Source organism: Panthera onca, chromosome F2 (genome assembly GCF_046562875.1).
Source record: "Panthera onca isolate mPanOnc1 chromosome F2, mPanOnc1 haplotype 2, whole genome shotgun sequence".
In the NCBI taxonomy this organism is placed as follows: Eukaryota; Metazoa; Chordata; class Mammalia; order Carnivora; family Felidae; genus Panthera; species Panthera onca.
The window spans coordinates 63,160,491-63,232,579 of record NC_138356.1 but is presented as its reverse complement, the minus strand read 5'-3'; the positions used below and the strand labels follow the sequence as shown (position 1 = coordinate 63,232,579).

The window sequence follows — 72,089 nt, the reverse complement described above, 5'->3', positions numbered from 1 at the left end:
ACTATTCAGATATTTGGGGATTCTATTTTGGCAAAATGTAATTTTATCACGATTAAATTCAGTGTGCTAAATGATGTCAGAATTTGTTAACTTTTGAAAACCATAATTTTAAACACCGCACAAATAGAAAAAAAAAATAACATTAAATCCCGAGTGGCCACATTGAAATGGAGACCTCGCTTCCTTCAGTCAATAAAATCAGTCAGTAAAACTGTGCAGTTTTGAAAGCCAATGATAGCTCACCAATTTTTATTGTAGTTACATGAAAGGACAATATACATTCTTGGATTGAGTTAATGTGTTTGTTTTATGCTCCAAATTACCTTAACAGCAGCATTCTTGAAAAAGCAAATGGTATAATACCTTTCCTTCAGATCCTGGAACATTTAATCTACATCGCTATAAAAACAGATGTTCATTCACACTGTCACTTAAAAATATAGATACAAGGCCCCAGAGGGAGGTGATTGTAAGTTACTGTTCCCTCAGCAATTATAAATTGCTTGCATTCAGCTGACATTTCTTGTTTAACTGAGACCCATATGATTTGAAGGCTTGCACCTTGTTATCATTTGAAAAGTATAAGGCATTGTTATCATTTGAAAAGTATCAGGCACCTTGTTATCATTTGAAAAGTATTACTGCTTTTTCAAATAAAGAGATAAATAAAATTAAAACATTCTGTTCATTACGTGTGTTACGTTGACAAACAATCAAATGCTTGGTTGGAGCGAAAGTTTATATACTATTCGTAGCAGAGCACTAGACACAGCTGAGTAAAACCATTGAGCGCTTTTTAAATTAAACTAACTTGAATCTGGTCATGTGTGAGCAGGGTGGCCCTGTGCCCTAGCCCACTCAGGACTGAGGGAGTTTCAGCACAGAGACTGTTTTTAAATTGGGACTTTCTTGAGCAACCTGAACAAGTTGTTCACACTCTAAAGAGTCTGGTTAATTATGGCCCTTGAGTTGGGCGAGGAGGAGTGTTATTTTTACATATGTGTATTTTTTTTAGTTTGTGAGACCCTCCCCCCAAATCACTAAAAATTGAATCTGTTGATTTTGAGATTAAAAAAAAAAAAAATAGATCTTTAGGTGGTGCCTGGGTGGCTCAGTCGGTTAAGCATCTGACTTCAGCCCAGGTCATGATCTCATGGCCCGTGAGTTCGGGCCCAGCGTCGGACTCTGTGCTGCCAGTTCAGAGCCTGGAGCCTGCTTCGAATTCTGTGTCTCCCCCTCTCTCTGCCCCTCCCCTGTTCACACTCTGTCTCTCAGACAATGGATAAATGTTTAAAAAAATTAAAATAAAAAGATAGATCTTTAAAAATATACAAAATTTTATTTGCATGTTTCAACATAGGGGTTGGGTCTTACCCTATTTTATTTAATTTATTTTTTTTATTTGAGAGAGAGAGAGTATATGAGCTGGAGAGAGGGGCAGAGGGAGAGAGTGAGAGAATATTAAGCATGTTCCATGCTCAGGGCAGAGTCTGATGTGGGGCTCCATCCCACAAACCATGAGATCATGACTAAAGCTGAAATTGAGAGTCGGATACTTAACCAACTGAGCCACCCAGGGGCCCCGTTCTTACCCTCTTTCTATGCTTGGCATCTCAATAATGCCTGCCATAGGCACTTGATACGTATTTGATTTAACAGGATGTTGATTTGTCAAGAAAATTAAAAGGGAGAGAGATACCACAGTGTAAGAGTTTCCTTTCCTTCCCCAAGGCCCCAAACTCTCAGATTTATATTAAAAAGGGAAAATTACTATAATCCATGCTTTATGAAATTTACCTTGGTGGGGGGAGAGAAATGTGTGAGAAACTTTCAGTTTCCAGACTGATGCAAAAAGTTTTATGAGCCAGAATGCAGCTTGGTAATAAAAGCATTCTCTTCATCAGAACTAGAGTTTGTTATATCGCTGCAACAAAGCCAAGTATTAAGCCAAATTTGTCCCTTTTTTTGCTCTTTAATGAAATAGCTGTTCTTTCATGTATTTTTCAATGTTTAACTGAAGCATTTGATTGGTGGATTTTAAAGAAACTAAAGTTAAAGGAAACATTCTCTTTCTGTTCCTTTTATTTAATTTTTAAAAAAATAAACCCAGCAAACCAGTTAGTCTACATTCTTGGTAAAGCATTACCTGTTTCTTAACACGAGGAAGTAAAAATACATAAAATATATATAAAGCAGTGTTGGATCAAGGCCACGTACCTCACTGCTTATGTTGTCATTTGAGACCAAAGATCAGAAACTCCCTTTTGCCACCCACATCCTCTTTTCCAGCCAAGCAATTGATTCAATGGAGATGCTAAGTGCATCTGTGAACACGGGTAAAGTTTCATTGTAAATGGGAAAAGGAGCAAGGCAGAAACGTTAGTGGGTTTCCCTTTCCTGTCATTTATAAACAGGGATAGGTTAAAGTTACTGAACGAGAACTGGGTGTGGGGGATGCCAAGGGAATAGGCGGTAGGGGTGGGTAGTGCCAGCAAAAGGGGAGGCTTCTGTCACGGACTTAAACGTCTCAAGAGCAGTGGAATAACAAGACAATTTTCTCACCATGTCGATTATATCTTAATTTTCACAAAATTGGACAAGTTTCATAATGGCAGATATTCTCAAAATCCTGGAAATGTTTGTATCAATAATAGGTGTTCGTTTTAAAGCAAAAATATACTTCGTAGTAGTTTTTGTGACTGCCTGCCAATGTACATGCAGATACACATCTTTTTGCCCCTTTTATTTAAGAACTCTGCATTTAAAGAGATGTCTGACTTAGGTATCTTGTCTTTGGAGATTATAGTTAAATTCCTGTGAATTGCTACAGCAATTTGGAATGAGTTCAGAGAGATTTGAAATTTTTTTTTAAATGTTTATTTATTTTTGAGACAGAGAGAGACAGAGCATGAACGGGGGAGGGTCAGAGAGAGAGAGACACAGAATCTGAAACAGGCTCCAGGCTCTGAGCTGTCAGCACAAAGCCCGACGCGGGGCTTGAACTCACGGACCGCGAGATCATGACCTGAGCTGAAGTCGGCCGCTTAACCGACTGAGCCACCCAGGCACCCCAAGTTCAGAGAGATTTGGATGGGTTGTGTCTACCCATAAACTATTAGATTAAACAAATTCCGAAAAGAATAAAAGGAAAATGTACTAGTTTCCTATTGCCTCCCTAAGAAATTCAGTGGCATGGAATAAACTTAAATATGTTATCTGACAGTTCTGAAAGCCAGAATTAGTGAAAACATATGTCTAAGAAATTTGCAAATGCATGACCTAAGATGGTTTTCCCAAAATAGCCCCAAACTAAAAACACCCAAAATATCTATCAGTAGGTAAATGGCTGAACGAATTGTGATGTAGCCATTTACCCTACTGATACACATGACCACATGGATGCGTCTCCCAAACGTTCCACTGATCCAAAGAAGCAGGACAGAAAAGCAGGAATTCCTAGGAATTCTGCATGCTTCCATTTATAAGAAGTTTTCCAGAACAGGCAAAATTAACCCGGGGCCGTAGAAATCAGAACAGGGTTTTCCGCAGTTGGAGGTATTGATTGCAAAGGATCCTAAGGAAAGTTTCTGGGGTAAAGGGACTGTTCCATACCTCGATGAGGCTGTTGGGTATATGGGTACCCACATTTGCCAAAACTTATTGAACCGCATTTTATTTCTAAAAGGTGTGAATTGTAGTGTATACTAATTTTAGCTTTATAATAAGCAAATAAAAATAATAGCGAACTAAATACATAGCATTATTCTAATTTCATTTTCATGAAAAGTATGTTTTATGTTTTCCACAAATTACTAGAGGTAAATAGATCCATGAATAAGGGTTATCTCCAGTTGGTAAAATCATTGGTACTTTTGCTTCTTTACATTGTCGATGTTGCCTGCAATCTATATTTTGTAAGGAAGTCACTTAATAAATGCATGCCATCACATACATGTCAGGTCTATGACAAAAGTATTTGGTACTTTTCATATCCTATTTTATATTTATTTATTTAACTTAGATGTTAGTTATTAATATTTATTATATTTATTTACTTATATGTATATATTTATAATATATCACATATAATGCTTATTTCATTATATTTGGTTGTTTTATATTTATCTTTATTTTAAATTATATATTACTTATTTTATTATTTTTATTTTATTTATTATAGTATTTTATACAAGTAATATTTATTGGAAGCCAAACATAATTTTTCAGTATAACCACACTGTTTAAAAATTAAAACCAAATTGCGATGCCTGGGTGGCTCAGTCCATTAAGCATACGACTCTTGGTTTTGGCTCAGCTCATGATCTCATAGTTGTGATGTGGAGCCCCATGTTGGGCTCTACACTGACAGTGCGGAGCCTGCTTGGGATATTCTCTCTCCTCTCTCTCCTCCCCTCCCCTGCTCACACTCTCAATCCTTCTCAAAATAAATAAATAAAACTTAAAAAAAAATTAAAACCAAACAACAAAGAATGTCTTGAAGAAATCAAGACTTGATCCTGAGAAGCATGGCGGAGCTCTTTAAATGTTGGGTAGTTCCAGGGTTCCTGTCATTGGTTCCCTATCTTTTTATCCACTCTATATGCATTTTTGAGTGACCTTAATTATGTTTAATAACTGCCTCACTGCCAAGCTAACAACTTCCAATGTCTTTTTCTATAGGGCTAATCTCTCTCCTGAGTTTCACTCCTACATATTTATCTACCTTCTGGGTATCTCCAGCTGAATGGCAATTACCTCAAATTCAACACTTTCCTACTGGAAATAATTAACAAACCACTTGCCTAACTCTTTATGCATCTTTAGGACACACACTTGCTCCTCACTTAGCCAGGAACCAAAGGATTCCCCTGGTTTTCCCCTTTACCTTCACTGTGCATCTCATGGGCGCTAAGTTCTGGCCATTGAATCTTCTAGATAGCTCTTGTGTCTGCCTCTTGCTTTTTCTCCTGTTGTCACACAGAACCACAGTTGGGTCTGTCCTTTATTAGCTTGAGCCTGACCCATGTCAGTAACCTACTGCCTTATTTTTCTGCTCCCACCTCAACTTTTATAGCTATTGTGTTTGGGCCACGTGCCAGCGTGCCCTTATCAAATGCAACTTGGCTTCCAAAGAGGACAGAGAGCAGTAAGCAGTGTGGGTGCTAGAATTTGCCACTTACTATGTGCGACGTGGGCTAGGTAATTAACTTTGACTTCCTCATCTACAGTGAGCAAATAATAATGCTTATATCAAAGTGCAGTAAGGAGCCTTAAATGAAATGATCAATAAAAAGCGCTTTACATGGTGACTGGCTCATTCCAAGAGATCAATAAATTCTATGTTTTTACCTGTTATTCATTAAAAAAATATTTTGTCCATTTTTTATTGGTGGTTTCATTCTGTTTTTATTTTTATTTATTTATTTTGAGAGAGAGAGAGGGAGAGAGAAAGCAATCGGGGGTAGGGGGGCAGATAGACGGGGAGAGAGAATCCCAAGCAGGCTCCATACTGTCAGCATGGAGCCCAATGCGGGGCCTGAACCCACGAACCTGTGAAATCATGACCTAAGCTGAAACCAAGAGTCGCACATTGAACCGACTGAGCCACCCAGGAGCCCCTCACCTGTTCTTCATAAACTTAGCTTGATTCTGTAGTTTAGCATATCTGAAATCTTGGAGTAACTTATTGCAATTTGCTATTTTCTGTCTACTCAGTCATTTCTGTCCACTGTCTACAGTACAAAAAGCAAGGCAGAGGTTAAAAAGAATCCGTTGATTAATGGAATGCACTGAAGTGTACATACTACAAAAACACACCCCAATTCTCTTTTCTTTCTGCAACAGAAGGCATAACCTGACTTCTAACTGAGTGGTCTGTACCTATGTGTACTTCATAAGTTCTGACTAGGAATGTCTCCTTCTCTTTCTTTCCTTTTTCTTTCCTTCTTTCCTTTCTTTTCTTTTTCTGTAGTCATATAAGAAGTTTGCCAAACAGTGAAGGTGACATTGTTTTCCATTTATTTTCTACTACCTATAGAATTAGGCTGTTTCTTTCTCTGTAAAATAGGAATAAAACTGCAATGACCTAGTAGTGCAGTTGTGAGAATTAATTCATGTAAAGCGCATATTCCTGGCACATAGTAAGGACTCTATAAATGTTTATATATATTATTTATTGCTGCTACTATTACTATTATTATTATATCCTCAACTCATTCAAACTCTATGGCAATCTAGAGATGGCATCAAAATGGACACATGCACACACATTTAGACAGCAACATTTGTATATATACATACATAACACATAAAATACATTAAGGACTTCAGTTCATTTTCTTTGATGTAGTTTGAATTTTCTTTGCAGTAGGAATTTCTCATATTTTCAACAATGATTGAAATGACTTCCATACTGCTTCACCTGTTCAGTTTTGTTCCATTTAACTGATATTTATTGGGCTGAATATTATGTGTCAGGCACTTTTGTGTGGTAATGGGTACCGAGTGGCAGGTGGTATTAATATATCCCTGTTCTTGTGGGGTTTAGAGTCCAATCGTGAATATAAATATTAAACAAGAGATTACAAGTTTGATTAATGTTATGTTTGGGGAGATAAATGGTACTATGGGAAGGTGTGGCTGTCATCCATTGATTTATTGGTTTCCAGGCGGTGCATTAACTGAGTTATTTAATTCATTTTGATAATAGTTTCTCAGACTATATATACTAAACAAGGAAACTTCTGCACTTCTTGCCTATATTATTTTAAAAACAAAACCTTTGAGCAGTGGACTTACCTTGGTAATCAGACATTTAAAAGCTTAGAATGAAATAACAAAAGTTTTGAACCAGGTTACTCGTAAAATTAGAATATACAAAGTAAATGAAAGAAATTTAGGCACTAAATCATACTCTGGAGAGATCAGTGCATTTAATGAATGAATAAGTGAATTCAATAAGTAGAATAGAAGTTTAATTATTACATAATTAAATAATTAATTTAATTAATTATCTAATTAAATTAATTAAATAATAATTAAAAATACATTATTTTTTTTCAGTGCATACTATTTTGCTGCTAGCTTTTTTCTCATAGCAGTACATCATGACTTTCTATATCCATGAATAGATTCATAGTGGGTTTTTTGTTTTGCTTTTTTATTTATTTTTGAGAGACAGAGAGAGACAGAGCGTGAGCAGGTGGAGGGGCAGAGAGAGAGGGAGACACAGAATCTGAAGCAGGCTCCGGGCTCTGAGCTGTCAACACAGAGCCTGACGTGGGGCTTAAACCCAAGAACCATGAGATCATGACCTAAGCTGAAGTCGGAAGCTTAACCAACTGAGCCACCCAGGCACCCCAAATAACATTCTTTAATTTTATATTTCCACATACTAACTTTGTAACCCTTGGCAATTCATATTTGATCTCTTTTTCTAAGGTAGCGCTTTCAAAACAAAATAGAGATAAAATTGTGTACCTTAAAGTCTACAAACTACATCAACTATTTTGAATAAAAGTAGGTAATAAATGTGAGAAATCACATTGTAAAATTTTATAAACTTCAGTTTTACTTGACATTTAAAAAAGCTATGCTGCCGAATATTGTAGAAATAAACAAGCCTTAGATGTCGTCGTGTATGTTGTATCATTCAAAGGAACCACAGTCCTCTTTAAGGCAGGAAGTTTCATTGATCCATTTAACTTAAAGACAATACATAAATATCTTTGCAAGGAATGAAGTGGTTTTATTTATAATTAATCAAATAACTAATGAAAGATTTTTTCCCAATACATTTATCTATATATGCATGCATGTGTTCATCGACATAGCCAGCCAGCCAGCCAGCCATGTGTTTTGAGTTTATGCGGAGTTGACAGTCATTCTTTCAAAAACCCTTTCTAAGCACCTGCTGTATGCAGTGCTAGGCTAGGTGTGGATGGGAAGTGAGATGAACAAGATTGGTCCCTGGCTTCAAGCGGTTTACATTTATTTTCTAAAGATTATTCTCTAAATATAAATTATGTTAGTCATTTGTTTGCTCAAAGGCACTAAATTTTTATGGCTGAAACCATGTAATTCATGTAGTTTAATGTAATGTAGACTGCCACTGAAAATAGTATGGACCAAACATTTCTTCAAATAATTTTCCATTTTTACGTTGCAATTCTTTTATAGTTGCAATTTCAGAATTTGAATTGTAATCCTGCCATCAGTCTAATATTTCTCTATCAAAGTCTTTGTCTTGGTTTCTTTCTTAATCTCACTCACTTTACTATATCTTCAAGTATATAAATATAATTGTCTATTATGAAATCATAATACCATAATCCTTCCCTTCCTTGTAACATATGCTTCATGCCTTACACTGTGTGTGTGCATATATGCAGTACGCACACAGGATGCACACACGTGTATTTATTTCCACATCATGCATGAGACTGCCTTTATATGAGGGGCACAGTGAGATGCACAGAAATGAGAATGAGCAAACAAGTGAGCAAGACAGAGAGACAGAGAGAGAGTTAGGTTTACTGCGAACCTAAAATGGCTGGCAAATAGCACAACTTAGAAGGCTAAGGAGCTTTACAACAGGGTGCCTTTAAGCTGTCAGTCATTAACTCCAGCTTACATACACTTCCTCTTCCTTAGAAAATAAGGGCACCAGGCACCTGGGTGGCTCAGTCGGTTAAGCATCCAACTCTTGGTTCCAGCTCAGGTCATGATCTCATGTTTCCTGAGATGGAGCCCCGTGTCAGGGTCTTGGCTGGCAGCGTGGAGCCTGCTGGGGATTCTCTCTTCTCTCTCCCTGTCTCTCTCTCCTCTCTCTCTCTCTCTGTCTCTGCCCCTCCCCTCTGCTTGCTCACTCTCTCTCTCTATTTCAAAATAAATAAATAAACATTAAAAAAAAAAAAAAAAGTAAGGGCACCCAAACATACTGACCAGCCAGTGAGAACCTAAAGTCATTAAACCCATAATAGGAAAGGATAACTGGTAACTTAACATAAAGAAGGCTAATGTTTATGATGATGATGATGATGATGATAGCAATAATAATAATAATAATGATATCCAGACACAAAAATTCTGCATGCACAGACATCAGGATTAGTGAAAAACTCCAAATACTTTAGAAGTCCTCAAGGCATTTTTATTTTATAATACAATACCATAATTTATATTCATCATAATCACTTCAGCTATCAAAAATGTTTCTACATTTCATGTGGCCTTTTGAAGAAGAAATGAAGTTATAATGATTCGGTGTGTAAAGTTGTCTTCTAAAATAGTTAACATTGTTTAAGAGTTTGATCACCCCACAGGGAAAGTTCCAACAATGTAGACACCCTTCTGTGAAATATTTTAATCCCAAATATCTGTGTAAACAAAACACTCACTTACTTTTCCTGGGCTCTCATGCTATGCATTTCTTTCTTTCTTTATGGATCTTCTCCAATTAATTTTCCTCCCCTCAGTAATGAGATTTCCTTTAAAGTAATGCAGTATTCTAAGCATCAATAAACACCAGGTTTGCCTCTGCTGTGCAATGGGGTATCACTTTAAGTTTGCCATGCCTTGTCAGTGACAAAGTTCTTAGAAGTTTTTACCAGAAATATTGTATTTTCAAAGTTACTCCAAAGTCAAGAATATGACTCAATCATATGATCTTCCATTTGTGGTGTGCAATTCCGTTTACTTGGCTTTTTTGTTAATGTATCCAATTTCTCTGAATGACTCTAACATTTCTTGGCTGTTGACACCACCAGCCCTTCCAGAATCCTGAAATTTAAAAGCACAAGACCTTATAAATCTTTCAAAAAATATTATCTAATGTCTGTCTTCGATTATTTTAATTCCTTATACAACCACCAAATCTGATTACAATTTGGTTTTCAATCCAGATTCGGTGACTTATTGCTTATGTTGTTTCCATTTTCTTTTTTCCCTTTCTTCTACTTTTTCCCCCTGGTCGTCTACATCCATTTCTTCTTCTTCTGTTAACCCCAATTTCCTTCCCCTACTAAGGGCAATGGTTGGTGGTATGCCCATCAGAGTTCCTTGCCCTTTCTTAGCTAAGAGGCATCTGAAGTCTCAAAGACTGAAGTGTGAATTTGCGTAAATAAGTCATATAGGAATGCAGAAGATTATAGATTTTACGCTATCCACCAGGGAAAAAATGGGTAATATTTTTTCTTCATGTGCCAACTAGGTGATTATCTTTATGAGTTATTCCCATTATTTCCTAGTGCAGATGGCTCTCTTCATGCAAAGGAAGATTTTTGTGATAGCTCTTGTTTCCATAACCTTTATTGTTTATACTCCCAGAGGAAGACAGACGCACAAACTCTACCATCATACAAATATATTAAACCTTGAAAAAAAGTGACTGGACTTGTGCTGGAGTCACATGCCTACTTCTTTTTTTTTTTTTTTTTTTTTTCTTTTCATGTTTATCTATTTTTGAGAGAAAGAGAGACAGAGCTTGAGCAGGGAAGGGCAGACAGAGGGAGACACAGAATCAGAAGCAAGCTCCAGGCTCAGAGCTATAAGCACAGAGCCAGACACAGGGCTGAAACCCTCGAACAATGAGATCATGACCTGAGCCAAAGTTGGACACTTAACCAACTGGGCTACGCAAGGGCCCCATCACATGCCTATTTCTGAACCAACCATAATAGTTGGAGAAAGAAATGTATCTAATTGGTCATTTTAGCCCTTGTCCTCATCCATGGCAAGAAAGAGGCCAATTAACATTTGGTAGCTGGATCACAACCACGTAGAAGTATTAAGCAAATTTCACCACTGTCTAATACAGAGAACATTCCAGCACTCTACTTTAGTAGACACCTGGTTTTATTTGTAATATTAAACACACAAATTCTACATTTAAAAAATGCTGTCTTGGGGTCAAATGTCCATTGATTAGACCTGCAGCTTTGTAGTAAATGTTTTTCTTTTCTAAATGGAACATAATAAATTGTCACCTGGAATGCAGGTTGACTTTTTAAAAAATGTAAGTCTGTGGATAGTGCCTAACAATGGCAAGTAACAACATGTAAACCAGGAACATGAAAAGATCATATAAGAGCAGAATCATGTTAACAGTGGTGAAATCTATTTTAAATCCATTAGAAAGGCTTCAGTAGGTACAAGTAATGAGTTTTAAAGCACCTCGGCCAGACACACCAAACAAGCTGCTAGTTCACCACACAGGATTCATTCATCATTTATGTTGCCTGCCAAACTGGTCGCTTAAAACCGACCAGGCATGCAGTGGAGATGCTGATCCAGGAGATTTTCAGACATGAGGCCTGCACAGATGTTAACTACCAACAACAGCTTCAATAAGAAACGCAAGAGTTTTGATACTGCAAGGAAGAAAAGATTAGGAAAAATGACTTCTAGAATATTCTAGCCAGACACATATTTCTCCATTTAAGGTTCCAAGCAAAACAGTCAGATGCTCAGCATAGAACTTCACTAGAGGCTCTCTTTTCTTTAAATCTGATGTGCTGGTTTTACTGATGTACTTCCTCACTTGGTAAACCATAATGACCCGTTCCTCTGGCCGTTGAATTCCTACAGAGACCAGGCACCTGTGTTACGTCTGCTGCTTCAGCTATTGCCCGCTGATATGCGTGCCTGTTGAGAGCGAAATGGGTGATGTGTTTGTTCCCAAACCTGGTTTGGCCAGGTCGTTTATTACCATAATAAAATAATTAAGTATTAATAAGCTGAGGTAATATTTACAGTAAACGAGAGTTGTTTATATGAAAATTAGGTTAAATCCATTGTAAAATCTTGGCTAATATAATTTTTTAAATGCTGTGCAATTAGGTGTGTGAACCAATTTTAGAGTGGCTGTGGTGGCCACCTTGTTTTCTACCTCAGATTCATTTTCCTCCATTTTTCACCTGTGATATCATCTGATGCCCCCCACAAATTCACTCTTCTTTCTTTTCCCTCTCTTCTTCGGTTCTTTGGAAGGCTGACTCGCATGGACTCGTTCAGCAACGGGCTCCCCTGATCTCTGACTTCTGCTTGTTTCGGTCAGTGAGGGTCCCTGGCAGGAAATCAAAGAGAAGGAAGTATTGAGTATTTCTTGCCTCGGTTCCTTCCCTGTGGGATCACATTAGGTTGCTTACACTCTTGGACCGAAATTCTCATTTTCTGACAGGGAGCCTTCTCTCTCTGGCTTCTGGCAACCATCCCTTCTCTCTTCCTTTCAAACCTACAGGTAGGAACTTTAGTTAGATTTTACCAGCCCTACTGTATGACATTACCCCTGGTGTCTCCCCATACTTTGCCCACATTTTTATTTGTAGTCCCTTTTGAGAACTCACCTTGACTTACCCGTTTTGAGTGCACCAGCCATTTCCTGCCAGCGTTCTGGCTGACATGCTGGAGGGGTGAAACGAGGGGAGCTACTGACATGAGACAACCTGGATGCAAATTTTAACTCTTCTCCTATAGTAAGTGGAGAAAGCAGGTATCAGTGGTATCTTTTCAAACTCTGCATTCTTCTTTTTAAATTTAGAGAGAGAGTGTGTGTGAGGAGGGGACGGGGGAGAGAGAGAGAGGGAGAGAGAGAGAGAGAGACTTAAGCAGGCTCCACACTCAGCATGAAGCCCAAAGGGGGGCTCAGTCCCACGACCCTGGGATCACAACCTGAGCCAAAATCAAGAGTCTGACACTCAACCAACTAAGCCACCCAGGTACCTCTCCACATCCTCCTCCTCCCCCTTCTTCTTCTTCTCTTCTTCTTCTTCTTCTTCTTCTTCTTCTTCTTCTTCTTCTTCTTCTTCCTTCTTCTTCTTCTTCTTCTCCTCCTCCTCCTCCTCCTCCTCCCCTCCCCCCTTTCTCCTCCTCCTCCTTCTTTTTTAAGTTTATTTGTTTACTTCTGAGAGTGACAGAAAGCACAAGCGGGGGGAGGGGTGGTGGTGGTGAGGATCTGAAGAAGGCTCTGTGCTGACAGCAGAGAGCCTGACGCGAAGCTCCAACTCACGGACTGTGACCTCATGACCTGAGCCGGAAGTTAGATGCTAACTGACTGAGCCACCCAGGCGCCTCCTTCTTTGTAAAAATGTAGATAATAATAAATGCTACTCCACAGACATACTGTCTCCTTCTACTGTCACAGGGAGAATCCATTATGTGTAGCTTTTTTTGGTTAGCTCAGTGTCTGGCACATGCTAAGTGCTTATTAAGTTTTGATACATGAATCAGTTATTTTATGAATGAACGACAATTATCTTCTCGTGCAGACTCACTTCTTGGTAAATTTGGCAGTCGTCAATCAGACGACTCCTTATGTGTCTTTAGGAAGAACTCCTCAACTGAGAACACATCTGAAGAACTTTCACTAATGTCTCATCCCACTGGTTTAACACATAATCTGAAATAAATCCTGCAAAATTGAAATGAGCTAAAGTAAAAGGACAAAACGAGTTATGAAGGTTTGCACTATTTTGGCCTTAAAGCCATATGGGTTAGGACGTTTAAATGTCTGACTTCCTAACCAACTAGACTTTCTAGAAAATGGCACACTTGCTAATTATCCTGGTGTGCTCTGTACTGACATATTAACAGTTTGTTATCCAACACTTATATAACCTTACATAACACTTCCTGTGGACGAGACTTATTCGGATTACCCTATATATACAAAAACACCTTGGTTTGTGAGCATAATTCATTCCAGAAACATGCTTATAATCCAAAGCACTTGTATATCAAAGCAAATTTACCCATAAGAAAGAATGGGAACTCAGATATTTGTTCCACAACCCCAAAATATTGATATAAAAATGATTACAATACTGTAATCTAATACAAAATAATAAATAAAATACAAAATAAAAATAAACACATCAACCTGCACTTACCTTTGAAAACCTCCATGGCTGGTGTGAGGGAAACGAGAGGAGGGTTATTGTATAGGACAACTTTCACTATCCCTATGAGAATCACTGCTATCTATTGGCTCAATGGAATCTATTTCTGAGCGAGGGCCATTGTATACACTTGGCCGGAAGTTGACTACAGTACAGTATTAATAAACTTGTGTCAAATGCTATATTTAATGTAACTGGGGATAAGGCAGCAGAGGAAAGGATCTACAATCTGCAGGCAGCCTGAACTAGAATGAAGCAAAGTATTCCTAAGCTTCCTCTTGTATGGAAAAGCAAGCAAAGAAAGGACTGTCCACGGGTGCTTTGAAGTGACAAAAAATACACTAGTGCCAGATGTGGGCATCTTCCAATGTTCTGAAAAACCACTGATTCCTGCCAAACACCATGGCCTGACACTTAGCATCCAAGCATGGGAGAAGATTACCCACAATCCTGCAGTGAGAGGGAGAGAGAGAGCGAGAGAGAGAACCATTGGCTCAGTTGTGATCATGTGATGTTCGGTGTCACATACTACTCATATTGCAAGACATTGCTCGTTTATCAGGTTAAAATTTATTTCAAATGTTTGCTCATCTTGCAGAACACTCACAGAACAAGTTACTTGCAATCCAAGGCTTTACTGTATAAACTTATGACCCCCCCCCCCCCCCCCCACTGCCCACCATGTACTAATCCTTTTATTAGCCCATTTTACAGAGAAAGAAATTGAAGCACACAGAGGTTAAGTAACTTGGTTAATGGCCCATGGCCTATGCATGGTGAAATCAGAACCTGGACACTTAACTACTAGCTTGTAGTTGCCTATAACAGAGAAATGGTTATGTGTTTACTACAATGTTTCCTTTTTCAGATAACACAGAGAGGCTACATTTCCTAGATTGTCCTGCAACTAGATGGGGCCTGTTAACTGGGTTCTGGACAGAGGAATGTAGGTAATGGTGTAACCTCCCCTTTCAGGCTTGGCCTTTGAAATCACCTTATGTAGTCCTCCCACTCTTCTGTGGCAGCTTAGGAAGTCAGGGGACCACCAGGGCCCACAGAGGACCACAGGGGGCCACTATCAGATGGAAAAGGGCTGCCTGACCTATTTTCAACTATGTATGAATAAGAAATAAACTTTCATTACCTCAAACTATTATTATTTAAGAGTGCACTTATTCAGACATAGCTTAGTGTGTGCTAACAAAGAAATTGGTATTTTGAATCATATTGCTTTAACGTAAAACAGTAATCTATGGCATTGGCTTCATTGCTAGGCAACAGTAAGGCCAATATGAGAGATGAGGATATATAAGAAATGAACTCTCCATTTCATACTGTGGAAGCAGCTGGAAAAAACTGTTGCCTGTAGTAACTTGGGAGACAGAGTAAGTGTCTTTAACTTGTATGTTAAAAGAAATCGAATAATGGGATTAGAGAATTAGTGTCTATTGGCTATTATTGGCTGCCTTTGGAAAGGTTAGTGCCAAAAAAAAAAAAAAAATCAGAAGATACCTGGCCAGCATGAAAGCAGAATTGAAAGAGAATAGATTCTGGAAAATGGGGTCCTGCTAAGTGAGAAGGTGCAATTAGATAGTTAAAGATGAGACTTTGAGAGACACTCAAGAAAAGAATCAGGCTTCAAAGGTTGTAAGGCCCCCAAAGAAGACATTGTCTCTTACACCCACATCAGACTGTATCCAAGAAGAATAAGGTACAAGGAGGAACTTCCCTGCAGATAGAACCAGGGGCAGCCGAGAACAGTGGTCAAATACACCCCCTGGGAGTAGAGCAGGAGCAGTGGGTCAGCAGAACAAGAGAGTACTCGTGCCCTTATTCCCGCACCCTGAACAACTTCACGTTCTCAAACTGGCTGATGGCCCCGTCATATTGCCAGGTACAGTGTGCGAATTTAACAGCGATATCTTGCCTTAAATCATAAAACAGCAGCTTTCTCACCTCAAAAATGCCACCTTGATAAAAAAAAATATATAACAGATAATAAGATCACCATGGACATGGCAATAATTTTAAATATCTCATGGCAGCTGCTTTCTGAAAAACTGTAATTGCTCTTTCCTCTTTTGGGAAATATCTAGTAATTGTCAAAACACTTAGGGGAACTGAAATTTTATTTTTTTAATTTTTTTTAACGTTTATTTATTTTTGAGACAGAGAGAGACAGAGCACGAACAGGGGAGGGGCAGAGAGAGAGAGGGAGACACAGAATCTGAAACAGGCTCCAGGCTCTGAGCTGTCAGCACAGAGCCCGACACAGGGCTCGAACTCATGGATCGTGAGATCATTACCTGAGCCGAAGTTGGACGCTTAACCGACCAGCCACCCAGGCGCCCCGGGAACTGAAATTTTAGTATGAACGTGATACTGGAACACAGGATTGATCTCTGACTGGCAGGCATATCCCCATGGGCTTACCCACGTTTGGTTTCTGTGTGAGGTAGGAAGCTGAGCCTTGTCTGTTGGATGAAGGTATTCAGAGCAGGGTGCAGAAGAGGCGCAAGGCGAAGGAGAAATATGGTGGGCGGCATTCTTCTACTACTAGTTTACTTAAATGACTGGTAGATACATTCTTTTACCTTAAAACCAAAACATTATATTGTAGATGAGATTGTAGCATCTAGATGAGTTTTTGAGGTAAGATATAGAACTACAAATAAATTTATTTCTGCATCATCCATAGACTTCAGCTTCCCTGGGCTGAATCATTTGGCAGGAACGAGTTTGTGTGTCTAAGTTAACCAAGAAGCTGGGAGGTGAGAGAGAACAGAAGGAAAGAAGGGGTGTAGGAGGCATCTTACAATTTAGCAGAGTGGGGGTTGGTGCTTCTTGATATTTATATCTAAATCCCAGTGGTCTTAGGTCACTGGAAAGAAGAACAAAATTCAGGCCTGGGATTTCTAAGGGTGAATGTTCCAAGTAATTATGATGCATGATGCCCTCCTGGCAGAATGAAGATGGAGTAACGGCACAGCTGTGCCCTTTGTCCCTTTTCATTTCTTTCCCTTTCTCTCCTTAAGTCCTTCAGTTCAGTTCAAATGAACATGATTCCAAATGCTATCACTCCAGACAAAGGTATATTGATTTCTAGATAAGTAAGTGAATGGATGTATGGATAGAAAGATAGAAAAAGAGAGACACAGAGAAAGAGAGAGATCCCATGAGTTAATTAAAACATGACTCCTCTCCCCCAATCACCATTTCACCCATTCACCTGCCACCGTGGTGGCACAAGACCCAGCTACTTGGGGACAACAACAGGACATTGTGCCGCAGAAAGCAGGGCACACCGTATTTTTTTTCTGCAGTTGGTAAAGTGGAAGAATGGGGACCCGGGCTTGCAAGGGATCATCTTTCTTATCATGGGATGAGTCTGTAGAAAGGAGTCGAGCAAAGACCAGAGAACCCAGAGAAGACAGAGCCTTTCCAGGGCCTGGATCCAGATGAGTCATAGTCTAGCCCTCGTGTTTCCCACTTTCTTTCCCTGCTTCAATTAGTCTGAGTTGAGTTTCTGTTTCTTCCCATTAAAAGATTCTGGGCTGAAGCAGAACGAGAAGGCATCTACAAGAGTTGGTGGTGCAGAGGGAACGGGTATAGTCTGGAGAAACCATTACTTTTCCAAACGACCTTTTTCTTGATTGAACTGATGTGTTGAGATTTTATTAGAATTTAGATAACATTCAAAAAGGCAACTCACTGGTAATTTTTTTGAAGAACATAAGAATATCATTATAATCTAATTATATAATATAATTATAACATAATTATAACATAATTATATTAATAATGTATTTAATTATGTATTAAATATTATATTTATATTTATAATGATAAAATCTATAATAATATATTATTATAATTAGCATATAATTAATATATAATGGTGTAATTGATATATAATGTTAATCATTTGTTATATTGTTGTTATATATGTGCATATATATATCCACTTTATAAGCATGATGGCCGTGATGTCAAAGAATTTCAGAGTCTTTTGGAAATGTTCAAAAATAATTCTCAAGTATTGGGGTCACAAGAGAGATGTAATAGAACTGAGAAGCTAAGATATGCCAAGGGGTAGACAGCACTCTTGGAATGCGTCCAGCCCCTTTGATTTTAGCAATTTAGGATGTTCCTAAAGTTAGGAGTCCTATCTTTTTTTTTAATTTAAATTCGAGTTAGTTAACATACAGTGTAGTCTTAGCTTCAGGAGTAGAACCCAGTGATATATCTCTTACATATGACACCCGGTGGTCATCCCAAAAAGTGCCCCCCTTAATTGCCATCACCCATTTAACTCACCTCCCCACCCACCTCCCCTCCAGTCTCCTATGGTTTGCCTCCCTCTCTACTTTTATCTTATTTTTCCTTCCCTTCCCCTATGTTCATCTATTGTGTTTCTCAAATTCCACATATGAGTGAAATCATATGATATCTGTCTTTGACTTATTTCACCTAACATAATACACGTAGTTGAAAATGACAAGATTTCATTCTTTTTCATCACCGAGTAGTATTCCATTGCATATATATACCACATGTTCCAGCAATTACACTAGTAGGTATTTATCCAAAGGATACAAAAATGTTGATTTGTAGGTGCACATGCACCCCAATGTTTGTAGCAGCGCTATCCACAATAGCCAAATTATGGAAAAAGCCCAAATGTCCGTGGATTGATGAACATATAAAGAAGGAGTCACATCTTAATCCTCTTTGTTATCTGCCAAAACCAGTTCTGTAGACTTACCAGCTCCTTCTTCACCTACGAGTAAATCTGTATATATTTTGAAAACAAGGCACTACAACCAACTGTATTGTTTTAGATAATTTATCCTGGCCACACCTTCTGTATTTCATTAAAACTACTCAGTTCTGGATTCCTGTCCCATTGGCTCACATCTGATTTCTACCAGAAATCTGCCTAGCTCTTTACTAGCTCTGATGCTTTATGAGGATTGACTATACTAATCCTGGCTGTACACTATTAGTTGCCTTTCTAATTTTGAAGCTCTTTCAACTTCTCCATCTCATCTTGGTCCCCAGAATCCACAATAAACCATCATCAGACTGCTTGCTGAAGAAGAGTTTGGACTCCAGTCTCTGTGCTGGATACCTTTGTTCAACCTTCGGTTCCAATTCTATCTGGTTCCACCATGTTCAAAGCCTCAGAAGGCTGAATTTTATAGCTTACAACTGGGGAATAAGATTAGGAACTCCCTAGGCTTGCACCAATGGGTTAACAAGGCATAAAGAAGTACAAAGTCATAGGATGAGATGGAGAAGTTGGAAGAGCTTCTTTTCTCAAGTTTGTATAAACAAGATTAAGACCCAGGATAGAAAGGGGGGTGCAAGGCACCCAGAATGGAGAGGGGGTGAAAAGGCACCCAGAATAGAGAGAAGGGCAAAGGCCCCCAAAATCAAAGGTATATGAGGTAAGCAAGATTGGGCATTCAGGGCGAAAATGCCCCCCAGTTTAGTATTATAGCAGAAAGCTGCTTTCACAGGAGGGAAGGACGAAATTAGGTAAGCAGATAAATACAGCCATAGACCACTGCACTGTGCTGTGGGTGATGCTGCCCAGAGCACAGATGGTTAACAAAAGAAAAGGTGCCTTGTTAACCCTGAGGTTATTTGCCCTATCTGTCTTATCCCCTAGGCTAGCTAAGATAAATAGACACGGCGCCTCCTGTCTGCTGTTAACAACCATCTGCCCATCTGCCCAGTGCCAGGATTTTGTTTTATATTGACCCAAACCCCAAACACCGTATATCTTCAAAACCCCTTTTCCCTCATGCCCATGAGTTAATGCTCACCGATTCATTGTCTCTTTGTGCACACCCATCATGTTTTTAAGCCTCCTGATCTTAATAAATACAGGGCAAGGACCCTTATTCGGGGTTCTTGTCTTTTCCCAGACATCAGCCATGTCTCGCTTTTCATCCTGCATCCCGCTCTCTTGCGGGACACGAGAGAACTTCAGACCCAGAGTCTATGACAACAACAACTGGATCCTTTACCCTCTGGCTCCCAGGTGGGATTGGCCAACGGGAAGCATTTTTATGAAAACAGAGAACAGTGAGAGATGTGAGTCAGCTAATGACCTCTTGGCTTCCCTGTGGTCCCAGCAGCAGAAGTGGGACCTCGCTGCTAAGGCCATAGGTCCTGTCAGGTATCTCTCACCTGTGGCTCTTTCCACATCTGGTAAACTGACCCTCACACTGGCTCCTACAGGCCTTGCTGCCCTTCATGTTTCATGACCCCTAATGGTTTCCCTTAATTCTATTTACACCTTTGTGGAAGGTTTCCCTTTCAACTCCTCAATTACCTCATTTATGTGTGACATGTCTTCCCCATAAGAACCCGGATTGAAACACCCCTAGTTTCTAGAATTCTGCCCTGCACATAGTGGGGCACCAGGAGACCTTGAATTCTATTCCTGGATTCGCCACTTTTAACATAGTTATTGGGCAAACATGCACTGGTTAGTTCCTATATCCTGGACACTTTGCCTTTGCCTTTAATCCCTGTCCTCAACACAAGATGCCATGACAGGAACATGTAGAGCTGGGCTTACAGAACAGTGGGAGAGCCCCTGAGGGCCTTTGGGAAGCCGAGGTTGTGAGCCGCATCCCACTAGATGCATGAGAGGTTGCTGAACACAAAACAGGGAACAATACACAAGGGCAAAACACACAAATCAGAGAGATGAACTTGTTGTGGAAACTTCTAGCACATGTGTAGATTTGTAGATTTGTAGATTTGCTACCAACCTGGAAGTGGGTAGCATAAGGAGGGACTAAAAAGGCTGGCAGAAGCCATATTACAAAGAGTGGATATTCATTTATCAAATATCCAAGTTTGATAATACATTATATTATGAATTTGTGGCTCTATTCTTTTTTTAAAACTTAAATCCAAGTTAGTTAACACATAGTGTAATGATGGTTTCAGGAGTAGAATTTAGTGATTTGCCACTTACATATAACACCCAGTGCTCATCTCAACAAATGCCCTCTTTAATGCCCGTCATCCATTTAGTCCATCCCCCTACCGACCGCCCCCCTCCAGAAACCCTCAGTTTGTTCTCTGTGTTTAAGAGTCTTTTATGGCTTGCCTCCCTCTCTGTTTTTGTGTTATTTTTCCTTCCCTTCTCCTATATCCATTTTGTTTCTTGAGTTTCACATATGGGTGAAATCATATGATATTTGTCTTTCTCTGACTGACTTATTTTGCTTAGCATAAGACACTCTAGTCCTATCTACGTTGTTTCAAATGGCAAGATTTCATTCTTTTTGATTGTGTGGCTCTATTCTACAAGACTATGGGTACGAGATATAATTGGACATTAGAGTTAAGTGACTTTATACCTGCAACATTTAAAAAATTGCTTCCATCATGGAATAAGTGATTTTGCATTCTTAAAATTAAATAAAGACAACATATCATATTAAGTATATCACAATAATAAGAGAGGGAGACAGCAATCATTTAAAAGAGCTAGGGGGTTGTTTTCCCAGTCTAGAATACTGTCTATACAGCAGAGAGACCCGAATGCTTTCAGAAGCCCAAACAGAGGACTTGATGTCCTCACCACATGGAATTCCCTCCAGAGGCACTCATGGTGTCCTAACGGAGGATCTTGTGTTCTCCATCTTCTTGTCACACTCCATCCCAGGATAACATCACTTCAGCCCAGGGGACCCCAATTATGTCATTTTTCCTTCTCTTAGAGCAATTGCTTCTCAAGGTTTTTTTCAGAGACTTCATGTTTGGTTTTAAGTGTTTTCAACCAGATCCCCCTGGAAGAATCTATCTCTATTAGAATGTTTTCCTTTATGTGAGGCAGTATTTTTCCTTGCCTTCTGAAGGACAGAATAAAAGAGTTGTCTTCAGAATTCTTGAAATATCTGTTTATTCTTTTTGGGGAATGGATGAAATGTTCCTGAGTTTCCAACCTATCCATAACTGATGGAGGTATTGTGAAACAGTCAGGGCTTTGTACAGTTTTTCCTCTTTTCCATACATCCATCAATACGTGAATTGTATACGCAGATAACAAGCTCAGAAAAGTTATGTGAATTGTGAGCAGTCGCATAGAACATGAGTTGCAAGGCAGAAACTCTGGACCTTCCAGATATGCCCATTATCCTATGGTGAGACAGAATAGTGCAGTGATAAATAATGCAAACGCTGGACTGGATGGCCTGCATGGAATCTCAGCAGGGTGAACTTAGGGATGTTACTTAATCTTTGTGTCCCAATTTACCCATAGGCAGACACAGATAATAATAGTATGTACCACATAGGGTTGGTTTGTGGATTCAATTAAAAACCACAAACCGCATGTAAAATGCTTAGCATAACACTCGAGTTACATCAGTTATTACCTTTGTTTTGATTGACAATGTCCAACCACCATTCTTGATCTTGTTGCTTTAACTCTCCTTTACAGAAGCTTCTTAAAAATATTTTTCGTCAGCAGATGTGACTTCCCTTTTCTGTCAAATCCTGTGGTTTTAAATTAAAACATGTGTCTCACATGGCACTTTTATTTTTTTATTTTTTATTTAAAAAATTTTTTTAAATGTTTATTTATTATTGAGAGAGAGAGACAGAGAGACAGGGAGACACAGAATCCGAAGCAGGCTCCAGGCTCTGAGCTGTCAGCACAGAGCCTGACACGGGGCTCGAACTCACAAACCGCGAGTTCCTGACCTGGCTGCAGTCAGATGCTTAACCGAATGAGCCACCCAAAGCGCCTCTCACATGGTACTTTTAAAATGATCTACTTCCTGGAATTCTGTATGTTGGGATGTTTTCTATATCATCTCTACCTTCTTGCAGCCCATTTCTCCATCAACCCTACTGTACTTTGTCTTCTGCCTCCATCATACTACTGATATGTCTTCTGCTAAGTTCCTTTATGACTTCATGTTGACAAATTCATCATCATTGGGGACCAATAGAAGAAACCATACTAACAGTAAAGGAACTAAGGACCTATAATCCCAGTGGCTACATCGTTATTATACTTCAGGAAAGTGTGAGGGTATTTTCCAACAACTATGGCTAGAAATGCCCAGGAAATAAGGGGCCATAAAGATTATGATAAATGCAAGGATGTTTCAGAATCTTAAACTCCTAAAATTATTTAGGAGTATTTGCAGAAAATTTAACAGTAAATATTTCCAGTGTAAGGAGATTGCACACCAGGACCCAGATATCACGTAATTTCTATCCATACGGATCTGAGGGCGTGTTTGTGGTGCTCAGAGGAACACATTCTTTGGTGTGTATAATTTCACCCTGTAAATATTATCTTGATAATTGGTAGTGGTATGAATCGGTGAGGCCAGAACATTAATGCATACCGAGCTACTGAATTTTTGAAAACGCAGGAAGGAGGGAAACTGATAATATAACATTTTGAAGGAGAGGCAGCAGTGTCATGCCCCGTCCCATTCCCAATGAGATGTTAGCTGAAAAAGGAAGAGCTTAGGTAGTTTTCCTTTTGCACTTTCAAAGGTGGAGATACAAACACACATATTCACCCCCTTCCTTTTTTTTTTTTTAAATAAAATCTCTCCATGCGGGGGCACCTGGGTGGCTCAGTCAGTTAAGCGAACAACTTTTGATTTTGACTCAGGTCACGATCTCAAGATTTGTGAGTTCAAGCCCCACACACAAAAAAGCTCTCTATGAATCCTTCTGGGTTTCTTAACACTAAATATTTTATTTTATTTTATTTTATTTAATTTTTTATTTTATTTTATTTTAAAGATTTCTTTTTAAAAATATTTATTTATTTTTGACAGAGAGAGTGTGTGAGCACGAACTGAAGAGGGTCAGACAGAAGGAGACAGAAGATCCAAAGCAGCTCTGTGCATCAGCGCAGAGCCTGATGCAGGGCTTGAACTCATGAACTGTGAGATCATGACCCGAGCTGAAATCAAGAGTTGGACGCTTAACCGACTGAGCCACTTAAGCGCACCGGCATAGTAAGATTTTATTTAAAAACAAAACAAAACAAAAAAGTAAGGAAGGGGGTAAATATGTGGGTTTGTATCTCCACCTTTGTAAGTGCAAAAGGAAAACTACCTAAGCTCTTCTTTTTTCAGATAATCTCTTATTGGGAATGGGATGGGACTTTGAGAAATTTAACAGAAGACCATGGGAGAAGGGAAGGAGGAAGACAGTTACAAACAGAGAGGGAGGCAAACCTTAAGAGACTCTTAAATACAGAGAACAAACTGAGCGTTGATGGGGGAGGCGAGGGAGAGGGGAAAATGGGTGATGGGCACTGAGGAGGGCACTTGTTGGGAGGAGCGCTGGGTGTTCTATGTAAGTGATCAATCATGGGAATCTACTCCCGAAGCAAAGAGCACACTGTATACACTGTATGTTAGCTAACTTGACAATAAATTATATTAAAAAATAAATGAATAAATAAAAGTTAAAAAAAAAAAGAAAGAAACCCAGAAAAAATATTTTCAAGCTTCTTTAAAAACTGCGCTTTTTGGTACTTTATTTTGGTGTCTCCATATGTATTTTTGGACATATCAACCTATCACTTTTCTCAAGTATAGAGACCAAAATTAGAAATAACTTCTTGTGTTCATTCACTCTATTCTTTAAGTTCTAAGGTCCTTTAGGGCAAAGACAATAACCCGATTCTGTGGAAGAGGGAATTATAGTGCTTGTAAGTTGCTAGTACAAAAATCCTCATCCACCCTGAAGGTTGTGTCTCTGTAAAATACCAAGCTCATCAAATTCAGAGATAAGATTACACAAAACGGGGTTGGGGAAGATATTTTTAAACATAAACGTTTCCAGAAATCATCCACTTATACAACACATGTTTCTCCTGGTAGCCTTCTCCAGAATCACCCTCTCCAAGTTGATTTAGGAAATATCCATGTGAAATTGTTATCTACTATGAGAAGAGTCTCCCATAATTCTTTGCCATGTTAACTGTGCTTAATAAAAATATTCATCTAGACTTTATTGGATTTCAATTAAATGTGTTTGCAATTACATCTCTCCTTACCTCAGTTTCTCAAGACTTAGAAGATGTTCCTATGCCTGCCTGGGCTTTTCACACATCATGAAAGAGCTTATGAGTACTCGTCCCTGGAGCTGACATTCTATCAATATACCCAGGGGTTGACTGTAGACAGTCCTCATCTCCATCCCCTCTCCCAAAGGCCCACCAATCAGGTTTACACAAAGAGTAAGTGTTACCTATTGATAAATTAGTCTGCTTAAGGGTTTTAAAGTGAAAAATACATGTGCCAAAGGGTCATATAGCTTTAAAATTGCGTGGACACACATTAATCTCCATTATCTCTCAAATGCAGAGGCTAACATAGTGATTAATTTGGGGTTGCTGTACTCACATTTTAATGAATTGCAAAATGTCTGACTCACTTCTTGTCCCTTCCTCCTAAGTGTCCCTATTTTATTATGAAAGTGACAATCTATGGCAAATCTGAGTTTCACTGAAGGTCAGCTATAGGTCGCCAGGAAAAAATAAGGCAAGGGGACATTTACCAGGTATCAATGCTCATTTATGCACAACCTCAAGGATACATTCTATCTTTGTGAGGAAGTGATGTGGGTGAGCATAGACACTGATATGAGAGCTTTTTGTTCACCTCAAAATGAGTCAGTTAAATGTGTGTAAATGTATTCAAAGGAATGTGTCTGTGTTACTCTTTGAGAAAGGGTAATGTGGTATTGTGACATGAAAATTCCTTGCCCAACTTATTTCAGGAGATCTTTGAAGAGGTGTTATGTTGAAGAGGAAGTACACATAAAAATAGGATAGATTTATATATTCCATCCCTGACAATGGAATAAATCTTGGGCCTCAGCGTGGTAGACTTGATGTTCAATGAGCATGAAGGGAGTTCTTCCCATCAGTCTAGAAATCCGATTTGTCTTCTTTTCCATTGTGTCTCCAACCTTATCATAGTGCCTGCCACTTAACACATATTCAATGCTCCGTAAATATATTTGATAAATTAATGAACTTTACTATCCACCCAGGCCAATTACTCATCGTGTAGGCTCTATGCACATGGACTCTGATTTGGACTTCATTCTCCCACTAGCATTGGGACACCTGCTCTGAACCCTCTCATCGAGGCCTTCCCCCACCATCTACCTTTTAACAGTATCCTTCCTGGGGTTGAACCCTGTGCACCCATGCACCTTCCTAACAAATAGATTATTTATGACTGAGATGCCCCACATGACTTCGAACACCATTCATACTCTACCTCTGTGCCCCTCACGCCTCACCAAAAAAATTTGAATTCATTGAATGTGGAGAATACCATCTAGGTTTAAAGAAACGTGTAAAACTGGATATCCACCTTAGTAGTCAGTGCCATAGTGAGGACAGTTCTCCCTGCCCTGATTCGTACTTTCATTAAGTACCTGCTCTAGCTTGTCTCTGGGCCAGAACTTTCAGAGGTATAAACAGCAGAGACCATAACAAGGACGATGGGTGGGAATTAGAAGGAAGAAGATTTTAGTTCACCATCAGGAAAATTTCTCTAATGGGGTTAGCGAATTACCAAAACCATTCAAATATGGATTGTATTACCATCTGTTACAAGTGCAGTGAAAGAAATTCCTATATTCAGAAAAAGATTTGTGTATAGAATATCTGTGGCAAATGGTTCCTTTCCTTTAATCTTCACTCTAAAGGACATGACTATTTTCCCTTCAAATTTTAAGGGACGCAGCTAGATGATGAAGGCCTTACAACCTCAAGGTGATGGTTTCCTTTTTAATTTTTAAAAAAATAGTTATTTTTTATGTGATCAACATGAGTTCAGATGAACCGCATCTTAGAAAAAGTAGAAATGATTTTAGGAATCAATCTTATCCAGTTATGAACCTCAACACTAATTCTAATCAGCAAATTTATTCACTGCCCTGAGGATGAAAATTTTCTCTAGAAATGAGGATAAGAAAAGTTATCTGCCTGTGTATACATACACAGACACACATATACAGCACATTCATATATATATATATATATATATATATATATACACACACACACATATATAATGTGTATATATGTGTATAATGTGTACAGAAATACATGCATATAGCATATATGCTGTATACATATATTTTTTCACTTAAGTAATTTTTTGTGTATAAAATGTATATAGATATCCCCCACTTTAAGAAAGTTCACATTGTGCCACTTTGCTTTTACAGAAGACCTACATTAGTATCTGCTTTCACTAACTGAAAGAATCTGCAGAGAATTTTCACTTCCCCGGGAAAAAATCTGAAAAGTGAACACAGCGTTCAGCGTTGCTCTTGCAGGAGCGGGGAGAGGAGCCACACCGAGGAGCGGGAGTCGTCCCGCCAAGCTCCGTCCCTTGTGACCTACACTCAACATCTCAGCATCAACCGCCAGAGCTTTGACTTGTGCCCATGAGCATCTAGGCTTTACCTCGATTTATTTTGCGCATCATTAGCAAGATGTGTCCAAAGGCATCAAAAAAGCCTAAGACAGGTGATCTTTTTTTTTTTTTTTAGGTCTGGAACGCTCAAAAAATATTCCATATACATTAATGGTAATTGTTTCTTCACACCATTTCAGTTCACAAAAAGGTTTCATGGGAATGCTCTACTTTCGGATACTAGGGGGAAACCTGTATCTTAGAATATGACTTGTTTCTTTTCAACATGTGGCTGATGGTAATGGTCAAGTTTTATCGCACCCCTGTAATGTGCCTGGCTCGTACCCTGGTTCTTACCTCATTACACATCCTGTCTTTAATTGTCACAGTACTCTGTGGAGGAATTATACAGATTAGGAAAATGAGGTTTAGAGCGTGGAAATTTCCCCCTTAATAGGGCTAATAAGTGGCACAGTTGGCATTGGAATTCAAGACATCATGACACCAGATCTGGATTTTTAATTTTTTTAAAATTTGTATTTATTTCTGAGAGAGAGAGAGAGAGAGAGAGAGAGAGAGAGAGAGAGAACCAGCAGAGGAGAGGCAGAGAGAGAGGGAGACACAGAATCCAAAGCAGGCTCCAGGCTCTGAGCTGTCAGCACAGAGCCCAAGGCGTCGCTCGGACCCACAAACTGTGAGATCATGACCTGAGCCAAAGTCGGACTCTTAACTGACTGAGCCATCCAGGCATCCCTGGATTTTTACTTTTAAAGTGATACTCAAAGCTGCAGGGTTTTACATGGAATCCCATCATGATTTTCTTTCCTTTTTCTAAGTTTATTTATTTACTTTGAGAAAGAGAGGAAGAGGGAAAGGGAGAGAGAGAGACAGACAGACAGACAGACCCGAGCAGGCTCCACATTGCCAGCATGGAGCCTGCAGTGGGGCTTGAACTCACGAACCTCAAGATCATGACCTGAGCCAAAATCTCGAGTCAGAAGCTTAACTGACTGAGTTACCCAGACGTCCCATAATTTTTTTATTAGAGATAATACCCGCAGACATTTAGTCTCAAATCTGTTGACAATGTAGTGGGTGCTGCTATTTAATTAACCTTTCCTATTCAATAGATATCTTATTGTCTCAAAGTATGCAATCCAGAGAGCTGAAAATTAGTTGGTTAGTAACAATCAAATCAGCCCATATTTGGTTAATATATATCCAAGCAGGACAAAATACACACATATTTTTAATGCCAAGTTTTTATGGGTGAGGTGTCCAAAGTGTAATCAATGTCAGTTATATATGTCTCAACTCTGGGTATACACCTTTCCACAGTGTTTGGGCAATAACTCAATGATATTTCTTCTCACCTAGTTATGGAATGTGTTCCTCTGAGAAGGTAGTGCTGTGAAGTTGTCAATGTATTTTTAAAATTTTCTTCCCATGGAAACTCTATGTAGTCTTTGGGAAGTACACAGATGTACCCCTGAAAAGTTGAGTATAAACTTAACTTTTTGAGAATAAAATTGATTTTAAATGCTAATTATTTAAGGGAGTTCTTATGAATTTTATGGGGCAAATAAATTATTTTTTCATCTTTACTTTGAGCAGATCTTGATTTTCATATATCTGTTCTGCTTTCCTTTAGCAGTAGTTATCTGCAAAACTATAGGGAGGTCGTACTAAATCACCTCCCCAGCACTAAGGCCATGTAAAGACATTTATGAATTAAAAAATAAGCTAGTGAACACCAAATTTGTAAGGCAAGTTTCTCTATCTCCAGCATGTCTGTTAATTGACTCTAATCTTTAGCTTTGGAAAGTAATCAAGAGAGATAATTTGAGTGCCCACTATCATGAGAGAATCATGAATGAGCTTCCATTTAACATGATCAGTAAACAGGCTGGAGAGAGCACTGGAGAGAACACTGGATTGGCAGTTTTGATCAGCAGGTTGGTCTTGTTTTTCTCCCAAATGAATTGACTTTGGTAAATTGGTTAGCTTTCCTGGGTTTCAGTATTCTCGTTGTGAAAATGGCAGCAAAATGGGATGCCTTCCTACTGCACAAAGCGTATCAGGACCAAATGAGAAGTGGTGTGTAAGGGAATTTATTTTGTTTTTTTGTAAAGCACACAGGGCTTCATAAAACTGAAGCAAGTTTTATAGTAAATCTAAATGTGTGGTACCTTAGACATTCTGTCATCTTCTCTTAAAAGCATTGGCAGCAAAGATGAGTCATTGAAAGAAATGTTTTAATAGTAACAATGATAATAATAACTAATAATAGTGCTTACAGTACACACAATAAATATTCATATTTCTGCCACTGAGAACAAATCAGAATATGGATCTCACTGCAAGTGACCTCTAAGCAATGCTTGCTGTCCATTCTTTCTCTCCTTTCTTCTTATTTCTTTCTTTTCCTCCAACTGTTTCTAGGTTCTTGTTCCTTAGGCTCCATCCAAGGTTACCGGCTTTGATATCGTGTCCTGCTTTGTAATTTTTATTAAACTGTCTTGCCTTCCAAATATCATATGCCACATTCTCAAAAGTCTGATTAAGTAACGAGTTTATTAACTCCATCAATGGCAAACCCTGGACAAATTCCTGTCATTGAGCTGAACTGATTGAAGTACAAATGGGAGACCTTGACTTTGATGTCATTGTATCCTAATGACATTCGACATGGTTAGAACCTTCAGAACTTTTCCTCAGAGGTGAGAAATGAAAAGTTCAGCCTTTTGGCTAGGAGACTGTTTTGTATAACTTAGATATTTGGGCTAAAAATGGACTGATTGCAGTATTTTCAAACATGGATATACATTATGAAGTTGCAGGTTTCTGACTTCTCTTGAAATATCAGAGCATGTAGTGATATTGGATCTTCCGTAGGAAAAACAGCAGTGACTGAGGAGCAGCCGGTTTCTTTAGGAGAATAAGCTGTGTTCAACACTGGGATCCCCACCCGTTCCGCTTGATTTATTTATGTCATCTTGTATGGCCCCTGTAGGACCTGAGTCTGTGACTCTCAATAAACCCACAGAAATAACCTAATTAAATCTTATCTCATAACCAGTTAGTCATGGGTGAAATCATGGACAGATGGTTGAAGGTGAACATATGTTGTTGATCTGTTTCTCTTATTTCATTAACCATTTTGCCAGCATTTTGAATAGTCTGATCATATGTCACAAACTATAACTGGCACAGCAGTTTAGAAGGGGAAAAATCTAGAGTTTTGTTGACTATATTATTTTCAAATTTGAAACGAAAGCTGCTTTGAGTTTTGATCCGCAGTTCAAAGTAGAATTTTACCAGCTCAATAAATGTGAGTTCTAGGCAAGTTCCAAGCTCCACACCCGCCACATTCCTATGATGTCAGAGCATGACAAAGAGCATCTCTGGTATGGGGTTTTTATAACATACAGTTATGGAAAGTAAAAGGTCTCCCATGAAATGTCACCATAAGTGATATATTAGAGGCAAGAAGGAGAGGACTTAGCAATTTGACATTGGTAGCACCTTGAAGCTTCTAGAGTTTTCTGAAGGTTTCACAAACTCCTTCCTTTGTTCCCCATGCCTAAGGGGAAGAAAGTTGATATGGATAAACCCAAGACACAGAAAAATGGAGCGATATTAGTAGCAAGGGGGCAATTTAACAGGTTTACAAATAATACTGTTTGGGAAAAAATTCTCCCTTCCTTTTTTCTTTTCAATTTCTAAAGTTCCCCTTTCCTCAAATCAGAGTCAGAACCTGGAGCCCTAGAATTAAGTTGTGGGCCTATAGAAAGAGACCAAAGCAACTTCCTGGTAGATCTCAGTGAACGCTGTTAATCAGAAGCACAGTTCTCTGTGTGATTCCTTACGGTCTGGAACAGGTCATGGGCTAGAAGTTTCTCATACAGAGGCTTGGGGTTGAAAATAATCTTATGTCTGAGCAAACAAGAGGACCTTGCAAGTGTGGCTACAGGCATGGTGGGTGACCACTAAAAGAATAGGGGATCTCGGCTTCAAAGACAGATAACATCTCTGCACCCCTAGCAGAAGGCCTTCCCATGCGTCTGGCTTTGAGCAAGGGTAAGTTAGCCTAATCGTCACCAACCAGCTGTCCAATTATCCACTGGGTTAAATGGACAGTGGTTTAGGAACCTAAGGAGAGACAGCGGAGCAAATGCCAAGAGAACACTTCATCTGACACATGGATAGCCACATTCTGCACAACTAGTAATTCAAACTCTCTCTCAGGATCCATGTAACTCGGTGTGCTACTGACTCAATAATATACTGTGTATGAAAATGTTCAAGATCATCAGAGAAGACGACAGCAATGGAGATTCCAAACCTCAGTTCAGCATTTTCTACTTGTTTTGAGTCAGAATGAATTTGGCATAATTAGAAAGAAAAGGATGGATACAAATAACTGCAATGGTAGTCGCAGAGAAAGAACAAATGTGTAGCACGAGGGAAGTTACTTTTTCTTCTTGACAAACTCACAGACAAAGTACATGGTAAGATGGCACTCGGTGTCATTCCATCTGCCTGAACTCAGCATTTCCACACAGTCCTCATGACCGTAGGGGTCACTGGGCTCCCCCTCTCTCCAGTTGCTGTAGTTCTGCAGTGGAGTGTTGTCTGTGAACACATACTGTCCCTCTTTCTCAAGGTCGTTCACCCCGATGAACACCCGGAAGAAGCCACTCTTGGCGACATAGTCGGCAATGAGGGTGTTGGCAGCTTCGTCCTTTGGCATGGCCAGCATTCCACCCCGGATCCGGCAGTGGGTCAGGGATTCCCTATAGTTCTTCTCCTCCTGCACGATGTAGTAGAATTTCTCCTCAGTTTCCCTAATCCCTGCGATGACTTGGCAGAGAGGAAAAGATGAGCAAGATTATGTATCTCAAAAAGGGAAAAAGCAAGTATATAATATTGCTGTGATTAAATTCATGTATTCGATGTTCAACAATTATTTTGCAAGCCCCTATTATGAGGTAGGCACTGGTTTAATATTTTTATCACCCTCGTAGTTATCAAATGGAGAACAAAGGCTTCCCATTTGCCCTCCTTGTCCTTCCTCCTTAACTTCCCACGCGACTGTGAAGAAGAGACTGTTTTGACAAAGACTTGTCATATGAACTGCACTGAGCTCCTCTCAGACTGTTCTCCTGTCCTACTTTACGCTCTGCCATACAGAGTCCAACAGCCTGTCCTTCTCTCTTCCACTTCAATGACTTTTATGCCTGGGAAGTCTTCTCACTGATTTACCTGGAAAACTCCTTGTCAATTAGATCTAAGTGGAAGTATTTCCTCCTGTACGAGCTTTTCTAACGTCCCCGCACAGACAGGGCTCTTGTGCACCTTCCCCACGTTTCCACTGCTCTTGGCTTTTTCTCTTGTGTATCCCTCAGTGCATTCCAGTCTAATGATTTGTCTGTATGTCTCGTGTACTAAACTATGAGTGTCTTGAGGACAATGTCTGTGTCTTTACCACTCTGTAGGCTCAGAGCCTGCAATAGTGCCCAGGATGGTAAAAGCTTATCAAGCGGATATCGGAATAATGCAGAAATGTGTCTGTTTGGGGCTGAATTTCTGGGCTATGAACGTGTACATAGATTGAAATTGTCCATAGTTCACTCCTGATACATGAAGTACTGAGCTACTATATAAGATTCAGGGCAGAATTGGGGACTCAGAATCATCCTGAGCTCATAATACGGTAAATATGTTTTAGGTTTCAGGGACATCTGCATATATTTCTTAGGGTCTATAAATTAAAATTTGCCAAGAAATCTGTGACCATGCCAATATAGATCAAAAACTGTTGCTCTGTGTTGAACCTCAAGGGTCTGGGGTTTTCATGAGAATCCATGTCAGAGACAACATCTCTAAGAGTAGTTTACAAGATGAAGAGGAACACAGATGGCATATGTGTGTTTCTAATAATGTACAACAAACATAGTTGGATTACAGTAAATAAAAGTGTAGCAAAGGAAACCAATTTCAACTGTAACTACCATAGATTCTTCATTCATACTGTCTCCGAAGAGAACACATAGGCCCTACTTTGAGGGTTTCACCGCTAACTACAATGGGGAAATGGACCAGGGATAACAAAAATGGCTAGCGTGGGAAGTTGCACCGTTCTGAGAAACACATAATGATCTGTTGGTTTGTACTGAGGGTAGAGGAATCAGTGACACCCACAGTCAAATCCCCGCTCCCCTGTTAATTAGCTCTGTATCTATGGGCAAGGTAATTTCTCTGAGCTTCAGTGTAAACATAATACCCACATGGCGATCACTATTTCAAATTCTCAAGAAAGTAGCTATTGTTTTTACTATTACTTCTCTTTTCTGAGATGCTAACTCTGTTGGAGTCTTCCTGTCCTTTTTTATTCTTAAGGCATGGCTTGCTAAACTCTGCCCTTTTCTCCATTCCCTTTTCTCCAAAAAGTATCTTTTTCTATCCATAGGCAAATGAATGTATTATGTATGAATATATGTAGGTAGTGTCCTGGAGTCTGAAGGGATAATTAGCATTTGAGAGACCTGCAAAGTGGTGACACTATCTCAGTAGGCCTTTGCCTGACCCAAGGTATTTGCCGCTAAAATACTGGAAATACTTTGGAATTGTATTCTTGAATACTGGAATTAGTGTTGAAAGAGGTTGAATTGTCAGCATAAAGCAAAAGAGGATATACTCACCATTCTTGACAAACTTCATAGATGTCTTGAGGCGAGCAACACTAATATCCAGTTGTCCAACAACTTTCCGGTATCTTCCACAATCACAGACAGTGCCTTTGAAATGACAAAAACTGTGAATTCATGTTGAAGTACACATAGTTCAGTTGGAAAGGACAATGACTCTCTTCTCAATATTTACTATCATCTTTTCCTAGTCTGGCTGTGTCTTTCTGTGAATGGCTATACTTTTAGTCTTTTATTTAAAACAAAGTTTCCAGGGGCGCCTGGGTGGCTCAGTCGGTTAAGCAGTTGACTTCGGCTTGGGTCATGATCTCGCGGTCCGTGAGTTCGAGCCCCACGTCGGGCTCTGTGCTGATCACTCAGAGCCCGGAGCCTGTTTCAGATTCTGTGTCTCCCTCTCTCTGACCCTCCCCTGTTCATGCTCTGTCTCTCCCTGTCTCAAAAATAAAAAAATAAAAATAAATAAATAAATAAAACAAAGTTTCCAATTAACATTGTCTTCAGGAATTTACAGAGTATCTTTTGAAGTATTTTAGATGAGCTAAAACACAGCCCTAAGCCAGATTTTTAAAGTGAAGAGTAAATTGTGGCAAACCACTGCACACACACTGTGGACCACTTGGCATTTTTGTTGAACACAGAATGTGCCCATCCAATCTCAAAATAGAATCTTTACAGCTTTCTTAAAACAAATTTCTAGCCAGTCTTCTCTTCTGTTACTGCATTGCTCACTGGCTCACACAACTCTCCCAAGACAGGAGAAAACTTTCATGATGAAATCCAATGGTAATTTTGATTATCCATTTCAAGTATAGCTTGAATGATCCTTGAATGTTTCAAAGACTAAATTTAAATCTTGTGAATAGATTCAACTTATAATTTCAAGAGCCAGTCCCCCCATTTGTGGATTAACTCTGATTTTAATTTCCACCATTCATTCCCGCTTTGCTCATTTACCTTTTCAACTACCTGCTGACGCCGAGGCAGAGAAAGAATTGTAAGGGAAGTGATGTGAAATTCAAATGATTCCCTTTTTCTATTTAATGGCTGCTTCATGTAATCAGTTCCTTTTGCCTTCTTTTTTGGCAATTGAGAAGCAAAAAAATTTTATTACCCAAAGAGGGGGGGAAATCTGTGGCTTTACTTATCTGTGTTCACAGTTAAATATAAGGAATTTAAAACAGTTCTTACAATTAGTCTTCACTGCACCTCTGTGAGCTCCCCTCGAAGCAATCTACCTACATTCCCTGCACAGAGCATTGGAAACAAAACTCTTTCAGGACTCAGGAAGACTCTTTCTGGCCACCGAAGGTGTGTCCTGTACCCATGGGGTCTCTCTAGATCAGGCCAGTTTGCTGCGGGCCTCCCCTCCGTTTGGTTGAGATGCCGGTGGAATGCAGGGAACGCCGCTTCGGTCCCACTGCCACGGCCAACGTGGATTTTCCTCTGGCTCTGGGAGAATGAGGGCTGCTTCCTGATGTGCTGGGTTTGCTTCTCCCACTAAGCATGACTGGGATGGAATGTGCCATCACTCCCTTCCCCAGGGCTTGGAAAGTCACCAGCAGATGGAGAGGAAAGTTCCCTTCTTTCCTTTCCCCCAGCCCGAGTAAAACCAGATTAAGCACCGAGAGGACTATTTTTTTCTTTCATGAAAATGTATTTATTTTTAAAGATGAATATATTTGGAATGATGCCAGACATTGAAGAGAAAAATGAGCAAGCCTTACCTGCTTTGCCTTTTCCTCCTGGGATCCCCGGCAAACCCTTTTCCCCTTTGTCACCTGAATAAAAACAATCACCATGAAAAGAACAATGAACTAAAATGGCAGATTGTTTCTGGCAGACAATATCTTATACACCTAAAATCATAGGAAACAGTTTTTGAATTCCACTTGTAGTGTCGCCAACTAATATTCTTTGGTTTTATGTAAATAATTTGATTTTGCGTTGGCTGCACAGGTACGACTAATCAAACAAGTCATCCTTTATTTAGATTGTAGAATTCCGATAGAATGGGTAGGGAACATTTAAATTTGTGTCACCTGCCCTACTAACGTGGCCTTCTGAGAAAGGCTAATACAATGCTCTGCATATTTTTAACTTTAAAAGCACCATTGTTTTGTATACCTGGATCAGTTGATTAGCACATTGTGGTGCCCCAATTCTCCCATATGGCTTCACCCTTGGCTTCTCAAAAACATATATTGTGCTTTTCCAATTTAATTCAAATATTTACTATTTATTACTTACACTGTGCAAGACAAAAGGCTTGGTACTTTGAGAAGGTATAAAGAGAGACAAGATTAAACTTCTGACTTGAAGGGGTTTATACATTTTGGAAAAGATGTGATGTATGCAAATATCTGTAATATAAAGCTGTGTCAAATATATTACGCCAAAATATCAACCTTGATAATTTTCTCTTCTGCTCTTCTTTGTATGTGTCCATTTTCTTATTCAGTCAGAGGCATCCACAAAATAACTCTCAGAGAATCAGGAGTATTAAAGCAGAGAGGAAAAAAATGTTGATTTTTTTTTCAACTTCAAAACAAGCCCTTGAAGCCTACATCAGACACAATAATTGAAAGCAAAAGCTTTTGATTTCCAAGAGGAAATGTTTGGCTGAAGTTCTTGAGAATCAAAAGAGAAGACCCTGATAGAAGTAAAATAGAGTTTATGCTTCAATGGTGAACTAGAAAAAGAAAGAAAAAAAAAAGGAATTTGGGAGGGATGAATATAGGGTGAAGGTCATCCAGGCCAGAAGGGTATGGGGCTTATCTCTGTAGGAGTTTGGTGAGTCCAGGGAATTAGTTATGTCCCCCAAAGGGGCAATATGAATGGAAATGGAGTCAGCATGAAGGTTCTACCTAACCCCATCCTTTACCAGCAAAAGGGAAAAAAATGGGAGCCACTCTAAAACCCGTAGGGTGGCCCATGTTGCCTGCTCATTAGCTATTCTTTTCATCACTGTCTGCTGAGTGCCTTTCATTAAGAGTCCTGTACATATTGAGGACGCCTCAGTGGCTCAGCCCGTTAAACGTCCCACTTTGGCTTGGGTCCTGATCTCACGGTTGGTGAGTTCGAGCCCCGTGTCAGGCTCTGTGCTGACAGCTCAGAGCCTGGAGCCTGCTTCAGATTCTGTGTCTCCCTTGCTCTCTGCCCTTTCCCCACTCTCACTCTGTCTCTTTATCTCTCTCAAAAACAAAGATTAAAAGGAGTCCTGTACATATTGACTGTTGATCTTTCAGGAAAGCCCGCTTGCCCAGGCCCCAGGAATTTGCTGAACATTTCCAAATTGACCCATGTGGACACTTCTTTTTACAGGGATGCCAGATGGTCATGGGCTCCCCAAAGAGAAAAAGCAGTCCTTGAAACCCAAAATGCAATTTAAGTGTGTAGGAGGAAGCCTCAGAACTTGCACTTGAATGAAATAAGGCAATGATGAAATCCATGACAACAGAATGTGATAAACGCTGTAAGAGAGACATTGAACATTGGACAGAGATAACATCCTCCGGTTGGGGGAGGTAGACGAGGCAGTACTTCAGCTGGAGGGATGAAGAAGACAGCATTGGAGCTTGGTTCTGAAGAACTTCAGCAGGTGAAGATGGGAGCAAGTTAGGGGACAATGTCCAACAGAGGTACACTGGAAAAAGCATGGGAAACATGCCATGCACCCTGATGAGGAAGACTGATCTGCTCACACCTAAGTTGTGTCCTGCAAATGCCTCCATTTCTCTTTTATGTAAATTGTTAAAGGTAAAAATAGAATTTGAGGACATATTAATGGAAGAAAGGAATATGCCTTTGCTAAGTGCCAATCATTTTGTAAGTACTGTTCCAGGTACTTTATAGATATTCATATTATTATAGATATTATCAACTTAAATCCATTAAGCTAGCTATTATCATTATCTTTATTCTACAGCTGAAAGAATGGAGGATCCTAGAGGCAAAATAACTTGTTCATGGACATCTAGCAATTCAGTGGCAGTGCTGGCATTGAAACCCAATCATTTCTGACTCCCTAGTTCATGGCGCTTCCCAAATGAGTGAACCAATGATTTAATGAAAGAAAGTGAAGTATTTAAAAAATGCTCTCAGTAGTTGAAAGTCATGCCAAGTCCTTGTCACCACGAGACACAATATGGACTTAAAAGTTCATATGAATATAGTTTAATATGCTATCTTTTTAAAACAGTGTGTTTTCTTTATATGTGGATCCCTTTCAATTCAACATGGGCTGAAAGTTGACTCTAGTCCTGCTATCATCCTAGTTCTGGGCTAAACCCAGTGGTGGACATTAAAGAAGCCTAAATGGAGTATTTGCTTTATAAAAGCAATGGGGTTTTAAGGAAAACAAAGCACACGTCGCAGACCAAGGAAATGGGACACGATCACTATTACCTACTCACAGAATGAAATAAAGGAAATGCCTGCTGGGTTTTCAGCCAAAATGGCCATGGATCCAGGCAGAGAAGATGTTCACTGAAGCAAGAGCCTTCAGCTGGATCCTAATAATGTGGAAAACGGATTTTTGAATTGAAAAATGGCATTTTTTGGAAGCATATACGTTTACAGATGTAAGCACTGTGACTACTTTCCAGTATTTTCCCATGAATGTCTTTCCTTTTTTGACAGATGGAAAGTCAAACCAGTGTGGTAGAGTGAACAACCAAGGCAGTCTGAAAAACCAGGGCTTCAATCCTGGCTCTGCCGCTCACTAGCTAAACGTGCCCAGGTTACTTAATTTCTTTAAGCCTTTGTTTCTTCATTTTTTAAGTGAAAATAATGGCACCTAAAATCAGAAGATTATTAAGGAGGATTCCTTGGATAATGTCATCTTATCATGGGATTAGCTCTGTGCTTAAGCCATAGAGGCTGCTCAACCAATGTGAGCTTCTGCCACATACTTAGCTGGTTCATGGAGGATGTGAGCTTACAATGCCTGTTTCCTGAAAATGAATTCAGGTTTAAGGCCATACACAAAAACTTATTTTGGCCCATGAGTGGGAACGTGTCAGTAATAACTGTCTTAAGCTTGAAGAATTAGAGGTTGCATTTAAAAAACAAACAAAAAAAATCATAATGCTTCCACTGTAAAAGGATTATTGACCTTAAGTAAAAACATTTATTTTGCTATGAGGTTGAATTTGCCTGTACTAAATCATTCTCTCTTATTCCTAAAATGAAATATCGACATCCAGAAAGCTACCTTGTCCATGCAAGTGACAACATTAAGGTCATCCCAGAAAGTTGAGATTAATCTGAGTCAGTGAAAAATTTAGAAGAGCCCCTGACAAAATGAGGACAATAAATTTCAAAGTACAGATTAAAAATGAAATTAATCCAGGTGAGCCAGAACACTAAACCTCAATTTTTTTTAAACTCCGAGACATGCTCATAAATTTTGATGGCATATCTCTGGAAGAGAAAGAAATTAGTGAACGGTGGAAATTGATGTTAAGGGACAGTAGTGCTTATAGAAACAAAGAGTCAAAAAGAGGGTCACATCACAGGAAATAAAATATTTTATCGTTCACATTTTCATTCTTAATGCAAAAAACATTTAGAAAGTTTCCACTGTATAATAGGCACTAGGATAAAAATGATTAAAAGGTAGGGTCCCCACATACAGCTGATCTTTAAGCGAATAGAGCCAGTAAATCTTTCATTCATTTGTTCTTCCAGAAGTTCACAGTCTAGAGGGGGCAAAAAAGACAAGCTAATAAGCCATGACAATGAATAAAGTAATAACGGTATGCAGGTATGGAATTGACTTGAAGAAGATAAGGTTAGTTAACCCTATAATTTCCAGACTGTTACTTATTCAACATTTGTGGAAATTCATCCACTGAGGCTCAGAAAATCATACTGAACTCGACTCTTCATCATCTCTGTTATCTACCACCCTCCCGAGACACATCGTCTTATTCTACGAAAGGTTTAAGACTTGATTCAAGATCACGAACTCCAATTCCCCTAGCTGGAGCCTCATCTGTGTTTGACACACTTAAATCTGGAAAATGAAGTCTTGAATTCTGGACGTGTTCATGAGCGTGACTCTCCCTCCGCCTCCACTTCTGCTCATCTCCAGGGAAATACTTAGGATCTCAACCTTACTGAACATGGCTATATCTCAGAAATCTTGAAGTCCAGCATCCCACTTTCTGGCTACATCTTTCCTCCTCTTAACTAGTTGCTACATGAAACTGATATAGCCAGGGGCAGATCCACGATTCATTTTATCTGAAACTTATACAATGTGGTATAAAAGTGGTATAAAAATGAATACTTATAAGAAATAAAAACAAATCATTAAACTTTAAAAGTAGGCAAACACCACAAAATTCACTAATAATCATAACACTTTAATTAATAAATTTGTGCCTCTATAATTCTTTTTTCATACCTATGGCCTGCATATGTTTGGCTGCTTTCATGAGTATCCAATTGACCTCGCACTATTTATTGATAACTGCGTCATTTCCCATTGCCAAGTAATGTCAACTTTGCATAAACCAAATTTAGGAGTCTGTTTCTGCATATTCCGTTCCCTTTCATTGGTGTATTTAACAATCTCTGCATAAATTAACACTATCTTGATGGATGTAGCTTTAAAATAAATGTTTAAATTCAGGCTCCCAGCTTTGTTTTTCTTTTTTAAGATTGTCTCTGGGTATTCTTGGCGCCTTTCATTTCCAAATAAATTTTGAATTGGCTTATTAAATTCCAAGAGAGCTGCTTCTGGGATGTTGATGGAGATAACATTGATCGATACATAAATTTGGGGATCAACTTAACAATATTGATCATCTTAACGATATTGAGTGTTTCAATCTCTGAATGTAGTTTTAGTTCCATTTTTTCAAACATTCATTAATTTCTCTCATTATCATTATGTATTGTTTGTTGAAGAAGACTAAGCACCTTCTGTTTTAGCTTTGTTCCTAGATATTTAAGAATTTTAATGCTGTAATAAGTGGCATCGTTTTAATTTCATTTTTAACTGTTTCTGGTATATAGAAACAAAATTGGTTTTTGTGTGGCTAAACTGTGTAAAAAACTTAATACAAATAGTTAATCTGTAGATTCTTTTTTTTTTTTAATTTTTAAAATTTTATTTTTGAGACAGAGAGAGAGAGCAGGGCAGGGGCAGAGAGAAAGGGAGACAGAATTCCGAAGCAGGCTCCAGGCTCTGAACTGTCAGCACAGAGCCTGACTCAGGGTTTGAACCCACGAACCATGAGGTTGAGACCTGAACCAAAGTCAGACACTTAACCAACTGAGCCACCCCAGGCACCCCAATCTGTAGATTCTTTTGTATTTTCTGATCATGGGGTCACATCATCTGCAAATAATGACCCTTTTGTTTCTTTGTTTCCAATGATTGTGATTCTTCTCTCTCATGCTTGCAGTTTTACTCTAGCTAGAACCACTGCTATTATGCTGGTTAAAATTGGTGATGAGGGCTCCAGATCTCAGGAGAGAAGTGTTCGAGGTTTCATTATTGAGTATGATTTTTAATGGGTTTTTGTTGCTGTTTTTGATGTTCTCTTTCATATTGAATATGTTACCCTCTATTTCTAGCTTGCTAATAGTTTTTGAAACGTGAATGGGTTTATGTTTAATTCAGTGTTTTTCAGAATTTCTGGAGTTCTAACTGAAAATGTTGATTTTTGAAATGAAAAAGAGTACCATTTTCCTGGGCCACCCTTCTTTGGCAGGCCTTGAATACCAACTCAGTTTGAGCAACTTTCTGCTTGAGCTTCTTAGTCTCATAGTGCTGCCTCGCTCATGAATTGATGAACAACTTGAAAGGAAAATTAGAATAGAATGCATAGCTCATCTTAGTGTGGTTCCCTTCTCCTCCAGATCAAGACCCTAAAGTCCTATTCAATTTGGTACCTCTCCCGTTTGTTTTGTCTTGTGGTTTTTTCTTTTTCTTTTCTTTTTTTCTTTTTTTAATTTTTTGGTGGTGGTTGTTTGCTTTTTTTTTTTTTTTCCTTTTTTTTTGACTCAGGTAGTCATTCTTTTTTTTCTTTTTGATTTTTTTTTAACATTTATTTATTTTGAGACAGAGAGAGACAGAGCATGAACGGGGGAGGGGCAGAGAGAGAGAGGGAGACACAGAATCGGAAGCAGGCTCCAGGCTCCGAGCCATCAGCCCAGAGCCCGACGCGGGGCTCGAACTCACGGACCGCAATTCGTGATCTGAGTCGAAGTCGGACGCTTAACCGACTGAGCCACCCAGGCGCCCCTCCTTTTGATTTTTTTAATGTTTACTTACTTTTGAGAGAGAAAGAGAGAGACAGAGTGCAAGCAGGGGAGGGACAGAGAGAGAGGGTGACACAGAATCCGAAGCAGGCTCCATGCTCTGAGCTGTTAGCACAGGGCCCTACATGGGGCTCAAACTCACAAACTGGGAGATCATGACCTAAGCCAAAGTCGGATGCTTAGCTGACTGAGCCACGTGGGCGCCCCGTAGGTAGTCATTCTTAAAGAATTAATGCAAGTGAATTTCTCATGACTTATAGCAGAAATCTGGCTTTTGTTTTATTATTAATAATGTAAGAAATTTCTTTCACCTTTACAACTTACTATTGATGATGTATGTAAATTAAGAATATTGTCAAATTTGAGAACACCTCTGTAAAGTCTTGTCCATATAGGAGCTGTTGGATTTAGAAAAATTTTCCACAGCCTGTCTCTTGCCCTGTACATTTCAAATGTTGTTTCTTTTCTGCAACTCACACATTTCTTGTGCTGGGGTCCCAAGACACATTCTTGTGATGATTGGATCTCTGCACTGTTTCATCATGACTTCAGATAGATCTGTGCAGTAAGTGGTAGGAATATTCTTGGAAGCAATTCCTACACTGATATTGTTAGCAATAACTTAATTGTACCTGGAAGTAACTGCACACTATGTAAGTATATCCCATGAAGTCCAAACTAAATGTTTCTTTCCCCCACTCAGATTCCTCTTGGCAAGCTCCCTGAATACTTGTGTCCACTCCCATAAGCAGCTGATACAAAGAGAAGTCTGATGGAAGGAAGCTGGAGCAGAGGGAGACAGTAGGGGCACCTGTGTGGCTCAGTCAGTTAAGTCTGACCTAGATTTCAGCTCAGGTCATGATCTCATGGTTTGTGAGTTCAAGCCCTGCATCAGGCTCTGTGCTGACAGTGTGGATCCTGGTTGGGACTCTCTCCCTCTTTCTCTCTCTCAAAGTAAATAAACAAACTTTATTATTTTTTTAAAAAAGGAAGGAGACAGTAGTGTTAACCTGCGCATTCTTGATAAGGACAATACCAGTTCAAGGATATAAAAGTCGGTTCTAGAAGGGTGAAAAATCTTGCTCTCTTTTATATATAAAGCACAAATATACACATAATACATAATAGATATATAGTCCATGGATGGTATTAAAAATTCATAGGGGAGGGCAATTAGAAAAAAAATACGCATAAAAAGGCTTGTAAGGGGGGAAATAGTTTTGTTTTGTTTGTTTGTTTGTTTGTTTGTTTGTTTTTATGTTGAGGGGTACTATTTTAACCAATTGAGGATAAATGCCTTACTTCGCAAACTTTCCCAAGCCATACGGACATGTGTACCCATTGCTAAGGCTCCTTGTCAGGGTCTTGGGAAGGACCCAAATAAGTGTGGGGCTCCAAAGCCAAAGCTTCATTCGTTTCATGGTAAAACCACCCCAAATACATAAAATGGGAAGAGTCATAATCTCTGAGGAGTCCACGTAGCTCTTCCCCAACTACGAGAATTTCAGTCACAGGCAAACATACACTATAAGCCACGGGATCAAAAAAAAGCACAGCACTTTCTTTTCAGTGGCACTACCCTCTGTCCCTGCCCTCAAATGCAGGCTGAGGGAAAATTCTCAAAGGAATGAGTTGGAAAAGGATGGGAGAGAGGAGATAACCAAGCTCCAGGATGAATGGAGAGGGACCGCAGCCTCTCTCCCACTGCGCCAGTTCACCGCTCAAGAACGCACCTCTGGTGACCGGGGGCACAATATTGACTATGCCGCTGCTGGGGACGCGGATGGCAGGAAGGCTGCCGGGTGCACATCCAGGCTGCGGAGTCCCGTCGCCTGTGGCACTGAGTTTCCCCGGATCTGTACCTTTGCACTAGAATCTCTTGCCTCCCCTTCAAATGTCTTTCCCTCCATTTCCATACACGTCACCGCTCCTCAAGACCTAGGTAGGTTCTTTATATCAGTCAGGCCTTCCTCTCCCACCTGGCTCCTATAGTAGTCTTTTAGTTATTCAGAATTATGATTCTTTCTGAGCAAGTCCTGTCCTCCCAAATAGTCTATGAACTTCTTGCAAGAAAATTGGGATTCTCATTCAGCTTGGTATCTTCAAACCAAGTGGAACAAAGCATGAACTGCTGACCATCAGGAACAGTTAGAACCTGCTGTCATTGTGGGGCTTTATAAGAAGACAGGAGGGAGGAGTGCTCAGATGATAAAGAGGAAGCCACCCCTATTGTATAAGAGGAAAGCAGTAATTTCGTGCAGGATGGGGACAGGATGCAAAACAAAAGAAAATACATACATACACTCAAAGCTTCTAACCTATTAATAAATTCCAGATGAAGAATCTTTATTATTTCATTCAGTTTAAGAAAGAAAATTCCAGGGGCGCCTGGGTGGCTCAGTCCGTTAAGCATCCAACTTCACCTCAGGTCGTGATCTCACCGTTCATGGGTTAAAGCCTTACGTTGGGCTCTGCGCTGACAGTTCAGAGCCTGGAGCCTGCTTCAGATTCTGTGTCTCCCTCTCCCTCTGCTCCTCCCCTGCTCATGCTCTGTCTCTCTGTCTCTGTCTCTGTCTCTCTCAAAAATAAATAAACATTAAAAAATTTTTTCAAAGAAAATTCCACTGCCCTTCACTGCATTGAGTTTTAGGAATAATTGTTTTCTGTTACTGAACATGCATCATGGTGGTGATACCCATTTTAACTGTATCAAGGATTACAACCAGCAGATCCCAGGAAATAGTTCAATGTAGAGACCACCAGTACTATTTTTTTAATTAATTAATTAATTAATTAATTTTGAGAGAGAGAGAGAGCATGCATACAAGCAGGGGAGGGACAGAGAGAGAATCCCAAGCAGGCTTCACGCTGTCAGCGCAGAATCTGACGCGGGGCTGGAACTCACGAACCATGAGCTCATGACCTGCGTCGAAATCAAGGAGTCAGCTGCTTAACGGACTGAGCCACCCGGGCGTCCCAAGGCTACCAGAACTTTATATGTGATTCTGTCCTTGAATTTCTGTTTAGTTTTGTTCAAGCCCCTTATTTATTTTTTAGACACATTGTTTATGTAAAGAAGGAACAGCCAAGATATGAAGAAAGAAAAAAACTCATATTTTAAAAGAAAGACAAGGGGTCATTTTCATGATACAGAACGTTTTGGAATATATCAAGGGTATGTTTGATTTGCCTCAAATTACCACTGGAGGAAAGAAAAATGCAGCTTACCCTTCTTGCCAATGGGCCCGGTCTTGCCAATGTTGCCCTGGTCTCCTGCATCACCCAGCTCCCCCTTAATTCCTGAAAAGCAAAGCATGTGTCATCTTTACATCCTAAGGTTTTAAATTCCCTTTGAAGATGTGGCTAGTACATGATATCCGCTTGAAGGAAATCCAAAAAGCATAGTCTTCTGTCTGTGGTATGGAACATATATCCTATGTTTTATTATCTATCTTAATAGCATTGTAGTGTATATACGAAAACTAAATGTGGGTAAGAATGAAAATCCTGGACCCAATGGTACTGAAATGTTTCCTGATACGATATTCCTAAAAGGTCTATAGCAGAGGATGTCTAATCTAGAGGTCAAATAAGAGGCTGAGTGGAAGAATTCTTGAGTTTTATTCTAATTCTGTTCCTTTCTAGATCCTTTTGGGCTTCACTTGGGAACTCTGTTTCCTCCCTATTTCAAAACAAGATTTGACTATCTTAGCCATTTTTAAGAAGGGGAGAGAATGTATAATCGTAAAACTTCATGATCAAGGGGACATCAGAGATTGCCCTACTGAGTTTTTACCCCCCAAAAATATGATCGGGATCATGATTTCCTCCAAAATTATCAGTTTTGTTTTTTTTCTATGATGACCTAAAAAACATTTACCAGTAATAAAGCTGTATAATTTTGCAACTGATTGTACATAATTATAGAATATTATACATATTTATAGAATAGGAAGAGTATAAATCAGCATTTCTCAAATTGAGGTTTCAAAAGCTTGTGAGTCTTTTCTTCTCTTTAACTTGCTAAAGATTTTGAAGTCAGTGATCTAGGGCCACCACCTTGTAACAGTTGACGGAGAATATGTCCAGTGCTTGGAAGACACACGCTTAGACACCACAATCCACAAGCTATGTATTGGTGAAGCTACTCTTGGCGTTATGAGTAAAAACACTCCCTAATGGCCTTTGTGTCATTCTCATCTTCCTTGGCCCTGTTCCTCCCACTCCATCATCTACTGACAGATCTTAGAAAGGTGAGTAAGCCAACGGATCAGTCAACTCTTTCTGTTCTTCTCATCCCCCTCCTTACACTCTAGGTCAGCCAAAAGGAGTTGCTTAGCAGTGGATTCTGAGAAAAGACACAGCTATGAACCCAGCTGTGTTTCTAAAACTCGTGGTTTCTTAGATATTTCTGGAGATTGCTCCTCCCTAGGTCTCCTGGAATATCCCACCCCTGCTCATCCTAAGGAGGCAGCCTGGGAAATGTGTGGTGATTTATTGACAGCCACTGTCATAGGAGCTCTCTGGTAGCAAGTACATTCATATTGAAGTACCTTTCATTCATCTTTGGAGCCAAGAGTGTTCCAAAAGCTGCCAATCTCCAGGACAAGGCCAGTAGAGAGAGGAAAGCAATTCTAATATTACAGTGTCACATTCACATCATTGCACTTACCTTTCGGGCCCATGCGTCCCACTTTGCCATGTTTCCCCTCCTCTCCTGGATCTCCCTTTTCGCCATCATCTCCTTTGGAAATGGAAAATGAATGAGTGGAGCAGCTCGAATAATAACATAGCACATCCTCCCCAGGATATGGTGGTGAACATGGCTGGAATCCATTCCTCAGCCAAGGGCTTGCCTTATAACTCTGATGTGACTATGTTCATGGGCCCACATAGACTGGACAGTCAGGGAAGGAGAGGACACTTCTGGTATCTTTACTCTTTCACTTTTCCCACGCTGTTGGGGGAGGTCATTAAAGGGATGTGACCACCCATTGACCTCTGAACCAGACCCAGGAAATCAGTTAAAAGCTACTCACCCCTTTCCCTATCTTGCAATGTATGACCACCATTCCCACAGTGGGAGCCATTTCAAGGATGCAGCTTTGACAGAGTGAGGTGTTGTTGCGACCATCTGGCAGGTATATGTGACTGAACCCTGAAAAGGCATCTATATAAACTTTTGAGATTCTGGCAGGCAGGTGTGGAAACTTTCTTGTCTTACCACCACCGAAGCCAAGCTTCATATGTAACTTCCCTTGCTTATTCACATCACCACCTACCGATCTGGAGTGGTCTGCCTCTTTCCTTCGTCTCCCCTTGCTCTCAGTATAGGTAGGATAGGAGGACAGTTTCAAATTTTTCCCAAGAAATTCTCAAGTTTGCAAACCTAGCTAACTTTATGTTTGAAGAAATGTCTTTGCTGGTGAATTCCTGAGAAGTTTGCAAATCTTTTTTTTAATGTTAATTTATTTTTGAGAGAGAGAATGTGCATGAGTGGGGTAGGGGCAGAGAGAGAGAGAGAGGCAGAGAGGGAATCCCAAGCAGGCTCCACACTGTCCGTGTAGAGTCAGATGTGGAACTCGATCTTACAAACCATGATATCATAACTTGAGTCCAAATCAAGAGTTGGATGCTTAACCAACTGAGCCACCCACGCTCCCCTCTTTTTTTTTTTAACTGAATATAGTTGACAATTTTATGTAAGTTTCAGGTATACAAGTCTGATCTGACAAGTCTGTAGGTCATGTTACGCTTGCCACAAGTGTAGCTACCATCTATCACCATACAAACTATTACAATACCATTGACTATATTCCTTATGCTGTACCTTTCATCTCTGTGATTTATTCATTTCATGACTGGAAGCCTGTACCTCCTATTCCCCTTCACCCATTTTTCCCATCTCCCCACCTCCCTTCCTTCTGGGAACTACCAGTTAGTTCTCCATATTTACATCTGTTTCTGCTTTTTGTTTGCTCATTTATTTTGCTTTTTAGGTTCTACATATAAGTAAAATCATATGGTATTTGTCTTTTTCTGTCTGACTTATTTTACTTAACATAATTCTCTCTAGGTCTATCCATGTTGTTGCAAATGGCAGGATCTCACTCTTACTTATGGCTGAGTAATATTCCAGTGTGTGTGTGTGTGTGTGTGTGTGTGTGTGTGTGTGTATCACATCTGGCATGACAAGTCTTTATTTTTATAGTGAATTTGGCCAGTTCTGGAAGCATGTACATGTTCAAACGTGTATATTGATGTGTAATGCATATATAAATAATATTCTATACTTATATATAATTATATAAATATATACAAATTATAAAATATATAAATTATAACTTATACTTTGTAAACTCTTGCTCTCGGACTGCATGTGTGAGAGACCCCAAGTAGTAGGCATAGACCAGGAAGCTAAGAATAGAAGACAGGTAGGAAACAGGAACAGCTGCAAAGCAGTTCTGTGTGGGCAGCAACTATTTTTTTTTAACGTTTATTATTTATTGAGAGACAGAGCATGAGCATGGGAGGGGCAGAGAGAAGAGGAGACACAGAATACAAAGCAGGCTCCAGGCTCTTAGCTGTTCACACAGAGCCCGATGTGGGGCTCGAACTCACAAACCACAAGATCATGACCTGAGCTGAAGTCGGACCCTTAACCAACTGAGCCACCCAGGTGGGCAGCAACTATCTTAGTCATAGGTGGATCTAGCTCTCACACCCCATCTAGTCAAGGACAGAATGAGTGTTTTAATGAAAAGTGTCCTGGACCATAAATCAGGAGCCCTGGGTTCTAAGGTCATGTTAGTCTCTGATGGGTTGAGCAACCCTTCAAAAGTCAGTGATAGAGTTTATTGGCTTTAGAATAAGGCAGATCTGGACTTTATCACTTGACCACTCATTATCTGGGGAAAGTTAGGTATGTGATCTCCCTTTCTGAGTCTCGATTTCCCCTCATACAAATTGAGCTAATAATGCCTACAAAACAAGGGCCCTTATAAGAACTTTAATAAGATCAAATACATAAAAGACCTGGAACATAATCTGTTCTTAGCAATGGTGGATATTGTTATTCTTTATATCTCAGTGTCCTCATCCTTAATGTGGACTTAATACCTGCCTTCCCTACCTCTCTCAGTTGTTTTAGCATCAACAAGGTAAGTATGCAATTGTGCTTTGAAAATAAAGAGCACAACACACACGATATTATGACCAGCTACCTGAATTATCACCACAGCAATCTCAGGATATGAAGGAGTCCTGTCCATCACTAATGGAAAGAAGTAGATAAAAAAAAACTTCTAAAGACAAAAGTGAAGCTCCTCAGATTAGACAATTTGGGAGAGAGAAAGTTGAGATGTCATTTACTTGTCCAGAAAAAGCATGCTCAGCCATTCTCTATGTTTTCCTGACAGCAGAATGTAAATATTTTAAATGAAAGCTTAAGTCAAGTATGGAACCATTGGATTTCCAGGTCAAAAAGCCAAGTATGGAACGGTTGGGTTTCCAGGTCATGAGATGGGTCAAGCATTAAAACACTTCCCACGTGAAGCTCTAAAATCTCCTTCCGGGGAAGCTTTCAAAAAAGAACACACAGATGATTTGTATGATCAGACCAGAGGGGTGAAGTGGATGGACAAAGTGGCATTTCTTTAGATAAAGTTAGTAGCCAATGTTTATTGAGTTATTATAATGTATGCCAGAACTGTTGATCATCATACCAATTCTAGGAGGTGAAAACTATTATTGTGCCATTTTTTGAATGGAGAAGTAGACTCAGTGAGGTTAAGTTCCTTGCCTAGTGTCATAGAGCTTGTGGATGGCAGAGCTAGGATTCAACATGTGTATTTCTGTGCCCCCAGATCCCTACCAGATCCCTCCATTTATCCCTTCCAATCCAGGATTCTGTGACCCTTAGCAAATTGTGGATTTTAAATAATTTGATATTGTGTCAAATTTTTCAGGGAGGAAAAGGAGAGATGCAGAAAGAATGGCTGTTTTTGTTCCTTTTTAAAAAAAGAAACAGTGGGGAAGAAAAGAAAAAAAAAAAACAGCCAAGCATCTCAATGACTTAATCCACAGGGAATGTATCCTTGAGGTAGTTCAGTATAATTGAGACCTGGCTTTGCCACTCACTAGCTGACGGAGCTTGGGACGTCCTTGACCTTTGTTGAGCCTTGATTCACTGATTTGGAGAATGGACAAAATACTATCTTCTGCAGAGCTTCAGAGGGTTTTAGTCAAGGTAAAATTAGAAAAGTATTTTCCTTCAGGAAGCCCTTTCTAACACTTTCAGGCTGGGCTAAATCCTCCCTTTAATTACCTTCATTGTTGAAAATATCACTTTATCCTGAGTCCATTTTTCTGTGTTATTCCTTACACTCATCTGTGACCTGTGGGATGGCTGGGGTTATGGGTGATTTATTGTAGCATCTTCATAAATTAACACATTGTTTGTGTCTGGTGCCTAATAAATACAGTTGAGCTGGATATATTTTGTGAGCCATAAAACATTTTACAAGTGTAATGATAGTGTTTATTGAATACTATGGGCCAAAGGGTACCTAGCACTTGATATACATCTTATCATTTGGCCTCTACAACAACTTTGAGATGGATATTATTCTTAGCTCCATTCTACAGATGAAGAAATGGGTCAAAGAAAGGTTAAGTAACTTCCTAGGGTCACAGAGCTTGTAAGTAATAAAGCCAGGATTCAAACCAGGGCAGTTGCCTTCAAAGCCCATGTTCTGAACAAACTGTCTGATTGGGAACAAATTCTTGTTAACATTTCTGGGTTTTGGATTGCTATTCTGTACAATGGGACCAAAGATACGTGTCCTGCTCACCAAAAAGTGAGATCAAAGGCAGGGATGTATGTGAAACACTTTGTGAATCATGAAACCACAAAAATTATTGGTGCCATTATTACTTCTCCTTCTTTTCCACCTTCCTCTGAGCTTTCCCATTCGTTTTCAAGCAAGTATCTAACTGAAAGCAGCCAGATGAGGGACTTAGTCATCTACTGCTCCCTGGTGGCTCCTGATGGAGACCTGGGAGGGTGAAAATAGGATTATTATTCTTCTGACCTGTGTGCCTGCATCCCAGCCCGGTGCTGAGCAGGCTGCTGGCAGAGATGAAGTAAACAACTCGTGCCCTTGCCTTCAGCTTGAACCCTGGGTTCATTTGATCTTTAAGACTTGCTTTAATGAGAACAGAAGAGAGGTATAAAAGCAAGCTTTGGAAAGGATCCCCCACATGGCTCACAGTTGTCTGCTTTCATCCTCTTGGCAATATTTCATTGGATTAGTAGTGCAATTTAGACTTTCTTTTTTCCTTTTAAAAATAGCTACTTACATTTTAAAATTAAATGAAAAGCTATCAATTGAAATGAACTAATTTCAATTTTACAAAAATGATTTGTTTTGGCCCCCCCAGGCCGCCAGCTTGCTGTGATAATCTCTCCACCAGAATTCCAGCAGAGCGCACAGCTGACTAATTTTTCTTAGGGAAAGGGAAAGTTTTTTTTCCCCCAACAAGCAAAAAGTCTTTAAAAATTAAAGTCTAGTTTGAGTTGAAATTGCTGAACCTAGGTCAGTACCCCCTGCTCAAAGGAAGCAATTATTAAAAATTAGCGAATTGGTTTTGGAAATGCTAAAGAAAGATCACTAGAAGCTGAACTTTTCCCACTGCCAAAATAGTCTTATAGAGTAGGAGGAGGTTGTTAGCAATCCTCCTCCTGCTCAGCCTTTGAATTGAGTGCAGGAGGTGGTATGGGGTGCTTTATTAACGGGGCCAGCACTCTTCTCTAAAATATATCCTTCTCGTCTCTACCTACACCTTCTTGCCAATTACATTCTCATTCTTGGAAAGCTCTGTTGTCATATCGATTATTCCCTGGACCTCTCATATACACCACATATCTTAGTACAGTCATAAAATGGACTATCTCCCAGTACTTTTACCTCCTGGATCACCACCTCATCCTTTTACCGAACTATTCAGCCATCCTTGGGACCTACTACTTTTGCTTTCTCCCCAGTCCCTCTGTTTATCAGTCCCTCTGTGCCTTTACTTATCTCCCCATTAATCCTGAATTCTTTCAACTCAGTCACTCCTACACAGCTCTCCCTAAGGCAAAGGGACTGCCCTCCTTTGGTGAAGAGAGCTCTGGGACAAATTATATCATTTTTCTGAATCCCAGTGCCATCCATTAAATGGAGAAAATAATTGTTACTTCATAGGATTGTTGTAGACTAATGGAGACAATGCATAAAAAGTGTGCAGCACAGTGCCTAGTGCTTGGCAAACTCATCTGTTCTTCTTTTAACAAGAATAGAAGGGAGGTGTAAGAATGATTATCATCATCATCATCATCACCACCAGAAATGACATTTCTTTTAAACTTTCCTTTGTATTCACTACCTCAATCCTTATCCTACAATCGTCACTTACTTTTTTACTTAACTATGTGTGCTAAGTAAATTTTCACACAATTAAAGATAAATGGAAATATATATATACCCATTACTGAAGTTTAACAATTAACATGTTGTCATTGCTTCATCTATGTATTTTTATTGATTTTTTTTAAAAAAGTATATTACGGACATCACGACATATCTTCCTTAAATACTTCAGCAGGTCTCTAAAAGGTAGGAACATTCTCCTGTGTACACATAATATCATTATGTCAATCTTAAATTTTAATTGACTACCGGGATTTGCTAAAGCCATCTTTATAGAGTTCTGTGACCTCGTTTATCTTGAGCCTGTACTACTGTGCTGCATATAAACTAATAAAAAGAGGTGAGCCCTTAGAAAGAAAGACAGACATTCAGAGGAATAAACCTAGGTTCACTGAAAACAAATCATGACAAAAATTCCATTTTTAATTCTGAAAGGACTCCTAATAAATCAAGAAACTGTCATGACCAGAGTGGCTGGGAGAAGACACATTTCCATTGGTCATTCATAGAAGACTGCAGTCCCTGTGAGGCTGGGAGGATATATTGATAAAATCCATGGGCTTCATTCTTACAGATCTTGAATTCAATTTCTAATTATATCCCTTTGTGTGTGTGGTATTTAACCTCTCAAAGTTTCTGTTTTGTCTGTAAATGGAAATAAATAGAGTAACTACCTGTTTAGTCTCCTGAATTGAGGGCTGTTTCCTTATGCTGAAACACATGATATTTTTCTTTCATTTCAATAGCTTTGTGATGGAAATTGCAGGTAGAGGAAGAAATCAGTACAAAGGTTTCTTATTTTCTTTTTCCCCTATCCAGTGTATTGCCAGGTTATGTCTAGTGTTACCTGCCCATTCCTTGAAGGTGGGATTTTTCAGCTCTCCAAATGGTCTCATATCCTAGGACTGGCAACAAACACTCGGATAACAGGAACCAACAGGAGAAGGTGATCTGTAATTTAAAATCAGGCTTCTGCAAGCATGGCTCACTGACCCTCAAAGATAGTGGTCATAAACTGTGGAGAGATTACAGACCCTTGGTGACATTTCATCACAGCTCTCTTTCCCCATTTCAGACATGGAGGGGGTTTTCTTCATATTTCTTTTAATGAAAGCAGAAAAAATGAGCAAGCATAGTTTTTAAAGGAAGAATGATGTGTAGACATTACTTTGCATCTTCACTGCCATGAGGCAACTTATCTGTGGGTCAAGGGAGACCCAGACCTTGGCCATCTTGGCTTAAGAAGAACAGCAAAATAATAATAATAATAATAAATAATAAATAATAATAAAAATAAAAATAATAATTTTCTCATTAATGGAAAAACATCTTTCCATGACAGTAGGGCAAGGGTCCTCTAAGAGATTTTTCTGAGCTCCTCCCTAACATTATCTCACCCAGTTATAAAGAATGTGCATGAAATAAGACCATCCTTGTAAAACAATTAACATCTTTCCCAATACATTTAAAGCATTTGCGAAATGTTTATTTTGGTCCTACAGTCGGGATATGATTACAAAAGAACTAAGTTCATTTTAGTCCATAGGAAGCTGCCTGCCTCTAAGGAGAAAAGCTGTCCAAGGGACAATCTTCCGTGGAAGAAAGCAGCTCTTAACCAAGATACAATTTGGCAAGGGTCTCAGCCTTCAGAACCACAGGTCTTTGGAAGCTTGGTGCAATGGGAAGAATAGGAGTTTTATAGCCTGTTTTGGGCTGAATTGTTTCCTCATCTCCAAAATTCATATTGGAGCCCTTCATGTTGAAGCCCTACTCCCAGTACTTCAGAAGGCAAATGTATTTAGACATAAGGCCTTTAACGAGATGAGTAAGTTAAATTCTGGCTGTTTGGGCAGTCCTAATCCAATCTGGCAGTGTCCTTATGAGAAGAGGAAATTTGGACATACAAAAGGATACAAGGACAAATGTAAAAAAAAAAAAAAAAAATCCCTGCAAAGGCCGTGTGAGGACACAGTGAGAAGGCGGCCATCTGCAAGCCAAGGAGAGAGGTCTTAGCTAAGAGAGACCAAATTTGTCAACAACTTGACCTTGGCCTTTCAGCCTCCAGAACTGCAAGACAATGACTTCCTGATGTTTAAGCCACTCAGTTTGTGGTATTTTGTTATGGTAGCCCTAGCAGACTAATTCATAGTCACAGAGACCTGGGCTCAACTCCTACATCTCCACTTAACAGCGCTTTCATATTATACTAATATAAGTATAGTGCGTACTCTATCTGCTTCAGTTTCCTAAACTAGAAAGTTGAGATAGTTACATTTTTCTTACGGAGTTGCTTGAAGATTAAACGATATTATGGATGGCAAATTTCACAGAGGATACCTGTGCATTGAGTGTGCCCTTAATGATCCACTAAATGTTGAGTGTATAGTGGGGATCTCTTGCTTTTACCTTCCTGGTATCTTCTTCTGTGCTTCTAGTACCAGTCCCACAAATTTCCATAGGAAACCACGCTTGCTTATTCTACGTCCATGTGTTTTAAACCTAACCCACAGTGATTGGTTCAGCAATGGACATGTGACTCACCAAGAGCCAGTGAGTCTCAATTCGTAGATAAGTCTCCTCAACAACTCAAGTAGTTATCACTTTCAAAAATGGAGACTTGCTCTTACTGCAAGGGTTGCAGAGAGGATAAACTACTATTGAAATATCTGAATCTATTTGACCACCACGAAGGGAGAAGCTTCTTTAAAGTGAAGTCATTATTGAGGAAAGCAGAAGCAAGGTATGAAGACTGAGTCCTGAGCACCTCACTCCGGACTGGATCTAGTGCAGCTTGAATCCCTCCCTGTTACATGAGTCTATGAATTCCCCTTCTCTCCTCTGTTTGCTTGTTTGACTAACCAGTTTAAGTTTACTTCCTTACTAATGTAAGGAAACTTATATTATGTGTCTACTAGACACAGATCAGGAAAAAAGGGCCTTCCTATGAGGAAATCAAAACCTCAGGAGAAGATAGGCATGTAAGCATATAATTAGTGTGATAAATGCTAGAAGAGGAGCTGTTATGGGAGCACAATGGAGGAAACACCTGCCTTTACCTGCTTACCCCTGAAACTCTCCCCTATTCTTTCTCCGGAAGAAATGGGATCCCTTGCACTGGGCTCCACCAGAATAAATTTATAACTTAAGTGAAAAAGAAAATAAGATAAAATACAAATTTGTCATTATATGAGGGCAGGCTGTTACTACACTGTTCTCATCAATAAAAGTTCATGTGGATTTTTATTTTCCATCCAAACCATGCATCCTATGGGTTCCGCTCACGTGTCACATCCTTTCCCCAGGAGTCTTCCTGGTACAGACTTTCTTGCTGCCATCTCCCTCTTTAACTGTCAGGATCATCTCATTTTCTGAAGGGAACACCCCTCCTACTTCAAAGCATCCACCACACTGTGTCACGTGATGGGACAGGTCAGGGATATGCACTATTTTCTCTGTATCCCTAGCACTTGGCACAGCGTCTCAGATGTAATGGGTGCTTTCTCAACAAAGGTTTTCAAAAGAAAGGGAATAACACCCTTAAAGTTAAGATAGATAAATGTGAGCTTAATGAGAATACAGTTAAATAAATTAGTAATTGATTGAAATGTCATTCTCTCAAATGGCTGATTAATGAATTGACTGGAGTCAGCTGAGAAAGGTCTGTGTGATGGCTTGTAATCTAGGAAGGCAGCCAGACTGGCTCTACTACTCTCTCCACCCCATATTTTTTTCCCCTCTTCTTTTTTTTTAAGTTTATTCATTTATTTTGAGAGAGGGAAAGAGAGTAAGTGCATGCACATAAGCGGGGTAGAGGCAGAGAGAGAGGGGAAGAGAGAGAATCCCAAGAGGTTGAACTCATGAACCATGAGATCATGACCTGAGCTGAAATCAAGAGTCAGATGCCCAACCGACTGAGACACCCAGGCATCCCTGTTCCCTCTTCTAATTTGCCCGTGTCTCCCAGTGTTGCCACCATGCTCTAATCTCCCAGGCTCAGTACCCAGATTGGCTTTGGCTATTCCTCCTTCCTAACTTCCACCTTGATTCTTACTTTTTCTCACATGTGTCCTTTCTTTTTCTTCCTAACACTACTGCCATCATTCTACCTCTTCCTGTCCTCATATAATCCCTATTGCTTGTGGGTGGTCCCTAAATGGTCTGCATGGTGTTTTATTCACCAGTGACTCCAAGGGCCTAGAACAGTGTCTATTCAATGAATAATTGTTTAAATACTGGTTTCCTTAGATCTGAACTTCACTTTTTCAAACCATCTTGCAGATTAATCTTTATAAAATAGCATTTTCATTATAAAACTGCCCCATTCAAAACATTTCAGCAGTTCCTCTGTGTTTATAGGCCAAGCCCAAACTAGTTAGTCTAGCATTTGGACTTTCACAGACTGGCATCGGTGGAAATTTCTGGTGTTATTTTCTGTCATTGAGTTGCATAACCTTCTATTCCTGTTCAACTTGGTTATTCATTTTTTTTATTAAAATGTCTTTCAATTCATGCCTCCATTGAGTGCCACACACTTTTCTCTCTGTTTGAAGTTCGTCTCTTCAGAGGAAAAAAAACACAGACGTCATAAAAGAAAAGAAAAACATATATGACCACATGAGAAATTAAAAGTTTTTATATGATAAAAGATGCCTCGTAAATATATACAGTTTATAAACAAATATATGACAGACAAGGGAAAAAAATCAAGCACTAAGATACAGAAAATGATTAATATTCTTAACATGCAAAAAGGTTTTGCAAAAAGATAATAAGTGAAATAAAAAGATGATCTAAAAATATAAGTAATAAATGGTAGATGAAAAGTGCCCGTACTCACTATTAGTCAGAACAATAGTACCTATGGAAATGTCTTTATTGTACTTTGCCTTTAGATTTAGTAATTATCTAAAAAGACTAGCAGCATCAAACGATGCCACAGATGCAGAGAGCACTCAGTCATTGCTTCTGGCAACATCAATTGCTACACCATTTCTGGAAGCTAGTCTGTCAATAAGGATTAAAATAAAGAATCCAAACCATCTATTTTACCTTAGGGAACCTATTTTACGGGAATAACTGTAAGAACTAAAAACTACTTGTAAGAACGTGTGTGTGTTGTGTGTGTATTTACGTATATGAAAACACTTGTTTGCTGTGGCAAAAACAAAAACCATAAACAATCTGAAAGTTTGTCATCGTGGAACTGATGAAAATACAAGGAGAAATACTGTGCAGTTACTAAAAATAATGAGTCAGAGCGAGACCTCTGGAGAAAGCAAGAGCTCCATGTTATCGTATATAAAGAATGTCTCTTGGAGAGTCACATGCATATGATCTTACTTAGAAGAAAGAATAATAAACAGAAAAAATATAGAGAAAAGTGCCAATACCAAGCTCTTAATGATGATTACATGGGAGAAGTGGGTCTGGAAAAGGAAGAGTGACAGTGAAATGTGAAATCATTAGTTTTTTCTTTACACATCTTTATTCTGCATATATTTATACATGCTATATGTTTAACAAGCATAAAATACTCTTTCAATTTAAAAAATAAATCATTAATAATATAAAGAAACTATGGCCCTTCTCTCCTTTGTAAATTTTACCCATCAGTCTGTCTCAAATTCTAAATTCTCTGAATTTATTGATAGAATTATTTCCTTGGTAATTCACCATCTGCTTCCCTGTTACTACTCTATAATTGCTGCCTTGGAGTATTATTTTAAAATGCACTGTTATTTAACTTTTTGTATTAATGTCAACTCCTTAACTGGAGGGTAAGTTCCTTGTGATGAGGGCAGATATTTTACACTTTGTTCTCAAGAGCTGCTCAAAACTTCACAATTTGCTCACTCATTCTTGAACAAATATTTATTGAGTCTCTACTAACTACTAAGTCCTGTGTTGAGTCCTAGGCATACGGCACGGTCTCAGACTAGACATGATCTAAGCCTAAAAGTTTGGTTGGAAGGAGACATCAAACAAGGTCTTCTAAATGTCATGAGTATTACGAAAGGGAAATTGTCATGTGTGTTGTTGGCACCTAACAGGGTGCGATTTTGAAAAGATCCGTGATATGGGAGTAAGGAGATTTGGCTTTTATTCAACTCTACTGCTCTCTCCTCAGATGACAAGATAATGTGTCAAATAAGGAAACAGAAAAGAAGTGCTTTTTCTATATTAATATGCTAAGTAATGCAAGGAAATAACATATATAAGGACATATAATTACGTCATCTAATAACAATATCAATGTCAGTAATGATAACAACTGTGTTTACTGGGGGCTTCCTGTGATCCAACCCAGGTTGTTGACGTGCATGACCATGATATCAACCAGTTCTCTTATTGTGCCCCATCAGTTTCAGAGACCGAAAAACCTGTATTCCTCCTTCAGCTCATTCCTGTGTGACCTGGCAAAGAAAAGTGAAGATTTCAAATATCCTGCAATATTTCCTACTTGGATTGTAAAGCACCTCCTCTCGTTTTCAGGTTTACTTGGTTTAAAAAGAATTACTACTTGGAACCTCCAAGTCTTTTGTAGTCACTGCATGTCTGAGTAACAGGAAGAAAAAAACCCAACAACAACTAACATTGTACTTAATGAAAAATACAATATCAAGGTTTGTTGGGCAGGTTTCTCCTGCCTGCACATATCATTCACTATTAAAATTCATTCACAGCCATGTCAGTAGAAACAAATGCAAGGAGAAATCCCATCCATCCAGGACTAAGTGGCGAGTGCTTTTGCAATGCAGTGCGGTAGTTAGGAGTGGAAGATCTGGGATCTAAGGGCTCAGTTCAAGTCCTGGATCCATCACTGGCTCACTGGCAACCCACTTAAATTGTACAAGTCTAAGTTGTTTATAAATCAGAGTAGTGAAATATCTCCCTCACAGTGTTGTTGAGGGGAGTAACGTGATAATTCACATGAAGGATCAAATGGCGCCTGGAATGAGGTGAGCACTGGAGAAATTTATAACAGTATCATCCAATAGCCACCTAGAATTTCTAGCCAGTAGAAATTAGAGGGATGCAAAGAAGAGGCCAAGGGCAAGCGGTGCCTCTTTTAGCCCGTTCCTTGGCTGTGCAGATTTGCAACTCCCTGGCTGAAGTGTATTTTTGCTTCCAGAGATTTATGCCACTGGCACTGAAACGTTCACAACACTCTGTAGATGTAACATACGACATTCTGTCTAAAATTCTTTTCAGTACAAAGTGGGGCAGAAACTAATTTGAAGAAAAAGAGTAGCATTGTAAGGAATAACCGTGCGATTATATCCCAGCATCCCAATCCATGGGCATCCCACCTGTCTGTGAGAATGGCGGTATCCTCCTCCCTGATGATTCCCCTAAATGAGACAAGTCACAAAAACCATGAGTCAAGACAAATAGTGTGATTTGTTTTTGTAGAGAAGAAATGCCTAAAAAATGTTTGCGATATCTATCTTCAACTGTCTGCTGGACTTTTCCATCTGAATGTCCAGAGGCAGCCCAAACTGTTTAGAACTCATTATAACCTGCCAGTTTTGCTTCTGAAATCTCTCTTTAATCTCCCCCTCTCTTCTTATCCCAACAGCCCTCATTAATCTCTTGCTTTTAGCTCATATCCCACTGGGAGCTTCTCACATCCTTCAGTGTTTCAGTCTACCTTCAACCTTGCCAAGAGATTCATCCACCTGAAAAAAAAATCTAAGTTGCTTCATTCTCCTACTCAGACTTCCAATGGCTCTTCTGGTTTAAACTATCATTTGGCTAGTCAGACCTGATACAATCTTACAACTTCTACAAAATAGCATGAAAACTGAAAAAAGAAAAAAAAAAAAGAAGAAAGCAAACCCAAGGTACAATGAAAATTAGGTTAACAAAATGTAATGAGCTTCCATTTACAATGAAGCCATTGGAGCTGGAATAGGGAAAACATTCTGCGCTCTACTTTATTAAAAGATTGATTTTAATAAAAGGAGATGGAATAACACTTAGTTTCTCCTCGAGTGGACACCCCTGTTCCAAGAGTAAGTTGCCACTGACCAGAAAATTAAGTCAATAACTTTGTTGCATTAGTGATGCATTTTGACATGGCAGAGTACTATACCCTAACCTCCCACACCCACCCATGTTTCTAAATCCAAAAAGTAAGATAGGAAGGAATACAGGAGAACAGGGAGTAAGAGTGATGCATTTGGGAGATTCAGTTCTCAATAGAAAAGTCTTATAGGCAGGTGCAGAAACACCCTGGCATCAATGAATGCTGAGCGTTTTAATTTTGCATACACTCATCTGTGCAGAGTTAAAATGTTAGAGAATCAGGAAGAGGGAGCAGGAGAAAGTTCCACATTGGCATGATTGGGTCACCTTCAAAACATACTAACATGATATTTCCTCCTTTGATCATGAGGAGACAAAATATAGAGACAGTTGAGATAGGGAGAGAGAGAGAGAGAGAGAGAGAGAGAGATTAATCAAAATGTCGAGCCCATTCTAATTTGAAAAATAAAATGTTATCTTAATGGTCCTCTAACCTAGGAAAGTAGGTCATCTCCCTTGCTTTTGCACACTCTATGTGAGTATTATTTCAGTGTATTTGGTCTGTGTCTATGGACTAGTACTGACTTTGCCTTAAGATCACTGGCCCAGCCTTACTCTTCAAGTGCTAGGGTAACACTGATAAATGCATTCCAGAGAACTTCCTGTGTAATATGTCAAAGTCCCTCCATCCCTTTGGGGACTTTCGCTTTGGTCTAGAGCATATTGTCTTACTTGCTTACTTACTAGAGCATATTGTCCATCTGCCATTGGACATAAGGGTCTGTTTGGTCACAGAGCACGTGGTCTGAGGAGTGGGTGGGGTGGGGAACTTTGGTGCTGCCTGTCAAAATCCTTTTCTAGATTTTTGTTCATCTCAAGCCAGGCAGAGCAACATCATTTAAACTATTTTTGACTGTACTCAAGACTGCAGTGTCTGCACATACAGTCACCCCTGGGTGATAGCAAATAAATGACCCTCAGAAGGGTCACAGGCAAGAGTAGTGTGCTTCAGTTTCTTCTCTTTAAATAGGAATAATGATTCCTGTAGTATGTCACTACAGCCAATGAAAAATAATTGATAAACCTTTGTAAATTCTAAAGACTCGTATTCGTACACTTTATTTAACAGATACCAGTATTTTCAAGTGGCCACGAGAGACGTGAAACGATGGTTCTAGAGTTTTCAAATCAAGAATGATGACAGTAAATAATTTGCAAACAATTACATTATTTAGCCGCTACTTCACTTGAGCCTTTGAGTGTCATATTTTCACTGCACATATTTGTAGCAGAGAACGTTGCAAACGAATTTTGTGAAAGTATAGAATATTGCAGATCAAGTATGTGGTGCAAAAACCAGCCAGACTGGTTATAGGTTGGAATATCCTGAAAATATGTGAAAAGGCCAAAACACACCATTTCTAACAGAAGTATATCCCATAAACATAAAAAAAGAGTGAGAGACTTAAGTTTGTATCTGGCCTACGTATATGGTCAAGATCCAAGGAGAACAAACCTGCCGGCCTGGGTCACGGGAAAACATTCCTTAAAGGAAGAAAAAAAGACCCCCAACACAAGAAACACATTCCTGTTTTCTCTCGAGTTTTGCTAATCCACGGTTTTCTAATATTTCAAGAGTCCTTGGCAATATGTGAGAGACAGTGCTAAGTGCTTTGTGTGGCTTAACTCATTTCTCCTCACCACTAATAGTGTGAGTACACTATTACCATCCCATCTTTTCTTACTGGAAAGAAAACTGACTTTTGGTTTTGTGGGTTTTAACTCATTTAATCCCATCCCATCCATAGGGGTATTTACACTATTGTGATTCCTATTTAATGGATAAAGATTACCAGGCTCAGTTGGAGAACTGCCAACTGCGGAAAGAAGGCAACATTAGTGAAGGGTAAGGGTGGTCTCAAGTTTGTGAGCTCCTGATGAACAAGAGTGGACTTTGCCTTGGGGCTACACTAGGCAGGAAATTGCAGCCACCTGCGGAAGACGGTGGCATTTCCTGGGTGGTTTCTATTCATAGAGCCAACTTTACAGTCTGTGAGCCTTTTGTCAGGATGGGGGAAAGAAGCAGCTTATGGTGGCTGGTAATCGAAAATGGAAGCTAACGGCAAAAAGGAGGATGGCTAAGCTGTATGCCGAACATGTTTTAATTTTCAAATGAAGTATTTGACATGGACAATGTCATTATCTCCATTTTAAAAATGAAGGCCCTGAGGCTTCAACGTCTCGTGAGCAGGTAAGTGGTGGAGCTCAAATTCAAAGTCCATGATCTTTACCAACATGCAGGTGCCTACTACTGTGGCCCTAGCAGTGACAAATAGGTGGTCAAGTTACTGTGCAAGAGAGTTGGGGAAAGACGGGGCATGAGTAAAGGACACATCCTTATTAAAACGAAACAAGCTAATTTTTTTAAATCATTGTCATTCAGGGCCTCCTGACTCGTCTTTGCCCACACTTTGATTGACTGGAGTTTTACTCTTCTTTTTCTGGTTTAACCTTGAAGTACTTTCTTGGTATCTATCCAAAAGGAAAAGGAGAGGAAAAATCATTCAGAACAACCTGGCCAAACCATTTAAAATTTTGGTTTGTCTTTAGGCGTAGAATGCATATTAAAACTCTCAATGAAAGAATCTAGTGAATTAAAGCCGTTAATATAAAGGTCTTGGGAAAATACCTACTTGCTTAACCTCTCTGATAAAGTCACCAGGAAGAAATTAGCAACTTAATTTATATCAAGGTGACCGAGCTAAAACAATTCTGTACCATGTTTATACATTGACCTCACAGAACTCCTTTTCTAATGTTAATTTATAAAACTAAGGGAAGGATCATTTCATGCTTAATGAGAATGACAGAATGTGAGGATGATGATATAACATGGTAGAATGGAACAATGACTGGCCTGACAAATGGAATATGAGTTCCAGTTCTAGCCCTGCCACCAATTAACCACTGTGTGACCTAGACCAAGTTATTCTACCTCTCTGGGCTTCAGCTTTAACGAATGTAAAATTTGTAATTTGGGATGAAACCAAATTACCTCTGATAGTTACATTACAGGTAGTGAGACTTCCAATTTGGCTGTGAAAGTGATCCTGACATTTCTGGGCATATTTGGCCATCCGTCTGGGGAAGCCACAAGAAGGCTTGTTTGCACTAGAGACTGAGAAGATTCCCGGAAACAACTCGAGTTTGTGCCAATTACCAGGACCAGAAAATGAAGGGTATCAGGTAGGGCCTCCTGTGAAAATGGCATTTGAGCTAAAACCTGAATGAGGAGAAGGAACTATCTTTGGGAAAATCTGGACTCGGGTAAAGTTGGGCCAGACAGAGGGGAGCATTGAGTACAAAGGTTCTGGATTAAGAATGAGAGACAAAGCAACGGCGACTGAAGCAGACTACAGGTGAAGAAGCAGTTTCATGTGGTACAAGTAGGGAGAAGCCAGATGGATCGCAAAGGAACTTTTAGGCCACACACACAAAAGTCATTAAAAAGCAAAAATCTCCGAAAGAAAAGAAAACTAATGGAAGCCAACATAAGCTGTTAGGCAAAATACCTTTAATTTCCAAGCAAACTAATAAGGTAATGGAGTTGATTATCAAACGGGAGGCAATCATTATTTTCAGCGTATACTGGTACAATGTTGAGCTGTGATGTTGCATGAACACTGTGTTCTTAGGCATTCTTGCATCCATTTCTTACCAGCAAGGGTCAGTGGAATATACTTCCAAATCTGATTCTAATAGAAACCAGTGGGGGCGCCTGGGTGGCTCAGTCGGTTGGGCGTCCAACTTCGGCTCAGGTCATGATCTCGTGGTCCATGAGTTTGAGCCCCGCGTGGGGCTCTGTGCTGACAGCTCAGAGCCTGGAGCCTGTTTCAGATTCTGTGTCTCCCTCTCTCTCTGACCCTCCCCCGTTCATGCTCTGTCTCTCTCTGTCTCAAAAATACATCAATGTTAAAGAAATTAACAGAAACCAGCAGATGTCATGGAATGGCACTGGACCCAGAGCCAGACGCCCAGGGCTAAAGTTAAAATTGCATATCTGTTCTGTAAGTATGTGAAAGAGTTTGAGAGTTCCTCTTGGCCTCATTGAGATTGTTTCCTTATCTTTAAGTTTAAAGTAATTGCTACCACTTAGGGAAATTGTGAGAATTAAACAAGATAATCTACTTGAAAATACTTTGGAAATTGTGAATCATCACTCAAATATTTATTGTTTTACATTTCTTTTTAACATTTCTTGTTAAAATTTATCACCCCTGCTGTTTTCAATTAAAACCACTAGAGGTCAGACTTTTACACGAATTGTTTAAAGAAACAACATAGGTAGGAAAGAAAGAACATTTTCTGGCCGAACAGCATACAATAGTAAACTTAAGGCACAGAAAGAAAAGATGACTTTCAACAAAGAAGTTTTGATAATTGGAACAATGCTTATTCCCAAAATTGTTACTCAACAGACTTAGATAAACAGGGAGAGGAAGGAAAGATAAGTAGAATTTAATTATCTATTTATGATGTCTACATGGCTTAAAGTTTACATTGTTTACCTTATATTATTCTTCAAACAGTTCTCTGATGAAGCTCACTTGGCAAATAAAGAAACTAAAAACTCAATAGGTGTAATAACATACTGAAGATCAGATTGAATTCAATGTCTTTCTTACCACCAAGTCATGCTCAGGAAATAATGCAGTAAAAAATGATCAGTGTATGTTGGAAAACATATTATATGACACATTAGCATTACTGGTTTTCCACGTACAACTCTAAATGATGTATTTAGCTCCCAGTCTCCCAAATGAATTTAGGGAAAACTCCTTTTAATGTTTCTCAGGGTATCTAGAGAAGTTTCTGCGTGCTATACTAGTGACTATGGTATTGACGTGATTAGCCTTGAAGAAAAATATAGACCAGCTTGCTCGTAGGAAGATATATTGAACAGAAGCAATAGTTCAGTCCTTTAAGATGTTTCTTTATCCATCAGGCTTGTTTCTTTATTTTTCTTTTTCCTTCCTTCCTTCCTTCCTTCCTTCCTTCCTTCCTTCCTTCTTTTGTGGAAACAAATATGCAAATCTGCCTTGTTGGGAGGGGAGGAGCTATGCTCACTTTCACTAAGGAATGAGGTAGGGTAGATGGCAGTTTACATCTTGAGAGAAGACAAAAACTAAGTCCTGTTTTTCCCTGTAAGCACAGCATCCAGCACAGGGCCTCGAGTGGCAGAAAGGCAGGGATGAACATGGATAAGTTGCTCCATATGCGTGCATACAGGCAATTTGCAAAGAGAAAAGGAATTAATTGAGCCCTGAGTCCAAGAGTTTGCAATCTGATAGCTTGAAATGAAGACACGTTCTAGGACAAGTGCTTTCATTTAAAACCTTTAGTATCTAACTTGAGGCCTGAGATGTGATAGGTATTCAGTACGTTCCAGAATTGGGGAATCTCTTTTATTTTATTTATTTATTTATTTATTTATTTATTTATTTAAATTTTCTTTAACATTTATTTATTTTTGAGACAGAGAGAGAGCATGAACAGGGGACGGTCAGAGAAAGAGGGAGACACAGAATCTGAAACAGGCTCCAGGCTCTGAGCTGTCAGCACAGAGCCGGACGCGGGGCTCGAACCCACGGACCGCGAGATCATGACCTGAGCCGAAGTCGGACGCTCAACCGACTGAGCCACCCAGGCGCCCCTGGGGAATCTCTTTTATAAGAAGGGACTTAAAATTCATTTTAATGCGAAGTCCCCAGGCTCTGGGAAAAGAAGAAGACATCATACCAGGTCCCTAATAGACCTAGTTCTGGAACCCAGGGTTCTAGAGGGCTCCTTTCCAAGTATCTCCACCCAGGAAGACTTACTTCTTCATTCTGTCATATTTTTGCTTGTAATCATCTCATAATTTCTACAAGGCTCAGGAAAAGAGTGAAGGAGATTTACATTGTTTGAAATCTTAGCAAGGTTTCTAGGAGCAAGGGGGAAATTTTGCATTAAGAAATGAGGGTAAGAAGACCATGGCAAACAGGCTGCTGCTATGCAATAAATATTAATTGCCCTCCGTCCCTCCTAAATTTTTTCTCTACTGTTCATGACACTGATGTATGTTATTGAATGCATCTATTATGCCTAAAACAATGCTTGGAACTTAATAGGTACTCAATATATGTTGGCTGATTGGAATAAATAGAATTGTTGAATAGGAATCCATTATATTTTGGATATTATTTTGGCAGAGCTTTGCCCATTCTTCTTATAGCTTGAACATTGTAGTTTCTCTGCAAGGAAAATTGTTCAACAGTGCTATTCTCAAATGGACTCTCCCATTTGCAGGAACAAAGAAAACTTAATTTTCAGCATTTTCCATGAGAGCCCAGGAATGGCACAAAGTTTCTTATACTCTTGATGGAAAGGCCACTAATAGTTCTAAGTAAATACTTTTATTTCTAATCAAAACTTTCTTTTCTGAACATTTGCCCTCACATTATTCATTTATTCACCCAAGAAATTATTTGGAAGCCCCAAGGTCTCATTGTTCTTCCCTGCATTTATTTTATGGTATCAAAGGTGAAAGCTTGGATTGCAATCTTAGGAGGAAATTAATTCACTGATTAAGAAAAATGCACTTTAAGCAATACACATTTAAATAACAGACAAGCATAGGGCGATATATTTCTGCTTTTTCTGAAAGACCCTTTTTTTCTGCTTAAAATTTTAAGCAGCTGCGATTCTTCCACCCTATAGCCTGGAGAAACATAGCAGGAATTACTAATAAGGGCACCGATCTACACTGCAGTGACCACTTTCAGAACAAAAGGGTCAGAACTGAAACTAGGAAAACAGCAGCATTTTTTATCAACCAGTTGCTTGAAGCACATTTAGACCTTGGCTCTACTTGAAAAAATTTTGCAATAGTCTATCCTCCTACCACTGAAGGCACTTGGCCCTGAAGACTCCACTTTCAATGAAGAAATGTTCATTTATATACTACCTGCAATCCTCAACAAAAATTTTCCTCCTCTTTGGAAGCCAGAACCCCACGAATTTATGAGATATATGAAATATTTAATTTTCTCTTTACTGAGCTTTTGCCTGGTAGCTTTACCAAAATCAGTACTGGGAAAGGCATTGGAACAGAGCAGCCCAAGAATAGAGATGATCTTCAGGAAAGTATCCCTGAAAGACCAAAGTTGTGGCTTGTGTATCTTCCCCTGGAAGATAGCACAATTTTTCCCCTGGAAAATTAGCACAGAGGAGGGAATTTTCCCCTGCCCTGGGCGCGTCCTGCCCCCTCCCCACATTCTCCTGCCTAACATGAAGGGAGGTTTTAAAATAAATAACAGGTTTTGCAAAATAGAAGGAAAGAAGGAGGAAGAGGGAGAAGAGAAAGTCATTGAGAGCTCCAGTAGGGTTGAGGGAGGAGAAAAGAGAGTTCGCTTATTATATATGAACATTTTGTTTTTCTTTCCTCACCTTTGGGTCCTGGTGCTATAGTGTGTGTGGCACAGACTTCAGTGGTAGGACGACTCTCCATGTCCAGACCCAGACTCTGAATTTGCAAAAGAAAAAGCACCAGAAGGATGAACTGCTTTCTTCCAAGTAGGGCTCCAAAGCCACTCATGGCTGTGGTTCTTCAAAAATGATTGCCCAGAAGTGCCAAACAAGCAGCTTTATTTTAAATAAAACTTGTGCTTTGGGGAAGAAGGTAGTGTATCTGGAGCACACATTCCAAAAAGGGCTACAAAGACAAGAAGAAAGCATATCCTAGGTTGTTTATTTTCTCAGTGCTCCAAATGGACCATACATTATCCAGACTGTTTATTTTCAAGTGACAACAGTTTACTGAAAATTATCTCTGAGCTAAACACTCTAGTGTGCAGGTCAGTAGAAACAACCTAGAGAGCAGAGAGGATAGAGATGCCTTCTGCTCAGTACATGAGCTGACAACTTAATATCCTATGTTGCATTTATATGTTGGGTTCCAGAAAGGTGGTGTCAGAGACTGCTTGAATCACCTGCATGACATGGAAGCACTATGCAGGGCTTTGAGCTTTTTCTTAAGGAAATATTCATTACCTGTTGGCGGCAGCTGAAAGCTAGGGCTCCCAGTGTTCTTCATGACCTTATTTCCTTCTCTCATTACAAAGAGTTGTCTTGGGATTAAACCCCCAAGGAATGAACAGCAGCTTTTCTACAAAGCAATTTGGCAATAAGTACCAAGAATATTAAAAATGTTTATAGCCTTTGGTCCAGTTATTGCCTTTCTGTTACACTATTTTAAGAAAATGTTCTGAAGTGTGGACAGTATTTTATTTGAGAAAATGTGGCAAAAAGAGGAAGGGACATCAATTGCCTAACAATACATTATGGCTGGCAAATCATAGTAAATAACAAACATATGAGAGAGTGTGACATGACAATTTGACAACATTATTAAAATGATGTTTGTAGTAAGTTTTTGCTAAAATGGGGGGGATTCTATATTATTATATTTCTTTTTTTTTTAAGTTTATTCAATTATTTGAGAGAGAGCGGGGGAAAAGAGAGAAAATCCCAAGCTCCATGCTGTCAGCGCCGAGCTCAATGTAGGGCTCGAACTAATGAACCGCGAGATCATAACCTGAGCTGAAATCGAGTCAGACACTTAACCGACTGAGTCAACCAAGTGCCCCTATTATTGTTGCTTAAAAATCAGGACCTTATCCTGATAAGGTCTAATGAAGAATTATTTCTAAGAGATGTCATTACAAGTAATGCTCAATGTAAGAAATACAGGTGTATTCGTTTTTTAGGGCTGCTGTTAACAAAGTGCTGCAAGCTGAGTGGCTTAAGCAAACAAAAATTTACTTTTTCATAGTTCTGGAGGCTGGAAGTCTAAGACCAAGGTGTTGACAAAGCCATGCTTGCTCTGAAGACACCAGAAAAGGATCTAATCCAAGCCCCTCTCCTAGTTTCTGGTATTTGCTTGGCTTGTGACAGTACAACTCCAGTCTTCTCACAGCTTTCTCCCTGTGTGTTTCTCGATGTCAAAATGTTTCCCTTTTTATAAGCCTACCCATTCTTAGTGGATTAGGGCTGCCCCCCAATGATCTCATTTTAACTTGAATACCTCTTATAATCCTATCTCTGAATATGGTTATGTTATAAGGTACTAGGATTTAGGACTTCAACATATGAATTTTTTTTTTTTTTTTTTTTTTTTTTTTTTTTTTTTTTGGTCTGGGAAGACACAATTCAATCCCTAACAAAAGGTTTATCATATGACATAACTGGACCTTTTTATCAGCAATACGAGGAGAGAGAGGAAAGGGAACTGGCATTAATCAAATAGTCATTACGTGCAAAATAGGGTTGATCTCTTACGTGTATCTTTTTTAAGCCTTAAGATAGCCCTGTGAAATGCCCATTTTGCAGACAAAGTACTTGAGGTTCAAAAAGATAAGTGTTCTGTTTAACATCACTGTGAAGGTTAATTTTATGTATCAACTTGACTGCATCATAGAGTGCCCAAGTATTGGACTAAACATTGTTTCTGGGCTGCATGTGTCACTGTTTCCAGAGGAGGTTAGCAGTGGAATCTGTAGACTGTGTCAAGCAGATTTCCCTCCCCAATCCAGGTAGGCCTCATCCACATCACTGAGGGTTTTACTAGAACAAAAGGGTAGAGGAAGGAAGAATTCCCTCTCTGCCTCATTGGTGAAACTGAGATTTCGGTCTTTTCCTGCACTTGGATTGGAGCTCACAGCATCATCTCCCTGGGTCTCGGGCCTTTGCACCTAGACTGAACTTAGCACCATTACTTCCCTGATTCTCAGGCTTTTGGGCTTGGACTGAAACTATGCCACCAGCTTTCTCAGGCCTCCAGCTAGCAGATGGCAGATCATGGGACTTCTCAGCCTCCATAATCATGTGAGCCAATGTCTTATAACAAATCCTTCCATCTCTCAATTTAGAGATAATACTGATGTATACAGAATATGGATATCGATACAGACATGTCTTGATGGTTCTGTTTCCTTGGAGAACTCTGATTAATAGTCACCAATTGAAAAAGGGACCAAAAAAGGAGTGCCGGGGTGGCTCAGTCTGCTAAGCGTTGGACTTCAGCTCAGGTCATGATCTCACAGTTCGTGAGTTGGAGCCCCATGTCAGGTTCTGTGCTGACAGCTCAGATCCTGGAGCCTGCTTCGGATTCTGTGTCTCCCTCTCTCTCTACCCCTACCCTGCTAGTGCTCTGTTTCTCTCTGTATCTCTCAAAAATAAATAAACATTTAAAAAAACGAAAAAAAAAAATGAAAAAGGGACCAAAATAAGTCTAATACAAATCACTTCCCCAAATTCCTGCTTTTTAAAATGCTACTTGTCTTCCATAAAGGTGAATAAGCTTAAGCTTTGAAGATGCATTAATTTTCACATATTCTTAAAATGTCAAAATGGTTTCATTTGCCATATTAACAGTGATGGGATAATAGTGGGAATCCATAGAATGGTGTGAGCAACCTCAAATTCCACATCTATCATAACCAGACAAATGACATAGAGCAAAACACTCAATTTCAATTGCTATAAGGCATATAAAGTGAGTTTAGACTTGATATATAATGTATTTTCTTAATTCTAAGATACTCTGAGAAGAGGTGTTATTTAAGTTGTTTAGACTATTCTAAATCTATTTCATTTTTTTTCAAGCATTTCCTGGCAAACAGTGAAATACATTCATTACATTTATATGTAGAAATCCACTGGTAGCAGTTTGAAGCAAATAATAGTTCTTAGTACTTTTCCTTGGGATAGCCTATGCCTATTTTTTCCAACCTCTCCCTCCCCCCCCCCCGCTCCTTTTTTTTAGTTCAACAATTCATAGAGACTTCCAGAGAAGATGGCAGAGTAGGAGGACCCTAAACTCACTCATCCCACAGATACATCTAGATACACTCAGTTTAAATAACCCAGAAAATGACCCAAAGACTGGTAGAACAGACTCTCCCCAGCTAGATGTAGAGAAGAGGCAACATTGAAGAGGGTGGGAAGGGCAGAGACATGGTCAGAAGGCATACAGACCCTTGGTACTATCTGTGAGAGGGAGGAACACCACAGGTGTGAAAAGAGGGGAGGACCAGATCCCACCCCAGGCACCCCAGGCATGGGGAACTTGCAGGAAAAACAGAGGGACACAATTTCATGAGCTCTTACTCAGCTACATGCAAAAGAATGAAACTGGACCACTTTCTTACACCATATACAAAA

General features: G+C 39.4%; 1 protein-coding gene across 2 annotated transcripts; it reads right to left on the bottom strand.

The window, feature by feature from the left end:
- Positions 1–29,577: 29,577 nt before the first annotated feature.
- Positions 29,578–68,593, bottom strand: COLEC10 (collectin subfamily member 10). 2 transcript variants are annotated; one of them, XM_060611202.3, is made up of 6 exons: positions 68,316–68,591; positions 47,000–47,071; positions 45,556–45,627; positions 35,778–35,831; positions 34,048–34,143; positions 29,578–32,206 (listed from the first exon to the last, which is right to left on the bottom strand). In XM_060611202.3, the coding sequence occupies exons 1-6, from the start codon at positions 68,461–68,463 to the stop codon at positions 31,815–31,817; spliced, it is 834 nt and encodes a 277-aa protein (XP_060467185.1). In that variant the 5' UTR covers positions 68,464–68,591; the 3' UTR covers positions 29,578–31,814. The 2 variants fall into 2 exon arrangements, with proteins under 2 accessions (XP_060467185.1, XP_060467186.1); XM_060611203.3 differs by lacking the exon at positions 35,778–35,831 and having other exon boundaries at positions 68,316–68,593.
- Between the last annotated feature and the right edge of the window lie 3,496 nt (positions 68,594–72,089).

Excerpts from the sequence above, each read along its gene's own strand:
- COLEC10 (XM_060611202.3), bottom strand. The coding sequence starts at position 68,463 with ATGAGTGGCTTTGGAGCCCTACTTGGAAGAAAGCAGTTCATCCTTCTG. Across the intron at positions 34,144-35,777 it reads AGGAGGAAAAGGCAAAGCAG|GCACTGTCTGTGATTGTGGA; the intron begins GTAAGGCTTGCT and ends GTCATTTCAAAG. Across the intron at positions 32,207-34,047 it reads TATGAAGTTTGTCAAGAATG|TCATCGCAGGGATTAGGGAA; the intron begins GTGAGTATATCC and ends CTCTCTGCCAAG.